This window comes from Ictidomys tridecemlineatus, chromosome 9, assembly GCF_052094955.1.
Source record: "Ictidomys tridecemlineatus isolate mIctTri1 chromosome 9, mIctTri1.hap1, whole genome shotgun sequence".
Lineage (NCBI taxonomy): Eukaryota > Metazoa > Chordata > Mammalia > Rodentia > Sciuridae > Ictidomys > Ictidomys tridecemlineatus.
The window spans coordinates 40,669,848-40,741,936 of NC_135485.1; the positions used below are offsets into that span (position 1 = coordinate 40,669,848).

Here is a 72,089-nt window from a genome sequence, read left to right on the forward strand (position 1 = left end):
TGTTCTGATAAATGGATGCCGATCCATAACAGGGAGTGGGAAAAATGGAGGAAATTTGATGGGGCAAATGGGAGGGTGGGGTGGGGGAGATGGGGGCAGGAAAGACCGTGGAATGAGATGGACATCATACCCTAGGTACATGTATGACTGCACATATGGTGCAAGGTTATGTCACGTACAACCAGAGAAAAGTTGTGCTGCAATGTGTACAATGAATCAAAATGCATTCTGCTGTTATATATACCTAATTAAAATAAATAAAAAATAAATTAACTAAATACAAGATGTTTTTAATTAATTGGAAAATGGGGATTGGGAATATGTTTTATGTGTATGCTGAAAGCAATTTAATTCATTAATATTTTAATGAGGTGCTTCTGGATGGCCACTTCTGCAAGTTCTGCTTTATTTAAATTGACTCAATTCCTTCCATCATTTCTCAATATTTGAACTTGACATTTTTGTGCATCATTTATGTCCCAGAAACAATGTAGTCTCTGTTCTGATAGAGCTAATTTCATAGGTTGAAATACAGAAAAGCAGACAGGAATAACTACAATAATAAGCTCTATAGTATAATAAATTGCAATGTTTTGTGTTATATAAAGCACAAGAGGAAAGAGGGAATGATTATTTCTGCAGCAGAGAAATAATTATCACCAGATTATTTCTGGTGAGCAAAATGAAAAGAGGAATTCCAGGCCGAGGAAAAAGTAGGAGAGAAAGCTTTGGTGTAGGATATGCACAGCGTGTTCAGATAAACAAAGGTGAGCAATCTGTCAAGGGAGAATGAATGGAGGCAGGTCTGGAGAGATGGGCTGGTGATGGTTATGAAGAGGCTTTGTTTATTGTGCTAAGATGTATGGGTTCTTTGAAAAGGACAACGAGAAGCCACTGAGAGTTTCAAGTGGATAAGTGTCTTGGAAGACGTGTGTTTTAGAAGGATCACTCTAATGCAGTGTGGGAGGCTGGATGGAACAGGAGGGCGCTGGGGGTGTATTGCTGGGCACATTCAGGACTGATTCAGGCAGTAGGGGCGGAGGGGCAGAGATGGACCCGAGAGAGTTCAATAGATCTCAGTGGCCTCACTCTTTAGAGAGACTGTGGCGATATGATGGGAGAGAAGCAGAACAGCACACACGGTGTGGTTAAGTGGAGCATATCCGTTTAATGCCGGAAGACAGAAGCAGCATGAAAAAATGAGAATATACAGCATTTTTGACCAGGTTTCCACCCCAAAGTGCTGTCATATCTAACTTCATTATATACATGTCATTGTATTTAATGGACCGACTTTTGGTGAGCCAGAGAGGTAATTTTCAGAGGATGGGAGAGGCAGAATTAAGTAAATAACTTGTGAGGAAGCAGCAGTATGTATACACATGAATGTGTAACCAATGTGATCCTGCAATCTGTACACGTGGAAAAATGAGAATTCATACCCTATTTGAATCAAATGTATGATATGTCAAAATCATTGTATTGTCTTGAGCAACTAAAAAAAAAAAAAGAAGAAGAAGTGAAATAAGGAACCACAGCAGTGACTCGGACTATCACCTCTTGGTAACCACCAAGTAACCATAAAATTAAGCTGGGTTGGTTTCCAATGAGTCCTCAAAAGTGTTCGAATATGTAAGGAGAGAAAAGCAAACCATTCAAATTCCCTTTTACCAGGATACTGTTAGCGGTCACAGGTCCATTGGTAACCAAATGCTTTTCAATTTTATAAATTCAGTGTTCTAAAACTCTGTACCTGTGGTAAAAGAATGAAGTGAGACCTGCAGCTCTTTCTGTTAGGAGAACAGACCGAGTGGTCCATGAAGGAACCAAAGAGATAGATCAGAGTTGATGCTGGACTGAGGATAAAATGAATCCTTGGCTGATATTTAACTTCTCTGTGTCATTTACTATTTTATTATTTTCTTGCTGATCTGTTCAGAATTGCTTGGGAGACTCATGTATCATTATTAAATACATTTCTGCTATCATATACTCTGGAATACACTGCCCAGAGATGGCCACATGAAAAGCAGCTTGCAGAAAATTAGTGCCATAATTGATGGCCTCCGTACTTGAACCATTCCCTTTGGTGTCCACGTTTGCAGGCTCTGATTTCTCTATCCACATTGGCTTAACAACTAGAGCACGTGCTCTACCTTATATCAGCAGGAGATTTTGTGCATGGCAGGGGTTTTTTTTGTATATTAAGATAAGGAATATTGAATCCAGAAAAACCAGAAAGAGAGGGGGCGAGGAATTAAAAATACAACTGGAAGAGAAGATAATGCAGCAAGATTTTGGAGGAGGCAAAAGACATGGAAAAAAATGTCCCCATTCATCTGAAAAGTCATTTTAAAACTGAATTCCAGAAGGCTGCTAAGAAATGTTCCAAGTTCTCTAACTTGAAAATTATTCAACTTTGCAACTCCTCTGTAAGTTTCTTCGAATCAGAGTAATAGAGTAAGATAATAAATCAAGAATTGTTTTTTGCTGTACAGGCATTCAGAATACAAATTTAAACTGTAATGGCTCCATTGCATTTAAAATGTTTGAGTTCCTGTGAATTTGGATTTGAGTTGATTATTCTATTTAAGAGCCATATTATGTAAATGTAGCTTTATGAATGCATGTGTAATGAGCACAATATAAATTATTTACTATCCAGGCATATCCAGATCATTCAATACCTAGACAAACTATTTTTACTGTGTCAAGCCTCAGTACTAAAAACAACATGGAAAAATGGCTGTTAAACTAGTGGTGATGGTACAATTAGATGACCTGTGAGAAAATAATATATTAACCAGGCATTTGAGAGTAGTTAATTTGGTATGTGTGTCTTTACACTTTTTTAAAATTTCATATTATGAGACATTGATAATGTGAACAAATAACAGGATAACATATACCATTGAATACTTACTTATTCAGCTTTGACAAGCTGGTTTCAGCCACACTCTGCCCATTCTGGATGTTTTATGGTTTAGATATGAGGTGTCCCACAAAAGGTTCTATTAATGTGGGAACATGCAGATGTGAAATGATTGGATTGTGAGATCTATAGTTCCTCCTAGTTTGAATGGACTGAATGGTGGTAACTATAGGTAGGTGTGGTGTGGCTGGAGGAAGTAGGTCACTGAGGCATGCCCTGGAAGAGTTTATTTTCTCTGTAGCCCCTTCCTTCTCCCTCTCTCTGCTTCTTGATTCCACAATGAGCTGGGCAGCTTTCTTCCACTGGGCCCTTCCCCCATATGTGCTGCCTCACCTTGGGCCAAGAGTAATCGAACTGGTCATCTATGGACTGAGACCACTGAAATTGCGAGTCCCAAATAAACTTTTCCTCCTTCAAGTTCTTGTCAGATATTTTGGTCACAGTGACAGAAAAGCTGACTAAAACAGAAATTGTTCCTGAACAGTGGGGTAATTGCTGTGTCTAAACTGATTATGTGACTCAGAGTACTTTGGAGCTGGTTCGCAAGAGGAATTTTGAAAAATTTAGAGACTCAAGCTGGAAAAAAAAAACTATGTTGTAAGAAGGGCTTAATGGGTGGTTTTGGTGGGAGCTCAGAAGATCAGAATGTCAATAAGTCCAATTTTACTTTGGTTCAGTTTTGGAGGTTCTAGTGCATGATAGTTTGACCCTGTTTCTTTGGGTCTGTGATAGCACATCATAGCAGAATGTGTGGTAGATCAAAGCATTCACCTCATGGCCAGGGAGTGAAAGGGAGGAAGAAAAAAGGCCTGGAGTCCCACCATCCCCTTCAAGGGCATGCTAAAAATTACCTAAAGACCTTCCACTAAACTCTGCATCTTGAAAGTCCCACAATCTTTCAGTAGCATTAAGCTGGGAACTAAGTGGGCCTTTGGGGAGCATTCCAGATCAAACGATAGCACCAGGCCATTGACTCATGCACATGAGTTCAGCTAGAACCCAATCAAGGGCTCTTACTATTGCTCAAGTCTTTCATCACCACTAGGAAAACAGTATGCAATTCGGCTATTGAGCTAATTCGTCCCTACCTCCTTCAATCAGAGTCTTCTCATCTGCTAGTCTTAATATGTTAAATTTCAAAATGGGCTACAGTATTGTCCATTTACCTTAGAACTCCTATCTGTAAATCAAGCAGATCTTTGCTAGTTGATTGAGAGTTTTTTGTTGATCACTGTCCACATGGCAATAGGTAGTTGATTCCAAAAACAGTCATAAAGAACAAGAAGTTACTTGCCTTTGGCTACAGTGGATGCCACTGTGCTTTTCCCTAGTGGCATGTTCCTGTATAAACCATTTCCAATTCCACAATTTATTATGGAATTCTCATGAGCACTTCTTTCTTATTAGAATGTTACATAACCCAAGATATTATGGGTATCTCAGGTTTCATGATTATTTTGTCTTTTTAGTCACTGAGACAATCTCAATTAATGCTCAATAGCAAGTTAGTAATTGTCTCTCAAATGGTGTAAAATGGCAGATACATCTGGAAATGCACTGGTCCCAGATTCCAGTGGTGGCCACTGAGAGGTGCTCATGGGCTTCTTTCTTAAGATCCAATTTGCATGAGGTGAGAATGGCAGATGCTTCCAAAATCATTGAGAGTGGATCATAAAGCCCAAAGGCATGGAGAGTACTACTGTTTTCAGAATTCAGGCTTGGTTTGCTTTTGTTCAGCTCTCCACCAAACATAGCTTTCTTTCCTATAGACTTGCAGATTGGAGCTAGAAATGCTTCTAGATAGTGCATTCTCCAAAATTCAAATAAGCCAATCAAATGCTTATCATCTTCTTTGGTTCTAAGGGTGGGTAGCAACAGCTGTTTTTAGTTGCTTGTAGACTGTTCCAAGTAGTTCCTCCCAAACTATTCCTAGGAATTTCACTGAGCAGGCTCTTGGGTCTTTGCTGGATTTATTAACCAGCCTTAGTCATGTGAATCACCATTGCATTCAAATAAGTCCTAGCTTGATCTTCAGTTTCTGATATTATAATAAGGTTATCAATATAGTGTACTATCACACTAAGACTTACAGGAAGTGCAAATCTCTTTTACCCCAATTATGACAGTGAACTGATAAGTTCAAGATAATCAGGCAGCAGCACGGCAAGTGTAATTTGGGCTCCTTCCCACATGAATGAAAACTGAGGTTGGCTCTTCCCAAGATTCAGATAGAGAAGAAAGTATAAGATCAAACACTGAAACCAATTTTCCTTAGACCGTTGAATTATTTATTTTGTTGAAAAAATGTCTGGGATTGCTGAGGCCATGGTCAGTACAACTTTATTTAAGCCATGGAAGACTGCTATTAGTCTCCATATGGAAAAAGTCATCCACCTTTTTCAAAGGTCATAGAGGGCTACTATACAGAGACTTCATTAATACCAGTACTCCAGCTTGTAGCATGCCATTGATTAAAATGGCAATCCCTTTTTGCCCACACCAATCTGTGTGGATTCAAGCATTTCAAGTGTTCTCCATTCAGATAATATCTGTTCAAAAACATCAATTTTCACCTAAACTTTCACCTTAATCTCATCAACTATTACATCTCCTATTCCTCCCAATCTAACTTTAGGTCTATTAAGACTACCAATAAATTTCAGAATCACATTGGAATTTTGCTGAGCAGGCTCTTGGGTCCTTGCATCAAGGAGTACCAGAACAAGTATCTGTCCCCTGGCCATTTTATCTACATGTGAGTTTTAGGCCTCTAGTCCAGCCAGAAGACCCTACCTTTTCTATCAATCTTTGCCTTGACTAATATGCCATGTCCATGATGTGGGAGTAAGGCATTTTGTAAGTCCACAGATTGTCGCTTTGGTAGAAGTATTGTGTTAATCGGCCTTCTATTATCTATAACAAAATATCTGAGATAACCAACATATAAAGAGAAAAGGTTAGTTTTGGTTCACAGTTTTGGAGGTTTTAATCCCTGATTATGTACAGTGCCATTTTAAGATCCCCACCTATGTTGGAATAATGTAAAGTATCCAGGAAGCTGTGCCCAGAAACTCTGCCAATCCAATCATGTGAAACAGCCATGTGGCCCTGCTTACCTTCACCTCCACGCCCACAGGAAGCAATGGGGAAGCCCATCCTGCATGGATTAGCTTGCTGAAGCCCCCAGGAAAGTATCAGACCGCTCCACCTACCTTCCTTCTGCCTCTGGATGGCCCTCATCTACTCACCCTCATCCCTGGCAAGTGGCCAGGCAACCTGCCCGGAGTGGTTCAGCCCACAGAAGACTTGGTAAGCAGATGGGCAGCCCTACCTACCCACCCACCCATGACCCTGGGAAGCAGAAAAACAGCCTTTCCTGAGTGATTTGGTTCACTGAGAGCCCTGAGAAGTAGATGGGCAGCCCCTCCTGCCCATCCACTGTGCTGGCCCAGACCCAACATGACCCTCAAAGATTGATGGGTGCCAGGTGCACCATGTGCAGAGCTACCCGAAAACCTGCTTCACTTAAGAAAGCTGAATCCCAGATAACAGTGCCTGTGGTCTAGGTCTCTGAGTCAGCTTCAGATAATACTGATGTTAAACAGAACTGTTGAAGTTACACCTTATAATATTGGCAGAGGCAACTTACCTGTCAGATGGACGAAGCAACAAAAGACAAAAGAATGCAAAAATAAATAATATGTTACCACTTAAGGACTATAATAATAAAACCCTCAAAAATTTGGTATAGAAGGAATGTATCTCAACACAATAAGGGGCATCCTCTTTTTCATCCTAAATTATATTGAATGAGGAAAAGCTGAATTTTTTTTCCCTCTAAGTTAAGGAATAAGACAAGGATTCCACTTTTACCACTCTTATTCAATATTGACTGAGCAATAAAGCAAGAGGAAGAAAAAAGGAAAGAAGGAAGGAAGGAAGGAAGGAAGGAAGGAAGGAAAGAAGAAAGGAAGGAAGGAAATTCCTATAGGAAAGGAGGTGGTCTAATTATCCTTTTTTTTCCAGATAATATGCTTTTATGGTACAGACAATCCTAAAGACTCCACAAAAAAAAAATTGTTAGGACAGATAAACAGATTCAGTAAGTTTGCAGGATACAAAATCAATGTGCAAAAATCAGTAGTTTTCTTATACATTAATAAAGAAATTTCCGAGAAAGAAAATAAGAAAGAAATTACATTCACAATAGCTACAAAAATACCAAGGAATAAATTTAACTATAAAATTAATATCTGTTAAGAAATACAAACATTGGTGAAAGAAATTGAAGAAGACACGAAAAATTGGAAATACATTTCATGTTCATGGATTAGAAGAATTAATATTGTCAATTACTCAAGACAATCTTCAGTTTCTTTTTTTAAATTTTTTTATTTTTTATTGTTGGTCGTTCAAAACATTACATAGTTCTTAATATATCATATTTCCCAGTTTGATTCAAGTGGGTTATGAACTCCCAATTTTACCCTGTATACAGATTGCTGTATCACATCAATCTTCAGTTTCAATGCAATTTCTATCAAAAGAACAATGACATTCTTCAAAGAAAAAAAAACACTCCCAAAATTTGTATGAAACCACAAAAGACAGAATAGCCAAAACAATCTTGAGCAAAAATGTTTTACAAATTGATAGAACCAAAACAGTATGATACTGACCTAAAAACTGACACATAGATCAATAAAACACAATATAGAAATAAATTCACATATTTACAGCCAACTGATTTTCAACAAAAGAACAAGAACATACATCAGAGAAAGGAAAGTCTCTTCTATACGTGGTGCTGGTAAAATTGGATATCCATATGCAGAAGAAAGAAACTAGACCCTTATCTCTTACCATATACAAAATAGAACTCAAAGTGAATTGAAGATGTCAATAAATATAAGACCTAAAATCATGAAACTACTAGAAGAAACTGGGGAAATTGCTGCAGGACATTGGTCTGAAGAAAGACATTTTGGATATGATCCTAATGGCGTAACACAAAAAAAAAGCAAAAATTTACAAATGGGGTGACATCAAACCAAAAGCTTCTTATAGCAAAGGAAACATAAACAGGGTGAAGATACAATTTACAGAATGGGAGAAAATATTTTGAAGCTATTCCTCTGAGAAGAAATTGATATCTAAAATATATAAAGAACACTCAACAGAAAAAAATCTGATTAAAAAAATAGGTGAATGACATGAAAAGATATTTCTCAAAAGACAATATACCAATAGCCTACAAGTGTATGAAACATTATCATTATGACTAATATATCAGAGAAATGCTAATGAAAACACAATGAGATTTCAGGTCATCTCAATTAATATGGCTATACCAAAATACAAAAAAAAATGGCAAATGCTAGAGAGGATATAGAGAAAAGACAATTCTCATACACTGTTGGTGGGAATGTGAATTAAAATATCCATTAGGGAAAACAGTATGGAGGTTCTAGAAAAAAATTAGAATGATCCACCCATCACAGTATATCCTAAGGACCTGAAATCAGTATGTCAAAAGTTACATTTGCTTTAGTATGTTTATTGCAGAATAGTTCATAATAGCCAAGATATGTAATCAACATAGGTGCCCATAAATGGATAAATAAAATGCTTATATGTTTTATGAATTTTTATATGTTATATAGATGTTTTCGTATATAATATATACAATAAATGCTATAAATGTTTTATATATGTAAAATTATAATGGAATATAATTAAACCACTCAAAAGGATGAAATTCTATCATTTGCAGCAACCTGGATGTAACTAGAATAAGTAGGCACAGAAAGACAAATATCATATATTCTGACTTATCATGTGGAAACCAAAAAGTTGATCTCAAAGAAGTGGATAGGACTAGGGCTGTAGCTCAGTGGCAGAGTGCTTGCCTAGCATGCGTGAGGCACTGGATTCAATTCTCAGCACCACATAAAAAGAAGCAAATAAAATAAAGGCATTCTATTCATCTACAACTACAAAATAAATTAAAAAGAAGAGGAGGAGGAGGAGAATCGAAGAGTGGTTGGTTAACACAGTCCAGGAAGGGTATAGGGGTAGGGGTGTGGGGGAGGATGGACAATGGGTATTGGGATGCAGATGTACTGAAATATCACACTGTATCCCATAAAGGTGTACAGCTGTGTGTTAATTGAAAAAAAAAATCAAAAAATATTTAAGTCAGTGGAAAATGACCACAACCTAATTCAGGTAATTTAATGGCCCAAACCCCTCAGGAATGAAGGTCTGGGTCACCCCACCAGGTAAATAACCATGACCAACTGAAGGGTTTTTGTGAAGGCCACGGGAGTACAGATTATGCTGTTTAAGGTGGATATGAAAATCAGCCATGATCACCTGATTCGTTATGGAAGCAAGGACTATAATTGTCATGAGCATTTTCTCCTTGTGTTGTTATGGATATGTTTGTGTATTTTTATTCTTAAACCTTTTTTTCTATTGTGTATATTTTATATACACGATGTTTTTATTTTCTTCCTTTCTTATCCACTAGTCTTGGCACATAAGATATAATGACATTATGTCGTATGGTTTAGGTACTATTAACCTTATGTCGTAGTGTCCAAGCCACAGGATATCAAAGAGAAAAGTAAACAGCATCTCAGGACCATGGCTCCTCTTCCAGGGACAGGGTTAACGCGCTTTCAGTTTTACACAGAATGGATGTCTCGAGGTAGGCACGAGTATGATCTTGTCATCGTCTTCGTTTGGAGATAAAATATGATTTACTGAGGTGCATATGGGTGCCAAGTTGATAAGAGTGAATTTGTAAATGTTAATTTTATGAGTCAACCTAATATTTTTGGATGAAATTAATACTTAAATTGGTAAACCTTGAGTAAACAAACTGCCCTCCATAAAGTGGTGGGCCTTGTCCAATCAACTGAAGGCCTGAATAAAACAAAAAGACCTACCTCCCTAAGCAAGAAGGAATTCTGCAGTAGTCATCATTCATTTGCACTATCAATTCTCACAGGTTTCCAGCCTGCCACCCACATGGAAGATTTTGGACTCTGCCTCCTTAATAATTATATGAGTCGATTTATCATAATAAATTTTCATACATACAAATTCTCTCTCTCTCTCTCTCTCTCTCTCTCTCTCTCTCTCTCTCTCTCATACACACACACACACACACACACACCCTAGTGGTTCTGTTTCTTTCAAGAACCTGATTAATATAAGGAGTATGATAAATGCAACCTACTTTCAAAGTTCAGCAAGCATTTTAAGTTAGAAAAAAATGTGGTAAAACATTAAAAATTGATGAATATGGGTAAAGGTATATGGATGTTCTTTATATTATTTCTGCAAATTTGTGTATGTTTTAAATTATTTCAAAGGAAAGCACTGAATATTTGCAGTAGGTGGCCATTTATTTTTCAATTGACAAAATTCAAGGAAGATCCTAATTGACATTTTGCATAATGGGCCAGGATTTCTCTTACTTATATGGAGGTTTTGTTTTGTTTTTCCCCTTGAAATGAGGACCCAAGTCAGACTGAGACATAGGGAAGTCATGGGGCAGTGAGGGTGTCAGGAAGTAGAAATGAGGGAATGGGAGAGGCATACATGGAAGTAGAAAAGGACAATACCAGAATGCATGACCAGTTGATCTCTCACATAGGCACCTGGGACTACTCCTGCAGGACACCTGTGGTAGGCAGCCTCCAAGATATCCCCCTATGATCCCCACCTCCATGTTGTCATACCTCTATGTAGCGCCCTCCAGTGCTGCACCAGGGTTGGTCTGTGTAACCAGTAGCACACCGTAGAAATGATGATGTGTCACTTCTGAGATTAGGTCATAAAAAAAGACTATGGCTTCCATTTGGGGCACTGTTCTCCCTCTTTCTTTCAGTTGATTCATTTTGGGGAAGCCACATAGTGAGGACCCTTACAAAGGGGTCCGTGTAGCAAGACGAAGCTTTCTCAGTTGAAGCCCCCTGCGGATGGGAAGAAGAGAGCTTGGAAGTGGATCTTCCAGACTCAATCAGGCTTCAGTTGACAGCAGCCTTCGCTGACATGCTGATGAAAGCCTTGTGAGAGGCAAAACCACCCAGCCAGCTGGCTCCCTGGTTCCTGATCACAGAAACTGTGAAATAAGAAATGTTTGTTATTTTAAATCACTGTTTGAAGTTATTACACAGCACAGGTAACTAGTATTCGACCCTTTGAGGGACTGTGTTGAAAACATCTTAGAAACATTCCACCAAAGATTGAAGGCTAGAACGTTTATCCATCCAATCCCATTCTCACTCTGCTTGAGAACCCTCAGGGGGGCACTGGAGGAGAGATGCTGTGGCCCTGCCAGAGTGCCTGAGAGCTGAAATCAGAGGTAGATACCTGGGGTGGAGTCATGAACAAACACCACTAAAGTATCTAACCATTGTACCATCTTTAACTCTCCCAGGACAAGACACAGGTTTCATATAATGTGAAGTTCTCTGCAGGATCATTTCTTTCCCTCTTTATTCACTGTGTTAATTTTTCAGTCTGCCAAGTTTATATCATGGAAACAGTAGCCCAAGAAGAACCAGGATTTTTTTAAGACTTTATTTTTCTGATTAAAAGAGTAATTTGCTGGTAGAATATTCTTGAAAAGACAGAAATACTCAAAAAAGAAAAAAAAATAAACACAAAAATGCATAACTTGGAAACTGGGAATTTAACCCAATGGTAGAGTCCCTGCCAGTACACATGTGGTCCTGAGTTCAATCCCCAGTACTGACAAAAGAAAAAAATAAAAAAAATTTAAAAACTACCATTCACAATTTACCATTGCTAAAGTCTTGTGCCATTTTGTATATGGTAAACACACATACACACACACACATATTTTTAATTGGAATCATTATTAGTCAGTTTTCTAGCCTGCTTTTATTACTAACAAATGTATTGAGCACACTATCCAATGTGAGCTAAAACCTCTTGGATAACTAAATCTTGAACACATCATTTAATGAAAAATAACAGTACAACTTCTCAGATTTCAATTGCGTTTTCCAGTGTAACAGTTACCAAGATACAGTTCTGAGCAAATTAGAGTGTGACATCATCTTTTTGAGCAACACTGCATATATATATCCTGTACCCTCATCTCTGTAAAGGCAGGTCTTCGAGCATTTGAACTTTCACTTATGTATTTCAATGTCTTTTAATATTTTTGCTGAGGGCCAGTGCCAAGTAGGAATGACGCATCGAAATTTCGTTGCCAGCGTACCCCATGTTGCTTAGAGGAAGGACTCGTGGAAATGGACTTGCCTTGGACATTCGCTGTGACATTGCATGTATGTTTGAGAAAGGTGACCCTGCTCAAGGACCAGGGTGGATCCAGGTTTAGGGTGTATCCTGCAGGTTTTAGGAAGTATCCCGCTCCTTGGGTTTAGGACAATCTGGATTTAGGGCAGTTCCAGGTTTAAGGTTATTCCTGCTGGGAATAGGGCATATCCTGCTGCCTGAGTTCCCGTTGAGTTCACGTGGGATTCAGAAAGTTTTGGGGATTAAAAGCCTGGTGGAGTACGTGAATTTTGCGGGCAGAACTTGGATTTCCCCAGAACGTGTGTAGAGGCCGGTGTGAGTTCGGGAATAAAGAATTGCTGTTTGAATCTACAAAGCTGTGAGTGGCTCGTGATCTTGTGCCCAGCCAGACTGCGGCAATTTTTCATTAAAAACAAAAATGAGCTCTACCAGTGGCCCTGCTTCTTGCGTTCAGGTGCTGTGCCAGGAGTCTGGCCTTGTACTCATTCCACACTTGCTGTGTGGTCAGGTGCTCCTGAATGGCCTCCTCTGTGGGGTAAGGACACACCAGCTCCAAAGCTGCTCTCCTGAATTCAGTGCTGGCTTCTGCTAGAAATAAGTTTTTCGGAATAAAAATGCATTCTGCTCCTTCACTAATCTAGAAGAGAGAAAAAAAAATATGGAATGCTTAGTTATTTAATACACAAAGGAAATGTAGTGCCGGATCAAACATGGACTTGAAAAAGTTAACTTGCCCCACCCATGCAAGGGCCTAATCAATCAACGTGAATGTGTTGAATGTAGGAGGAGCTATGGACTGAGCTACCTAATCTGGGAACCAGGTGGCAACTGTAAGGTCATTTGGGTCCTTCTACTTCTGATATCCTTCCTTGTCAATACCTTAAGAGATAAGATTCTACATAAGGAGTGCAAAAGGGTTAATTTAGAAAATATAAATGCCAACTGGGTATGGTAATGTGTACTTGTAATCCCAGCTACTCAGGAGGCTGGGGCAGGAGAATTGAAAGCTTGAGGCCAGTTTGGGTGATTTAGCAAGAACCTGTCTCAAAAATTTTAAAAAATGAAAATAAACAACTGTGGATGTAGCTAAGTGGTCGAGCATTTGCCTAGCATGTGTGAGGCTCTGGGTTCCATGGCCAGTACCAAGAAAAGAAAGTATGAGTGGAGGGGAAAAAAATATGGCATTTGCAGGTAAATGGATGGAGTTGGACAATATCATGCTAAGTGAAGCATGATACTGTCCAAACCCAAAAAAACAAAGACCAAATGTTCTCTCTGATAAGGGATGCTAATCCATAATGAGAGGGGGCATGGGAAAAATGGAGGAACTTTGATGGGGCAAAGGGGAGGGAGGAGTGGGCAGGGAACAGGGGGGCAGGAAAGATGGTGGAATGAGATGGACATCATTACCCTGTCTACGTGTATGACTGCCCATACGCTACTTCATGTACAACCAGAGGAATGAAAAGTTGTGCTGCAATTGTGTACAATGAATCAAAATGCATTCTGCTGTCATATATACCTAATTAAAATAAATAATCAATTTTAAAAGTTAGATATATAACAATGTGCTGGTGACATGGAGTATGGTTCTGACGTTAACTATGAATTCTCCCTCAGGAGGACATAGCATTCCAGTCCAGATGTTGGTTCAGGTTCTGTGCTTCTGACTTCTGTTTACACTTTGCCCTTGCAGTTGGGTCTGAGTGTGCCAGGGATTCAGCAATGAACACGGCACCGGACACTTCCTCCCATCAGACCTCATCTCTCTTTAATGATTTAAAATTTCTGTCTCCTTAAGGTTTGCCAAGGTTTTTTGTTGTTTTGTTGTTTTGCAACTTGTACTCCTTCTTAGTTGGTTCTATTCAATGCCAAAGTATCCCAACATAGGATCCTGATCCTCTAAAATACTTTCTACAGCAGTGCAGGAGTGGATTAGACTAAACTAAAAAAAAAACAATTTTTTTTTCTTTCAGATTTTGAAAAAAGGAAAACTGGCATATTCTTAGTTGGATGCTGCCTGGACTGCAGTCTCTTATTATGTAAGTGTCTCTTGAGCTCTTTCCTTTGTCTCAGTGCAAATGCTTTCCTTGCTGATGGCTGCTAGGAGAACAGAGGCTGGCCATGTAGCCAAGAGTTCTGCAGCTACCTCCTTACCTCCTCATTATGGGTTGTACAAACACAGGGATGGCTCTGGCTATGCAAGTTTCAAACTTCGTGAAAGATTCCTTCCTATTCTATGTGTTCGAAAACTTTTGTGAATCTCAGGAAGGGGGTGAGGGGAGCCTAAAGGACTACTCCTAGGAAACTCCATAAAGTTTCAGTTAACATGGGTAAATCTCAAATATGTGTAACATGAAAATAGCACACGAAAAAAAAGTATTTACTTAAAAAAAAAGAAAGAAAAAATCCAAGGCAAATTCAAAAATTTGAAATCCTATTTAAAATATCTCAATAATTTTGAACTAGAAGTTTTATGATTTCTGTGAATCTCTTGGGACTTCTACACATAGGATGCTGCTAAGAGTGCTGTGTCCTGTCCGTGAGCTCCTGTGTGCTGACTAAATGGACATAGCATAGGGCATTTCTAAGAATGACCAGACATCATTTTGGAAAAATGACATGCTATTACCAAGCACAAATGAAGATCACAAGGTTTTCCCACTGTTTCTTCCAAGCCCTGTAATTGAAAGAGAACTCAAATCATTTAACTTCAAAGGCACGTCAAATAAGAAACATGATTTTTTTTTTAAAGAGAGAGTGAGAGAGGATTTTTAATATTTATTTTTCAGTTCTCGGCGGACACAACATCTTTGTTGGTATGTGGTGCTGAGGATCGAACCCGGGTCACACGCATGCCATGTGAGTGCGCTACCGCTTGAGCCACATCCCCAGCCCAACATGATTTATTTTTAAAGAGAGAGAGAGAGAGAGAGAGAGAGAGAGAGAGAGTTTTAATATTTATTTTTTAGTTTTCAGCGGACACAACATCTTTGTTTGTATGTGGTGCTGAGGATCGAACCCGGGACGCACGCATGCCAGGCAAGCGCGCTACCGCTTGAGCCATATCCCCAGCCCAAGAAACATGATTTTTAAAAAGTAATTCCACTGTAGCGATGGACCTACACTTGATTCTTTAAGAGTCAAATAAAGTGGGAACTAAACCATGTGAGAGTACTCTAAAATCCATATGAATCTGAGAATCAAATATTCACAGGAAATGAACTACATTGCCAACTAAAACATCACTTAACATAACCAAAGCAAGTAATCCATTTTGTTAAGCTTTAAGAAATTTGTTCTAGTGGCAAAACTGAATGAGTATTACTTGTGGGGATTATTGGACTAGGGTTGGGACTTGTAAGATAGAAAAATTCTCATTCAGGAGGGCAGATGATATAAAATAATCCCCATTTACTTAGTTATCAATATGTATGACTCCTACTTTCAACCCATACATGATTTTTATTTCTTAACTTAAGAGACAAATATTCATACATTTTTTCTTCAGTGAAGAAGCCGAGAACAGGGCAGACATTGGTAACCATGTGTTTAATACTCAGCTTTCACTTTGACACAGGAAAGTGAACACCTCAATTAAGCAAGAAATTACAAGCCAGTTTGAAAAGCCTGAACCCAGAAGCTAAATGCCCTAAGGTCTATTAAGCAAAGGTTTGAGGAGGGAAAAACTTTTCAAAGTAAGCATTATGTGATTATAAAACAAAAAGGTTGGTTCATCTAATATTCTTTTTGAAAAAATATAGGTTCTGTCAAAAAGAAGAAAATTTTGTAATTATTTCTCAGTTAATATATCTCAATATTATGTGTGTGTGTGTGTATAAATTTTATTAGTACATTATAGTTATATATAATATTAGAATTCATTATACATTCATTATATATATATTATTAGAATTCATTTTGACATAATTATAAAAGCTTGAAATACAATTTGCTCCAATTCTGTCTTCAGTGCTTCCGCTTTCACTCTCCTCCTCCCTCCCCCTGGTCCCTTTCCTCTACTGGTCTTCCTTCTGTTTATTTACAGTTGTTTTAAAGTAATGCTTTATAGATATACATAGAGGTGAAATTCACTGTGCATATTCATATATGTATGTAGCCTAATTTGGTCAATTGCATTCTATTGTTCTTCTCTTTTCCCATCCCTAATCTCGTTCCTTCAATCTCCTTCCTCTACTCCACTGATCACTCTTCTATTTTCATGGTGTTTCTTTCCTCATTCCCCATTCCTTGGTCTAGCTCCCACATCTGAGAGAAAACATTTGACCCTTGACTTCCTGAGTCTGGCTTATTTCACTTGGCATGATGTTCTCCAGTTCCATCCATTTACTAGCAAATGTCATAATTTCTTTCTTTCTTCTTTTTTTTTAAAGCGTCATGATCAGACTATTACATTTAGCAATCAAAGCATGAGTGCAAAAAAAAGTCTACATTAAAACCCTTTGTATGCTTTCTACAGAACAGAAACTAAAGTAACCTGTTATACAATTAGTCACAAATACAGTCCTCGAGTCTTTTTGCCCATACCCAGGAGTATTGTCTGAACCATGTCTTCTTTGTAGCAGCTTGGCCCAGCCACCACTGCTTTGGCTGAGTTCACAAATCTGTTGTAACCTGTAGCTTCCCTGTCACTTCCTGGCTCTCCTCTGCTGCTAGGCTTTGTTTCCTGGCAGGACTAAAACCTTCTGCCATTGCCATAGCTACTGCTGCTGCTGGAAGCGCCATGATCACCTTGGTTTCGTGGTTTGGCAAAGTATTGGTCCCCACCATCAAAAGGTCCAGATCATCTGTCTCCAAAATTTCCACTCTCCATGGGTCCAACATTTGATGACTGATTGTTGTAACTGCCAAAATCATTGTAGCTTCCACCACCTCCAAAATTGCTTCCATCATTACCAAATCCATTGTAGCCATCCCGCTGCCACCATATTCAACACCACCATGGCTGCCACCAAAGCCACCACGACCACTGAAGTTCCCTCCATGACCAAAATTGTCATTTCCACCAAAACCACCTCCACGACCACCACCAAAGTTTCCAGAACCACCTCGACCTCTTTGGCTAGATGAGGCACTAGCCATCTCTTGCTTTGACAGGGCTTTCCTCCCTTCACAGTTGTGGCCATTCACAGAATGGTATTTCTGAATGACAATCTTATCCACAGAGTCATGGTCATCAAAAGTTACAAAAGCAAAGCCCCTTTTCTTTCCACTGCCTCGGTCAGTCATGATTTCAATAACTTCAATTTTCCCATACTGTTCAAAATAATCTCAGAGGTGACGTTCTTCAATGTCTTCTTTAATGCCACCAACAAAGATCTGTTTCACAGTTAAGTGGGCCCCTGGTCTTTGAGAATCTTCTCCTGAGACAGCTCTCTTTGGTTCCACGACTCTTCCATCCACTTTGTGTGGTCTTGCATTCATGGCTGCATCCACTTCCTCCACAGTGGCATAAGTGACATACCAAAGCCTCTGGGACACTTGGTGTGTGGGTCTCTCACTACCACACAGTCCGTGAGTGTTCTCTATTGCTCAAACTGGCTTCTCAGACTCTCATCAGTTTTTTCAAAGCTCAGCCCTCCGATGAATAGCTTCCGCAGCTGTTTGGGCTCTTTAGGGGACTCTGATTTAGACATGATGGCAGCAGGGATAGAGACTTGAACGATGCTTTCTCGGCGGCGTCCATGGGCAGAAAGCAAATGTCATAATTCATTCTTCTTTATGGCTAAGTAAAACTCCATTGTGTGTATAAATATCACATTTTCTTTATCCATTCATCTGTTGATAGGCCCCTGGGTTGAATCCATAACTTGGCTATTGGAAATTGTACTGCTATAAACATTGATGTGGCTGCATCTCTACAAGTCTGCTGATTTTATGTCTTTTGGATATATGCTGAGGAGTAGGATAGCTGGGTCATATAGTTTCCATTCTAATTTTTTGAGGATTCTCCAGACTGCTTTCAGAGGAGTTGTACTAATTTGCAGTGGCACCAACAATACATGGGAATACCCTTTTCCTTATATCCTCATCAACAATTATTTTTATTTGTATTCTTAATAATTGCCATTCTAACTGGAATGAGATGAAATCTCAGAGTAGTTTTGATTTGCATTTCTCTGATTGCTAGAGGTGTTGAATGTTTTTTTTTTCATATATTTGTTGGTCACTTATATTTCATCTTTCTGAGAAGTGTCTGTTTAATTCTTTTGCCCATTTATTAATTTGGTTATTTGTTTTATTTGGTGTTTTTGAGTTGTTCATATATTTTTGTATATTAATCCCCTGTCTGAGGAGTAGGTGGCTAAGATATCCCATTCTGTAGGTTCTCTCTAGATGCTTTATATTATTTCCTTTGCTGTGCAGAAGCTTTTTAATTTGATGCTGCCCCATTTATTAATTCTTGGTTTTATTTTCTTGTGCTTTAGGAGTCTGGTTAAGGAAGTTGGTGTCTGTGGCAATATGTTAGAGTGTTGAACTTACATTTTCTTCTAGTATTTACAAAGTTTCTGATTTAATTCATTAGTCTTTAATCCACTTTGAGTTGACTTTTGTACAGGGTGAGATATAGGAATCCAGTTTTATTCTTCTGCATATGGATTTCCAGTTCTCCCAGCACCATTTGTTAAAAAGGTATCTTTTCGCTAGGGTATGTTTTTGGCACCTTTGTCAAGTATCAGGTGGCTCTATCTATGGGGATTTGTTTCTGTGTCTTCTATTTCATTAGATTTGTGTCTGTTTTGGTGCCAATACCATGCTGTTTTTGTTATGATAGCTCTATAGTATAATTTATGGTCCAATACTGTGATGTCTACAGCATTGCTCTTCTTGCTCGGGATTGCTTTGTCTCATCTGGGCCTCTTATTCTTCCAAATGTATTTTAGGCCTTTTTTCCCACTAGTTCTGTGAAGAATGGCATTGGTATTTTGATGAGGATTGCATTAAATCTGTATAATGCTTTTGGTAGTACAACCACTTGGATAATATTAATTATTTCCATCTTCTGAGGTCTTCTTCAATTTCTTTCTTCAGTATCCTGTGGTTTTCATTGTGGACGTCTTTCACCTCCTTGGTTAGATTTATTCCCAAGTCATTTGTTGCTATTGTTTTTGTTTTTTGAGGTTATTGTGAATGGGATAGTTTTCTTGATTTTTTTTTCTCAGCATATTCACAATTGAAGTAAAGGAAAGCAGTTGATTTATGTATGTTGATCTTATATCCTGCTACATTGTCAAATTTGTTTATCAGCTCTATAAAGTCTTCTGGAGGAGTTTGTGTGTGTGTGTGGGGGGGTGCAGTTCTAGATATAAGAGCGTGTCCTTAGCAAATAGCGATAATTTGACTGATTGCTCTGGCTAGAGTTACAAGGACTATGTTGAATAGAAGTGGTAAGAATGGACATCTTTGTCTTGTTCCTAATTTCAGAGGAAATATTCCCAATTTTTCTCTGTCCAGTATGATGTTGGCTTTGTATTTGTCATCTACAGCTTTTACAATGTTGAGGTAAGTTCCTTCTATCCCTAGTTTCTCTAGAGATTTAAATATGAATGGTTGCTGAACTTTGTCAGATGCTTATTTTGCAAATATTGAGATAATTATATGATTTTTGTCCTTAACTTTATTTATGACTTGAATTACATTTATAGATTTGTGTATAAAACCCCACCCCACTGGATCATGATGTACTATCTTCTTAATGTGGTGGGGTTTTTTTGTTTTTGGTTTTTTTTGGTTGTAGATGGACACAATACCTTTATTTTGTTTATTTATTTTTATATGATGCTGAGGATGGAATCCAGTTTCTCACATGTGCCAGACAAGTGCTCTACCACTGAGCCACAACCCCCAGCTCCCTTACTGTGTTTTTTAATGTGGTTTTTAGATGTTCTATTAAGGAATTTCTATCTATGTTCATCAGGGATGTTAGCCTGAAGTTTTCTTTCCTTGATGTGTCTTTAGTTTGGTATCATAGTAATGGCTTCATAAAATAAATTTGGCAGTGTTCCTTCCTTTTCTGTTTCATGGAATCATCTGAGGAGGATTGACATTAGTTCCTTTTTTAAAGGTCTAATAGAGGCTTCACTGAAAATTCATCTGGTCCTGGGCTTCTCTTTGTTAGAAGACTTTTAATTACTCATTCAATTTCATTGCTTAATATTAGTATGTTTAAGTTTTCTGTACCATGCTGGTTCAATTGGGTAAGTCATATGTATCTAGAAATTTTTCAGTATCTTCAACACATTATTGCTTATTGGAATAAAATTTTCAAAATAGTTTCTAATAATCCACTGTATTTCAGAAGTATCTATGGTGACATTTCCTATTTCATCTCTAATTTTGTTGATTTGGGTCTTTTCTTTCTTTCTTTTGGTTAGTTTGGCTAATGGTTTATCAATCTTGTTAATCTTTTAAATGAACTAACTCTGTTTTATTGATCCTTTTTATTATTATTATTGTCAATAATAATTATCAAGATCTTAATTATTTCCATTGTTCTATTAATTTTGGAATTTTTTCTTCTTTTTGTAGGGTCTTGAGGTTTACATTAGACTATTTATTTGGTATCTTTCTATCTATTTAATATAGAAACTCAGTGCTATAAACCTTTCTCTTAGAACTGCCTTCATACTTTCTCGGAGGTTTTGATATATTTTATCTCTATTCTCATTTGCTTCTAAGATTTTTTAAATTTCTCTCCTGATTTCTTCTGTGACCCATTTCTCATTCAAAGTGTAATATTTAATCTTGAGTTGTTAAAATTATTTTTTATCTTATCATTGATTTCTAATTTCATTCCATTATGAGCTAATAGGATGCAAGCAATTATCTCTATATTTTGTATTTGCTAAGGTTTGATTTATGCCCTAAAACATAATCTATTTTGTAGAAAGTTTCAGGTGCTGCTGAAAAGAAAGTGTGGTTGAATGAATGAAATATTCAATAGATGTCTATTAGGTCCATTTGATTAGTGGTATTTTTTCTGAAGCTTCTTTACTTAATTTATGTATAGATGACCTACTTAATGGTGAGAGAGGTGCATGGAAATCATCCAGTATTATCTATTGTGGTCTATTTAGTTCTTTATAATAAGTAGGGTTTGATTTATGTACATAGTTGCACTGTTGTGTGAGGCAAATATTTACAATATATTTTTATTAGATGATTCTCTTCACCAGTATGAAGTGACCTTCTTTTTCTCTTCTGATTAACTTTGACTTGAAGTCTACTTGATCTGATATGAGAGAAGCTACACCTGCTTGCTTTCAGTTTCCATTAACTGAAAGCAAGCAGGTGTAGCTACTCTCATGTAAATGGTGCATGATATATCTTTTTCCATCCTTTCACTTGCAGCGTGTGGATGTCTTTTCCTATAAGGTGAGTTTCTTATAACTAACAAATAGTTAGGTTTTATTTTTTAACAAATAGTTAGGTTTTATTTTTTAATCAAATCTACCAATCCATATCTTTTGATTAGAGACTATAGACCATTATTTACATTCAATGTTATTATAGAGTCGATTTTTATTTTCTACCATTTTTACTTATTTCTAATGCTTAATTCAAACTTGATTCTCCTTTAGTTAACTGTTCTTCTAGTGTGCTGTATCTCTGTGCTGGTTTTCATTATTATTTTTCATTTCTTCTGTATGAAATATTTCATTGAATATGGCTTGTAGTGTAGACTTAGTAATTATGAATTCTTTTAGTTTCTGCTCATCATTGAAGGTTTTTATTTCATTTTCAGTTCTGAAGGATAATTTTGCTTGGATAAAGCAATCTTGGTTGGCACCTGTTTTCTTTCAGGAGTTGGTATATATTATTCTAAACTTTCCCTGTTTTCAGGGTTTGGGTTGAGAAATCAGTTGAAATCTGAATTTGTTTACCTCTAAATGTAACTTACCATTGTTTTCTTGCAGTTTTAAAAATCCTGTCCTTATTCTTTATATTAGACATTTTAATTATGATGTGTCTTGGAGAGGATCTCTTTGGATCTTACCTATTTGGTTTTCTATATGCGTCTTATATTTGGATTTCCATCTTATTCCCAGAATTTGAAAAATTTTAAGATATTATTTCATTGATAATGTTCTGCATTACTTTAGTTTGTATTTTGGAGTTCTTCACTCATTCCAATGATTTTTAGATTTGGTCTCTTTATGTTATCCCAGATTTCTTGAATATTCTAATGATGGTCTCTAAACCTCTTTTCTATATTGTCAACTTTTATTTTTAAGATTATATACTTTGTCTCCAAGGCCTGAAAAATCTACCTTAAAGTGATCTAATCTATTGATGCTTTCCATTGAATTTTAAATTTAATTTATTCTTTCACTTCAAGGATTTCTGTATGATTCTTTTTCAGAATCTCTATCTCTTCATTGAAATAGTCTTCCTTTTCCTATGTTTACTAAGTTTATTCCTTACATCTTCTTTTAGATTGCTGAATGTTTTAACTGTGAACTTTTTAAATTCTTACTCTGACATTTCCTCCACTGTGGTGTCAATGTTGTGGGTTGTTTGGGGTGGTTTATTCCTTTGCTTTTTCATACTGCTTGTATGTCTACCCATCTATTGGGATGATTGTCACTTCTACTTTTATGCAAAGGACCATTTAGTGAGCTTCTTTCTCTTAAGCACTCCAGGCTGGGCAAACATCCAGGTATTGATACTTTCACTCAACACGTGTCTTCTGCTTTTCCCAGTATCAGCACCACTTTAAGAGAAGACATTAAAACCTATTTACTACAGACACTTCAGAGCAAAGCCATGTATTGATCAAACTTAGGAAAAACAAAAACTTGTTGATAACATACTCCACAGTTCCTCTAATCCAGGTATAAAATTATAGTAATGTCCTGGAATAGGTTGAGAAATTAGTAATATTACTATTACACTATATAGGGTCAGAAAAGGAGAGGAGAGTAAAAATGAGCAAAAGAAAAATAAATAAAGAGAAGACAGGAAATAATAATACAAGCCAAGAAAAAAGAAGGAAAAGATGGATGGGAGGGGTGAATTTGAGGCAGCAGCAGGTAATGTAAGAAAGGGAAAAAGGGACTAAGAGAAGCAAGTGTCAACCTGATATAGAAAAACAAAAAGGGGATGATTCCAATTAATGCTTTAAAACATTGGAAGAAATACAAACAGATGGACTGAGGGCACAATATTTAATACTAGGGAACAACTACCAAATCAAAATGAAGAGTAATATACTTATGATCAAAATTGACATGAGGGCTATTTTTGATAATCCAGGCCAATGTGGAGAAAACTTATTGAGTCTTCTTGGATTGGGGACATTTAGAAGATGCCCATTACTATGCAGCTTTGGATCCTCCTAGAGGTGCTGGGGAATAGGAGCTACTTCTTTGGTGCTACGAATTTCTCACCAACCGATTCCTGATCATCAGCTTAGGCACCAAGTGTACATGCTGTGTTGGAGGGTGCTGTGTTGTCTCTTTCTACTGGGTGCAAGAGTACAGGATGCAGGGCTCAGGACTTTCACTCTGACTGCTGTGGGGTATTCCCCTCCACAGGGTTTTCTTTAAAGTGGTATAGAGCCCAGTGGCTGTCTGCAATTGTGGGGTTTGAGATTTCGAGCTCTCTGGGGGTCATCTGAGGCAAAGAAGCCTCAGCCCAGGCTGATATACATCACGGGGCTACCATCCTCCCTGTGGCTGAAAAAGAGAGTCAGGTGGTCTGCCTGTCTCTGAGCTCTTACTGACCACAGTAGTGAATCCTGGGCGTTTATTCCCATCTTTGCCTGATCTCCCACAGAATTTTTATGGAGCACTAGGTTAGGGACAGTGCTCCCCAGGAGTGAGTAGCTCTTGGGTTTGCTCCACCCACAATATTCCATATCTGTGGTGAAGGGAAGGGGGTTTGAGTAACTTTCAGCAAGCAGCAATCCCTCTACAAATCCTTCTAGATGGATTATTGAGACATCCCATTTCAGAGGCATGCCCCCGGTTTTATTTGTTGCTATGTAAAGATGGAGAGAAGCTGCATTGATTTTATTTCTTCTGGGGAGGCTGGCTAGGTATGGAGTCTACAAAATGGCCACCATGTTCTGTTCAGCTTTCAGTCCACAATTTGAGTTTAACTGCCTGATCTCTTTCACTGTCTTTGCTGTTCTTGTCGCATTTCAACTTGGTCTGTTTTTCTTTCCAGCTGTTATTAAGGAAGTAAGCTTATGGGCTTTTGCTCTCCCTCTTTCTCTCTCTCTCTCTATTACTCCTCCCTCCCAATACTATCCTGATCTGGGTTCAAGGTTAAGGATTTCTTTCCTTATTTTCTGCTCCAGTAACCAAACTTCAAGTCCTTCCAAGTCTCAAACTGTCCAATACTGAGTCTTAGATTATTTACTCTATCAGCCACCTCTCTCATCATCTGTTCTTTCTCTGTTTCCTTTCTGGGCTATGGAATGGTCAGGGAATCTATCCTCTGCCATCTTCCACAACTAAATATGAACTTTTTGGGAAGCATTATATTACCTGTGCCTATGATGGAATTTGTTATTATTTTAATTCATGTGCATCATTTTATCTTATTTGTTTCCATCTTCTTATCTTTTGACTTTTGGTTGCAAAATACTAATATTGTTATAAGAGCAGGAATTTGGGAATCAATTCCTGGTTCTGTAAGGTAAGATACTGGACTAATCCTTAACTTTATAGAGACCAAATTTTGTTTTCATTGTTTTTAAATTTTAAAAAATGGAGTTAATCATTAATTTATAGATTCATTATAAGGATCAACTAAGAAAACATACATAAAACCCTTACTGTAGTTTTTCCTTTATTGGTTACTTGAATGGGAGAGTCCTCCTTTTTTATAAAGCAGCACAGACAGCCTCCCCCTAAAACTGATAGTTGTTTAGACCATGAGAGTACATGTAAATACACACTTTAAAATCGTTGTTTCAATCAAATGTATGCAAACTGAAAAGTAAGTGCAGTATATATTAGACTCTAATAGCAGGCTGCGAGAGGACTATAATCTAATCTTAAGTCTCATTCCTCCAGAGCTCATCAAGAATGGAGTCAGTCTAAAAGCCAGATAATGTGAAACCAAATAAGCTTTATTCTTATCCTCTGTCTGCGCCTCTTCCATAGAGACATAGCCCAGTGACAACATGCAAAGGCCATAATCAGTCATCTCATGTCTGTGGCAACCACTTGAAGAGCTAGAAAAAGGTCTTGCTTCATTTGAGGCTTCTAGTTAATGATAACCCATATAAGTTACTGAAAAGTATTTTATAAATATACATGTCTGAGAAAAATAGCTAGCAATCAAGAAATATTTATGGAGAATGTGTGAGACTATGGGAAAGATGAATAAAATGTGATCTTGCCTTCAAGAAAACCCAGTCTGCTTTGGAAGACAAGACTTGATCTTCAAGTCCAGGACGGTGGCGCACACCTGTAATCCCAGGGGCTTGGGAGGCTGAGACAGGAGAATTGCGAGTTCAGAGTCAGCTTGAGCAACTGCAAGGCACTAAAGCAACTCAGTGACACTCTGTCTCTAAATAAACTACAAAATAGGACTGAGGATGTGACTCAGTGTTTGAGTGCCCCTGAATTCAATCTCTGGTACCAAAAGAAAAACAAAACAAAACAAAAAAAATTGCAAAGAGCTAATGTCTAGTTGCAAAGAGCTAATTTTAATCAATCAAAGTCACATAATGAAGAAATTGACATATTTTGCATGCTGAATATGTGCAAATCACTGGGGGACATGTTGCCTCAATACTCACAGAATTGCTGTGAAGTGGATATAATTATTCTTATTTTGTAGATGAGGTCATTGAAGTTTATACAGGTGAGATGATTTGGATATGGTCACATAAGTAGGGAATGACCATTGCAAGAAGGCTATGCAGGCCAGTGTCTCTGGATCCAATGTCCTGCTACTTTCACCACCACTGGGATGGAAATAGGGAGAATGGAGGAGAGAAAGCATTACAAAATACACTGTGAAGGGAGAATTTGCAAATTCTTGTGACAGCTTGAATATGGATGATATTAATATCAATATTTTATTAACAAAACCACATGGAGCCCTGACTGAATCTTAATAAAATCTTTCATAAATGAGACAAGGTGGGAACATAAGGAAACAGAAATCCAATTAAGTGTGTTGAAAGAATCAGATTAGATTATATCTATCTATTTTAAAAGACTCAATAATTTAAGAAATCATATTACTGTCCTCTTATGCAGTGTTTTAATTGTTGACATTTAAAATTTATTATTTTTATTGTTATTAGTGTTATTATTATTTGCAGTGCTGGAGATTGAACCCAGGGCCTCACACACACTAGACAGTGCTCTACCATTGAGCTATGTCTCAATGGTAGAGCACTCAAGCCTTTGAAATTTATAGGGAAATACTGTAGAGAGGGAAAGGCTTCCATTAGAAGATCTGAGTTTGAGTTTCAGGCCCAAATTACTGTGGCATGACCTTGGGAAGCTCATATAATCACTTTTAGTCTTGAAGGAATATTAATACCTATCCTATCCAATTCAGTCATCACTTACCTGCCCCCACCCCACCTGTATTTACTCATCCATCTTTCATTATCCCTTCTAAATGCATTTATTGAGTATCTAGTAAGTGCCAATCCCTTGGGACATATCAGTTAAACTAGATTCAGACTCTGCCCTTAAGGAGCCCATAGTCTAGAAAGAGAGACAGACAGGCACATAAAACAATGCAGTAAAACATGGTGGGTACTATAAAGAAAAACTGTCTTGGTCACAGTGAGCAGAAAGGAGAGGTCATTTCCACTTGGTGGGAGATAGAGTGAAAAGACATCTCCATCACATCGTAGAAAGAGGTGGGACAGGTATCATGAAAAAGGTGATGCTCCAGCTGAGTCTTAGGAATGTCACTCTGGGTGATGTTGGAAAGGGTGTTCTAGCCAGAGTAAAAAACGTATTGGTGTTGTGGTCAGCGACATGTAGCTTGATTTGGTTGAAACATGAGGTAGAGGAAAGTCACAAGTGGAGGCAGGCTGGAGGGGATGGTGTGCCACGCAGAGGAGGTTAAACTTTTTTGGGGGCATTGGGAAATCATTTAAACCTCATAAGTGAAATAATCAGATTTGCATTTGAGTTCAGGCATTCTCTGAAATGTAACTAAAGGAGACAGAGAAAAGAAGGCAGAAACATCAAATGTCAAATTCTTAAAAACAATAGCTGGCCGTAGAGTGGAGAAGCTACGTGGAGAAGCTATGGAGATCAAGAGAGGCAAAATGTGACGCATAGTAAACTGCAGATTACTATCTACACTGTTACGTGTTTGCTTTTATTCGTAGCATGATATAAGTCAGGATTTGCTATATTATAGCCCATGTGTAATTGAAAACCATAAATTCTATTGTACTCTATGCATTTATTTAAATAAAGAGATCTATGAAGTAAAATATTTTTCTTCAATCAGAATTAAATTATAGTAATAAACTAAAGGAAACTCACAAAAATTCCACCTCGTTCCAGAACTCTTATCTCAACAAAACATGTTGCTGGTGAAGATCCCTGAAACAAACAAATCAAAACATTAATGATCTTTAAAAATAACAGGTTGATGAGAATATGGAGAAACTGGAACATCTGTGCACTGTTGGTAGGGGTGTAAAGTTCAGCCAGAATGAAAAATAGTAGGACAGTACCTCAAAAATTAAAAACAAGAATCATTGTATGATATAGCAATTCCACTTTGGGACATACATCCAAAAGAAGTGAAATTCAAAACATGAGCAGATATTTGTACATCCATAGCAGCATTATCACAACAGCCCAAAGCTGGAAACGATGCAAGGTTCTACTGATGGATAAAGGAATAAGCAACATGTCTACACACACAGTGGAATATTCTTCAGCCTTAAAAAAGGAAAGAACTTTTGACACCTGCTACAAACTGTATGTGTACACACACACACACACACACACACACACACACACACACACACACACACGTTAGAGAGAAATTACTTCCAATTCGTTAGGATGGTATTTTCCAAACCTGAGTAAGAATAAGAATCATCTGGGGAATGTGTGAAAATTGTAGATCCCAGGCACCATCTCCTCCCACCAGATTCTGATTCAGTGGGTAGTGAAGCCAAGGAATCTGCATTTAAGCCATACATGGGGAGGAATTCCAATGCTTGAGTTTCATAGACTATTCTTTGAGATAAACTGCATCTCAGACGAGATAATAAAAACAACCTCTTGTACATGCTGCTTGAATGTTGAGATAGGGTTGAAAATGGTCTGTTCTAATTGAAAGACTCTTTAACTTCGAGAGGTAAGACTCATATCATGCTGTGTTTATTTTTGGAACAAGATCTCCAACAAGCGGACCGTGATCCACAGGTCAGACTTGTGTCTGAGATGGTTGTGACTGTGACATGCACTGGCAGGTTCCCAGTAGGCAAGAGTATTGCCCGTCGTCTCTTCTGTGGGAAACTTGCTCTCTGATTGTCCTAAACTCAAAAAGGGTTATTTTAATTAGCTATTGGAATTCTCTGAAACATAACTAAAGGAGACGGAGAAAAGAAGGCAGAAATGTCAAGGGATCCTGGAATTTCAGAGCTAGAAGTTGATGCCTGATTGAGGATCTAAGTCTCTAAATTCACAGACAAGGAAACAAAATAAATAAAAATATAAGCAACTTACTGAAAACCACACTAGTGGGGTTTCCCTAGACTCCACAGTAATGACGGATTGCTATTCTTCCAATGCACCAGGAAAAAACAAACCAATTAGATACACATTTTCTAATTTTGAATGGCAAAAGGATTTCTTGCAGGATGATAGCAGGCAATTGGAAAGCTGACAATCTTCCTTATAATTATTTCACTTAAATTTTTAAAATCTGACTTCTTTATGCCTATCTCCACTGGTTAGAATAATGACAGGGTTGTAAATTTACTAACTAAAATTTCACATCATGGAAATATTGACTCTCGAAGTTGAAGAAAACTCATTCATTTTTTTTTTGCTGATAAAGTATATAGTTTGTTTTTATTTACTCTTAGATTTTTATATTGTATCTACCAGTACAAGAAATAAATTGAAACAGTGCCTGATTTGATAAATAACCAGCAATTATAGTAATATGTTAATAACAGTATATCAGACAGGAAGAAAACAAGTGGTCATTTTGGGTAGTCTTTGGGGACCAGAAAGTGAAATCTATACCCTTGACTGCAATTGAAAAAGTAAATCACTATGAAAATGACATAAGCATTAATAAAATGAGAAAACAAATGACTCCTACACTCAAGACCAGGTGCTTCTTGTAGGCTATCACAAACCCTTTGTGAAATAAATCAAGGCATAGACCGACATGTGCAGACCTGTGCATTCATGCACTCTATATAACTGAATTTCTCTTTCATGTCACATTCAGTTAATTCAACAAATATCTATTGAGTGCCTACCAGGTGCCAGATGCTAGTGTGAAGAATAGCAGCAAATAAGGCACCTGGTCCTCTGGAGCCAAAAACCTAGAGGGAGGGAGCCAGACAACAAGCAAGAAAGCAAACAGATATAGAAGGTGATTTCAGAAAGCAGGACAAGCACTAAAGAGTGAACCAAGACACGTGGGAGAGCCTAGGTAAGAAGAGGTCATGTGAATGGAAAGTCCCCGTGCAAGAAATAGCATAGGAACCTGAGATGGGAACAATGAGAAAGGGTCTGCCAGTGCCAGGCACTGTGCGGGGAGGAGCATCGGAGCAGAGCCAACAGCAAGTACAGCTGTCAGTCGGGAGGTGGGAAGGAGGCAGGCCTGAGCATCCTGAGCAGGGAGGGGATGATACCAGCGGAGGCAGCTGTCAGGTGGAGCTGGGCTTCTGGGATTATTCCCAGGTTGCATAAGCAAAAGGGTCAGAACTTGGACCTTCTTCTATGTCTCGCTCAAGACCTCTTTGTTCACACTCTTACCACTCTGCTCAGTGGGGAACAAGAAAGGGAATAGATAGCCACTCACTCAAATAAAACATAGGAACCCCACCCCCAAGCTCTGGAAGGAATGAGAGAGGTGACTGCCCATCTCTCATTCTGCCTTCTGACTGTGGCTCCCTCTGGGTTCTTGATTTCTATCACTCCCATTTAAGTCCCCAAAGTATGGCGGTCCACACATAGATAAAGAAATATTCTTGTCCTTTTTTTCTTTCTAGAATGTCTGAGATGAGCAAACAGTTTTTTTTTTTTTTAAAGAGAGATTTAGAAAATGTGAAAGGGAAAATAGACTTCCAAGGTAAAGGTTCCTGAACATAAGATTCATTCATCCTATATGGACTGGTGTAGATCCTCAACTATCTCATCCAGCTTGTTTCTAACCCAAGTCCCTCCTGACATTTGGCATTCAATCTTGGGTTTCTGTTATGGTTTGGATGTGAGATGTCCCCCAAAAGTTCATTGTGAGACAATAAAGGTTTAGAGGAGAAATGATTGGGTTATGAGAGTCTTAACCCAATCAGTGAATTAATCCCTGAGTGGTAACTGAAGGTGGGTAGGGTGTGGCTGGAGGAGGTGGGTCCCTGGATGTGTACCTTTGGGGTATGTATTTTGTTTCTGGAGAGTGGAGTGTCTCTGCTTACTGATGATCATGTGAACTGCTTCCCTCCACCACACTCCTCTACCATTGATGTCCTGCCTCACCTTGAGCCCAGAGGAATGGAGCCAGCTGCCTGTGGACTGAAACCTCTGAAACTGTGAGCCCCAAGATAAACGTTTCCTCCTCTACAATTGTTCTGATAGGGTCTTCTAGTTGCAGCAACGAAAAAGCTGATTAAAATAGTTACCATTCAGTTTTCTAACCCTGGGAGATGACTTACCTGTCCAATCTATATCATTATGAGATAAGTTTCTAAAAAGGTCGAGTTAAGCTTTAATTTAAACTTTCTCTCCTTATGAATGAGCAAATATTGGCTCTCTCAGGAAGACCTCTCTTTCTTTACTTCCTATCCAAATCCTTTGCGTTCATTAAGATTTCAGTTCCCATCATAATCTGACCACTGCAGGTCACTTTACTGTCCTACTGTAAGTGGCCATCTACTAATCACTTATATAAAGCAACAAAGTACTTATTTACATATAGTTTTATTCTCAAATCACAGCAGCAAAGCTGTAGATTCCCCAAAGCAAGAGACAAAATTATAATATTTTAAGATTATTTTTATTTCTGCTGATCATAGCTTAAAACTTGAATGCATATTTGTTAGATTGAACGTTATTCTCCAGGCTTTTTTTAAAATCATAAGCTCAACTTATATTTTTAAAAGTTATACAAAAAGATATGTTTTCTTAATTAAAAAGTTTAGCATAACTTTGAGAACAATAGTATGTATCTAATATCTTTGTTAAATTTAATTAGGAGGTAGGAGGTTGCACTAATACACTAATGGTTTTCTTTGTGCCAGGCAATGTTCTTAGTGCTTTGCATAAATAACTTTATTTAATTAAACAAAATAAGATGAGTCACATGTAAACATTATCATACATTTAAAATGTGCAAATCAGATGCATAATTTTTATCAACTTAAAAATGCCAGCTAACCCAATTTGACTATCCAAGAGATCATTCCTCAGAATCCCAAATTTTTGTCTTGACCTATTCCATCACAATGAACATGATCAAACTTAGAATATTGGATACACTTGATAACATTACTAAGCATAGTCTCCAACCATTTTTAGTGATAATCATGTTTTAATATTCTTATAAAATTATTATAATTTTTCTGAAAATAATTTTCATTTTATGCATTTGAATTATGTCATGAAGTAAATAATTTCCTCCAAAACAACTATTTTATCTTTTTTTCCCCAAGACTATGCTTTCTTTATATTAAATTCACGTGACTGTCAAAATATGTAAATGTGGGTACCAAAAGTATTTTCCAGATCAGAGCAAATAATTATCTGAAAATTTTTGCTATTTTTTGCTAAAATAATTTCTGATAACTTTTTTCTAAAAATACTCAATGTAAAATGTAGTAGAATTATTTAATATTTGTACCACAAAACTTTAATTGAAATACTGTTCACCGGAGTGAATGTGAGTCATTAAATGAAATAAAAAGATACAACCTGTATTATGACTGAAATATTAAGATTTCTAAGCTACATCTCCAGTCCCTGGCACTCAACATTTTTAATGGTGAGGTTTAATGAGTGTTAGGGAGAAGTTATTTGTATGTCAGTCCTTCATAAAAGTCTCAATCTTCTCTTATTTAAAATAGTCACTCACACATATATACATTTTTAAAACATTTTTGTCTACATAATATGTGCCTGGTCCTAAAGAATCACATGTTTTCTATGATATTAGAGAATGTGCATACACATCAGCACCTAATACTCCAAAGTTTCAGTATTATTTAATATCTCCCCCAGGGAGTAGTCATTGAACAATGGACATATCATGTTTCTATTTACATTTCTAATCTTAAGTAATTACCATGAAATAATGAATCTTAAGATCTAGAACCCCTCACTGGCACAATCCCCTTACAAGACCTAATAGGAGCTCTAGAAGCACATTCACATGGGCTTACATTTTTGTAAAATTTGCCAACGTAAAGCATATTAACCATAATTGTTTAACTTAGCTTTCTCTTTCTACCACTTTCCCTCCACCACATTTTTCATCTTGTTGGATGGTGCTGGAGTAGTCAGAGATATTTTGAGAACCAACTTAGGGGAAGCTGAGTTGGACCCACATCTAGCTTGGATTCAATAGGACATACTGGTATAGTTGTCCATCACTTTTCTACATAATGAGGTTACTGCTGGCCCCCACCAAGATAAAATTTCTCTCATGAATAGTCCAAGTGACCATGCTGGGACTCAGCTGGCTGTGTTGTGTTATGAATGTGGAGACAAACAGCTTCAAAACATACAGATCAGAAGCTCATCTGTAGAGCCAGGTATGGTGGCTCATGGCTATAATTCCAGCAGCTTGGAAAGCTGAGACAGGAGGATTGACGTTTAAGATCAGTCTCAGAAATTTAGTGAGGCCCTAAAGCAACTTAGCAAGACTCTGTCTCAAAATAAAAAAACAAAAAGGGATGGGTATGGAGCTCAGTAGTAAAGCTCCTCTGGGTTCAGTCTGAAGTGGCAAAAGGAAGAGAGAAAGAGAGTGAGAAAGAAGGGGAGAGGGAGAAGGAGAAGGAGAAGAAGATCATCTATGGAGAAGTCTTTCAATTATGAGACATGTAAAACTGTAAGTAGAAGATTTGATCTCATTGTCATCCAAAGTGAAATTTCCTTTTTATCAGACATGTTTAATATTGCAAGATATGCAAATATGAATGCACCATTTTTTTTTAATGTGAAGCCTAAAAAAAGAAAATGTTCAGAATTCCTGAGTGTAGCATGCAAACTTATAGCAAAACTACAAACAGTACCAGGCACAGTGGCGCACACCTATGATCCCAGAGGCTCATAAGGCTGAGGCGGGAGGATTGCAAGTTCAAAGCCAGCCTCAGTAATTTAGCAAGAGGGATGGGAGGGGAAGGGAGGAGCATGGGGTTAGCAAGGATGGTAGAATGTGATGGACATCATTATCCAAAGTACATGTATGAAGACACAAATTGGTGTGAATATACTTTGTATAAAACTAGAGATTTGAAAAATTGTGCTGTGTATGTGTAATAAGAATTGTAATGCATTCCGCTGTCACTTATTTTTTTAAAACTCATTAAAAGATCAAAACTGTTCAACCACATTGAAAAACTGCCTGGCAGTTTCTTTGTTAAACACCTGACAGCTCTGCGGCCCAAGAAATGTCCTAGTTCTTATGGAAATACCCAAGAAAAATAAATGCTATGTCCACAAAAAGATGTATACATAAATGTTAGCAGCACCCTTATTAATAATTTCTTCAAAAGGGAAATGATACAAATGTCCTTCAAAAGGAAAATGGAGAAACAAATTTTGAGATATTGATACAATTAATTTTGTTCAGCAGTAAAAGAGAAAAACTTCTGATACACACAACACTGATGATTCTTGTAACAGTCAATTTCAAACATTTCCCATTGGCCACTGTCACAACTTGAGTATCAATGAAAATAATAATTGCTATTAATTATACATAATGAGTAATAGGTATTAGTAATTACTAATATAAGTAATAAAACTTACTCATCATTTGGTTAGCTAAAATAAACTATCTATAAAATATACAAGTTCCAATAATACTCAAAAGTTAATAGAATGCAGTAGCTTTTGATCTTTTTTTTTAAAAAAACTATGATCCATAATTACAAATATATTGTATGTTATTCAGCACACACACACACACACACACACACACACTTACTTTTTTTTTTGAGACCATGTTGCCATGTTGCCCAGCCTGGACTTGAACTCATAGGTTCAAGCAATACTCCTGCCTCAGTCTTCCATGTAGCTGAGACTACAGGTATGCACCATAGAATCAGCTCACACATACTTTAAACATTGTAGAAAATATTACCATTATTATTATGTTTGAAGAAACCTGTTTCTATTTTATTCTACTTTTTAGTTAACTTTAAACAATGGTTACACAAACAACCGCAAACTACAGTTTATAAAACACCAATAAAATTTCCAAAATTTGGTCAAAATGAAGGATGAGGGTAATTTTTACTGATTTTGAGATTTTGGTAAATAGGTATGAAGGAATTTTATATGTCAACTTGACTGTCACAGAGTGCCCAGATATTTAGTTAAGTGTTATCTCTGGAAGTTTCCGTGAAGGTGCTTCTGACTGATTAGCAATTCAGTTTGTGAACTGGATAAGCTGTATGTCCTTCTCAATGTGGGTGGACATCATGGATGCAAGGAGGGAAAATTCCCTTTCTCCCTTTCTCTCTCTCTCTCTCTCTCTCTCTCCCTCCCCTTCCCTCTCCCTGACATTTGAGCAGGAACATCAATCTTTGCCTGCATTCAGATAGGAATTTAAACATTGTTCTCCAGTTGTCAGGCTTTGGGCTTTGACTAGAACTTACATCAGATAAGTTCAGATAACTGTAAATAAATCAAATAGCCTAGAAAAAAATAAGAATTATACCCAAAAGAGAAGGAATTGTCCAGTATGGGTAATCAAATGGTCTATAGAAAAGGAATCCAAAAATATGTTTCTTAATGATAAAATTACCTGAATTAAATATGTTAAAACTCAATCTTTCATGTCTAGGGATTGTAGCCTCTACATTACCAAACTAACTATAATAAAATGCTAATAAAACATATATAATTTTATTCTTAATTTCTGAAGAATTAATATATTTACATGGTTCACATTTTAATATAAAATATGAACAGGTATGAATGATATTAAAGATTGCTATGGCTTGGATATGAAGTATCCCCTGAAGGCTCACATGTGAGATAATGCAGGAAAGTTCAGAGGTAAAATGATCAGATTATGAGAGCTATAACCTGATCAGTGGATTAATCCATTCAATGGAAAAATAATTAGAATAAATTAATGGGTGGTACCATAGACAGGTAGGGCATGACTTGAGTATGTAGGTCACAAGGGGTGGAACCCTTGGGAATTATATTATCTGTGGCTCCTAGATTCTTCAAAACATAAGGCTTTCATCTACACCCTCATTTAACAAAGAAACTGAAACCTAGGAGGTTAAGTGACTAGCCCTAAGATACACAGATTATTCCTTACCTGAATAGCTTCAATGGAGTAGGTGTCTTTAAATTAGGCCCATAGACCTAGGGATCTTTAATTAATTGCAGGGATTTATATACCTCCTGAGAGTTAGTGTAAAAAAATGGTATGGATATATTGGTTTTGGTAGTTTTTAGGAGTCTCTAGTTTTCATTAAATTTTCAAAGGTGTCTATATTTGTTCAGATAAATTCTCAGCTTCCAGCACAATAAATGGCAGTAGACATATAAACAACAGTTGACTGAGTGTGTCAAATTTTCAACCAAGAAAAAGTTAATAATATTCACAGTAATTTATAATTAACCATCGAAATAGTAAAATATTATATAGTCATTCTCTGGAAAATAATCCTTGCAATTTCCTGCCCCCATCATGCTCCAATATCCTGTATAGTCTTTCATCACCTTATTGTTTCAAGTCCCAGGTGAATTACCCAATGTTGTGCTTGTCTTTTAAACTAATTTTAAAAGAGTTTTAAAATCGCAGTCTCATCTGCTTTTGGAAATCATCCGTCTTTTTAATTTAATTTTACGATCTTATTTAATTAACACGAGTTTAATGACAGTTAATAAATGACATATTAATTAATTTAGGGAGTGACTATTTTGTCCTTATTAAAGTAATTCAAATTTTAAGTGCTTGTAATTTTAATTCGTTCAATCATGTAAGACATCCCAAATCCAATTATACCTAAGTTACCTTATTTTACTGTTAGTTCAAGTCTGAAGGAAAATCTCTAGTAACACAGAACATACGCAGGAGTGATTATCCAAACTGTAACTTTGAAAAGGCAGGGAAATGCCTTGGACCCAAGCCATAAGCAGTGGGCAACAGCACCTCAGAGAAGGGTCCCAATACATATTTGAGCAACCAAAGAATTATAAAGAAGTAACTAATGCTGTTCAGAGGATAGGTGGCCTAAGCAGGGCACCATCAACCTTAAGAATAGCTAACAACACCCACTAGTGAAGCGTGTATTCTTAGGCCCTTGTCTCTAAGAGCAGGTGTTTTTGTGGGACATTAAGGAATGGCACTAAACTGTATCAATGTACTTACCAAATACAACTCTCTTGTTAGTGTACATTCCTTTTCATAATTTGTTTCTAATAACATACAAATATGGAAGCAGCCAGAGACACAGAGAAGGGAGTCTTGAGACAAAAATTATGATACCTTGCAAGAAACAGGCCAGGTCGTTTCATAGATTATATATATGTACAATGATGAATCCCATTTTACTCAGAAATAATTTATAGTCTATAGAGGTGTTTACAGATCATGATTCACTTATCTAATAGAGATTAAAAGCTCTCTGCCTTTACAAGACTGGGTTTTACTCAGCTCAAAATAGATATTTAATAAATTACTGTGAATATAAATTAAGTATAATCAAGAGCATTATTAAGCAACACCAAGAACGGACAAAGTCTTTTCATGTATCTTGTCTAGCTTGCTAGACTACTTGATACCAGCATTTCTCACACTAGAAACTGCCTGAAAAAGTAATCATCCATTTGCAGTCTTCTGAGACCATCTGAGACTTAAAAGCCATAAAAGAAACAAATGGGAATTGTGAATGCTTACTAGGTGAGATGAGACAAAAAGGGTATTTGTATCTTGTTATTCTTTATCTCCTAGGACAATGATCTTCAATATTTTAAGAGAGAAGAACCTAAGATTCAGACTTTAATGAAACATTAATTTCAATCTGTTTATCTTACCTGGTGCTGGGGTTTTTTTGTGTTGACTGGTGTTTTTCTAGCAGCTGAGAATGAAATCTTTGGAGAAACTGTGGATCCTGTTTAAAAAAAAAAAGTGGATATTTTGTTGTTACAGACTTTATTTTAAACCTATTCACCTTATGATCCATTTATGAGATAGAATACTTACCACTTCTTAAAATGGAGGCATAGATGTATATTTAATAAAAGGCTTACCTTAATTTCTCCTGCTTTTTATGAATAATATATTTTAATTTTTCTTGCTTTTTTATATTGAACATTACTTCACACAATTAAGTATAATGTGGTAGATACAGGCCCAGAATGAGATGATTTCAACTCAGAAATAAATTCTAATGTTTGTGCAATAGGATCACATAGAAATGTTCTTACTTTCTAAGCTTTTCCCAGTTACACCAATAGTTTGCCTCGATGGAAGACCACTCTGAAAATTTTTTAGAGTGGAAGAAACTGTCTTCATCACCCAGGAAGGTACAGATATTTTCTCATAGTTAATCTGTGCAGTTACCAGACAATGACCCTGAAAAAAGACAGCAGAGAAACTTGGAGTTTAAATGCATCACCTTCCGTGTTGATACATAAAGATTATAGGCAATAAAATATCAAAAGAAGATTGAAATTACTATGGGTTAGCCATGCTATTGAACCATCTAATATCCATGGATAATCTGATCAGGTTCAACCAGCTCCCTAGACCTAGAACTGATCAGTAATAGGAAAGCGTGTCAGCCCTTCATATCTGTGGGTTCCACATCAGTGAATTCAGCCAACTGCAGATTGAAAATATCCAGCTAAACGTTGCATCTTATTGAACAGGATAACTGATTTTTTTTGTCATTATTTCCTAAACAGCACAGCACAGAACCTATTTCCATGGCATTTACTTTGTATTAGATATCATAAGTAATCTTGAGATGATTTGGAGTATACCAGGCAAGGATGTATGTAGGTTGTATGCAAATACTACACCACTTTATATAAGGGACTTGAACATCCACAGATTTTGGTATCTGCAGGAGGTCCTGGAACCAGTCCTCCACAGATACCAAGGGATGACTATAATCATTGATTGTAGCTCCCTGCCAGAATTTAACTGAAAAGTTAATGCTTCAATTACATACTTACAGATGTGATGAATACAAGGAAGCAGGATTTTAAATGATCAGAGATAATGGTTGTTCCAGCCCTGAAAGAAGGAGGGGCGGGGGGGGGGAGATAACAAGGCTTATTGAAAAAATGTATTTATTTATACAAAAATTCCTATCAAAACTATTATATGCTGGACTCAACATAAAATGAGCTAGGTGGAGATAGTCACCCACTGTGTGGAATTTAATGTATTTATCTGCTCTCATCTAATTCTTGAGCATCCTCCATGTGCCTACCTTGTAGACTTAGGGTGGGGAGGGCAGTAGCCTACAGTGGCTTAGTCTTGAAAAGCAAGGAAGTATTTTATTTGCACTATAATTGGAGATATTGAAGAAATGCACTAGAAAAATGTGAGGGTAATGACATTAAGATATCATTTAAGCAAATGTTCAGTGGCATAATCAGAATAATTTGAGGTAAGATTATTAAGTAGATAAAGCTTGACTTTGGGCAACCTAGACTTTGGTGCTCTACTTCCATTTTCATAGATTTCATTTCTTTGTGTGTCTCTGAGGTTCCCTGTCTTCTTCCTGCAGTAACCCCCTGGGTATTCACCATCCATGGCTTCAGAGCTAATCCAAGGCCAAATAACTAATTTGATAAGCTAATCTCTACTAAATTGCCATGGGAAATAATTAGTATTCTCCTCCTAAATAAAGTTGTGAATTTTAGGGCTGAAGTTGTGGCTCAGTGGTAGAGTGTTCACCTAGTACGCACGGGGTTCGATTCTCAGCACCACATAAAAATAAATAAATAAAATAAAGGTATTGAATCCATCTGCAACCATAGCTATATATGGTTCTGAATTTTAATTTCAGCTTTGTAGAGGACTTTGATGTTACCTGTTGGGTCCAAGCATCACCTAATGACCTCTCAAATTAAACCCTACTTTCTTTCCTTCCTTGGATCACAAGCAGGATCCTGCATGCTGCTGTCTGCAGACACCCTAAACAAAGTCTCTGCCATATTGTACCAGATGCCACACTGCCCCAAGGGAAAGAACTCAGAGATGATGATGGGAAAACTCCCAATGTACATAAATGTACACCTGGCTCTTTTTTGGAAGCAGGATCCAATCTCCTCTTTACATGTTATAGAATTCAAATCCTGGTACTGACTTCATTATATAATGGAGAAAAAAAGACTCAGGAAATTAACATTTTTAGAGTTCCTTTAGAGTAAAACTCTTAATTCATAGAGGAGCACTTAAACCCAGGATCTTAAATTAGTAACTTATTTGAATTTTGAAAATAGAAAAGTGAAAATGCAGCATTTTAAAGAAATAAGTCCTTTGAGTAAAAATTCTAATTACTAGTTATTCTCTGAGATGACAGTTGTTATAATAAAAAAATACTATTATAAAGGCTAATTAGAATGAAAATCATACGGCAATTTAAAGTTTTTCTTTTTCTTTCTTCAGACATAAAAATATAAGTTGAAGATTAGAGTAAATGGACTTTGGATTTTCTAAACTAATGCAAATGCTTTGCTGTAAAAATGGCCTAAAAGGGACTTTTCTCTATAATTATCTTGGTCAAAATATAGAGATTGAATAGTGATTGGGTGGAAATATGAAGCATCCTATATTGTCACGGTGATAACCTGCATTTCCACACATTAGAACAGTCATAACATTCCGTTCATAGTTTGCCTCAGAGCCATAAATGATTATCAGCTGGTACCATCAGTTGCTCTCACAACATTTGGAAAATGATGATCATTTCCTTATCTTATTTGCTGCCCTGCAGATAATGTAGAGTAAACAACAGATAAATGAGGATTCTTTTACAAAGTCAGCTGCAACTTGATGAAAAGTCTGCTAGGGATTCATTTTACTAGATGTTGTGTATTAAATACACAAGCCTGGAATGGAAGTTCTCTGGGGGGAAAAACCACACAGATATCCTGTCCCTCCAGCATGATTATATGAATGGCCTCACAGTCTTGGCATAGAAGCCCATAAAACTTGAAAACCTACCTGGTAGGTGTAGACCTACCAAGATATTCAGGGAATTAGAAATATTCTCTACTGAAAAATACCAGTACAATTACTATTGCCTAATAAATCCTACAAAGAGATAAGTTCTGTGATGTTGAAGAGTTAAAGGAAGAATATCCACACCGAGGTCCATAAAGAATTTATAAACAAAGGTGCTCAAAGGTTCAAGGACTAAAGAAAACACATATGGATGGAGGAGCCAGGAGAGGTTTTCATGATAGAGGTGATTTTGACATGGTGATAGGCAACAGGCAGGGGCATGACTGGCAGAGACAATACTGAAAAGTCTGAAAAAGAACCAAGTTTGCTAATTCATTTAATACATTTCACTTGAATGTTTTATCAATTGATTCTAAAAGTCAACCATTTAGTGGAAAATATAACCATGCAACCTGTAGTATCGACATAAGGAACAATGAACCAGAAATTCTATCTTTTCTTTGGGCCATGAAGAGAATAAGGGGAGATTCCTGTTGAGAGAGAGAAACACATTCATTAGAATTCAGAAGGAGGCTTTGGGCTGTCATTTCCATTCTTCAAAGGTGGCTATATTTTCTGTTGTTTATTCTAAGATCAAGATAAAAATCCATACTTCCCAGCCTATCAATCCCCCTCTTGGCCCAAGAGAACCCAGCATTACTTTCCTTACTTTTCAGGGCCACTCCCACCTGCCTACTCTGGCCTCACCTGAGGGTAATGACCTCTAACTATCCTCCACAGCTGCCAGGGTCTCCTGGGCTTGATGGCACTATTCAGGGCCGTGGAGAGACTCAGCCCCTGATTACCCCCATCATAAGTCTGCTGAGTACAAGAGGGTGAAGCTTCAAAGACACCCAGGCCCTTTTTCATCTGGACCTAAAGAAGTGAAGCCTTGAGAGAATCCAAGTTTCCTCACTGCCCCCGTTCTGATGAATTCTGGTGTCCTGAGGACCTTCCTTTTGCCCTGGTGGTTGCCAATCAGTGACCGCATCCTTCCAAGGAAAGACGCCAGATTCTTTTGGTCCATGGCTTCCTTTTGCTATCAGCAAACACACAAACCACACAAGGCTCTGTCTTCTGCTTGCACCCAGAGGGGCTGGAGGAGTTTCACGCCAACCCACATCTGTGGCCAAATGTTTGACTACTATTGTGACTCCCAGGATCTCCTCTGGCTTCCCATAAGCACTGAAGCCCAGTTTCTGTTCACCAGCCCCCTGACTCCCACATCTAGAATGTGCCAGTCCCATATCTAAGGCTGCATCTTGCTTCCAGAATCCCTTCCTGATATTATACTTGTGCACCCTTCTGAATCCACAAAGTCCTTGCTTCCCAGCCTTGTTCTGCCTCGTGGGAGAAAACACGAATTGTGAAGCCAGCTAGGATCCAGGAAACCAGTTGTTTCCCAAATCTACCTAGTCACAAGGTATCCCCAGTTACAAGGTATCCTCAATTAAAAACAAATCCTAAGCTCCTCTGCTAAAGACCCTGCTGAGGCAGGGCGTGGCAATTGATTTTTGAATGATGTCCTAAATGATCTCTAGGGTGTTTGACATTTAGAAAAATACTAGAGTTTACTATGCCTTCCTAGACCTGGCGATTTGGATTTCTAGACCTTCTCAGATTCATTTTTCCCTGGCTCCAACCCCAGCTAGTCTCAGTCCTGTCCTTTTCTCTCCCACTTCCCAGCACATCTTACAGCCAAGGAAGGTCACCCTTGTCATGCCTCTTCTTTTTTTAAAAAAATTTGTTTATTCTAACTAGGTATATTTGACAGCAGAATGCATTTTGATTCATTGTACACAATTGCAGCACAACTTTTCATATCTCTGGTTGTACACAATTAAGTTTGCATCGTATGTGCAGTCATGCATGTATCTAGGGTAATGATGTCCATTTCATCCCACCATCTTTCCTGCCACCATTCCACCTCCCCTCTTCTCCCTTCCCTTTGCCCAATCACAGTTCCTCCATTTTCCCATTTTCCCCCTCCCCTGTTATGGGTCAACGTCCACTTATCAGAGAGAACATTTAGTCTTTGGTTTTTTAGGGATTGGCTTATTTCTCTTAGGATGATATTCTCCAACTCCATCCATCTACCTGCAAATACCATGATTTTACTCTCTTTTAATGTTGAGTAATATTCCATTATGTATATATACCACCTTTATCTGTTCATCTATTGAAGGGATCATGCCTCTTCTTACACTCACAAGTCTTCCCTGACCTAAGATTCTCACACTAGCCTTCCCAGGTCAGTTCCAAGGAAACTGGATAGGATTGCTGGCCCACATCAGTATGCAATGGACCTTCCTGCGAGGGGACCATCTCTTTATACTCATTAGGTTTCTCTTTTTTTTTTTTTCTTTTTGGCCATTTATGGCAGCTTCCTCTTTGCTGTCAGCCAAAGATATAACCAGCGGATGTATGATCATGCCATGACTTCAAAACAATACATAGAGTCTCTATTGCAGGTGCATGCCTAAAATTCCCTAATAATTTATCCTAACTGTGTAATATACAACAGTCCCCAGTTATCTATGGGATGCCTGAATATGTGGATAGTATTGAACCCTACAAATGCTGATTTTCCCCCAATAAATACATTCCTGTGATAAAGTTTAATTTATAAATTAAGCACAGTAAGGAATTAACAACAATAATAATAAAATAATTGTAAGATATACCATAGGAAAATTATGTGAATATGGCCTCTGTTTATTTCTGGAATTTTCCATTTAATATTTTTGGACAGCAATGATGGAAACCATAGAAGGCAAAACCATGGATAAGTGGGACTATGGTAAATGAGATTTGCATCTCCGGTTTCAGCACAAACCTAGTAATTAAACAATAACTACTTATTTGGCACACTTATTTACACAGGCCATTCTATGAATGTATAAAATACAATAAATACAGTTTTAATTTTTTCATTATTTTTCTTTGCTTCCATATCCTCAGCTTCCTTCTTATCCTTCACAGCACTAGAATCCACAGGTACAAAGTAAGCAATCGATCACTGATTAGGAGGAATTGAAGCTCTACCACAACTGAGTACTAGTAAGAACTCATCATCAATCTCAAAGACAAGAATATCTGGAAATCACTCGCTAGAAGAATTTAATAGATCAGCCATGAAATGTCAAAAAAAGAAAAGTCTGCCTTTTTAGTAACCCAGGTCATTTCAACATCCAAGAAGACTCCCTATCAATCTAGTTGACAAATAGAAAATGAAATAGAACAAACAAATACACAACGAAACCTCATTTGCCCTTTTTGACTGAAAATAATGAACATGGAGGTTGGTGGAAATCTAAAAATTGGTGTCTTCTGTGTTTGTGCAAAAGTGAACACCTGACCAAGGATTGAACAGCTAAGGAATATAAGAAGGAATTCATTTCCCTTTCCATGAATTCTACTTCTAGACATTTCTCTTATAAACCATCATAAGTTTTCTCCGAAAATGCTTTCTTTTGAATGAACTGCATTTGAAAAAAAGCAAAAACATTCTAACATAAAAAGGATGGGATGAGTGTGAATGGATCAGGGAGCAGACATTCTCTAAGGACCAACACATCCCAGGCCCTGCAGCTGATGTGCGTTCACCCTGTCTCAGTTGGTCCAACTGTGCCTGACACCTGAGGAACCCAAAGCTCTAGAAGGGAAAGTAATTTGTCCCAGGTCAACAAGTGACAGTCAGGGTTCTAACCACCGCTAGTCTGACTCCAGGGACAAAGTCCTTCTCCCAACACCAAGTTACCAACCCTACTCCACAGGGTGTTGATTGATGGCTTCAGGCACTGCCTCAGCCCTGGGGGCACAGCAGTAAACACAAGCAAAATCACTGCCTTTGAGGAATTTGCATTCTAGAGACTCCCAAAATAATCATTCAGGATATTTAAGATATTGAGGATCACTTATAGTATCTTTTAAATGTCTAAAGAAACAGTGGGGAAGTAGTCATGAAGGTTATCAGAGTACTAAGTCAATAAGAAATTTCATCCTAAGATTTTTAAAAAATTTTTTAAGTTGTAGATGGACACAATATCTTTATTTTATTTATTTATTTTTATGTGGTGCTAAGGGTGGAAACCAGTGCCTCACATGTGCTAGTCGAGTGCTCTATACCTCAGCCACAACCCCAGCCCCATCCAGAGGTACTTTTGTACCCATTTTTCCAAAGCTCACTAAACCAAGGCAGTTTTTTATTATTATTATTATTATTTCAAAATCAACAAAAAGCAGAGAAGACATGCAGGCATGGAATTACTTTAGAAAAAGTCTTATTTAATGTCACATAAATTTAAATTTCATGATTTACCTGCTGTCACAACTACCACTCCACAACACCAAACCTACATTATGTAACAGTAGATCCCAGGATCCACAAATTCACTTCTTGTGTCATATTTAAGAAAATAAGTAATTTTCTCCTTTCCACACAGACACTCCATGGAGCTGCCATTGCAAACCTTACTCTGGCCTTCCCCTGACCTCAAAATTATCAAAGCCTTTGGGAGAAGTTTAGAGTGGCCCAAGTTATAAAGGAAATTGTATTTAACGAGCCGTTTCCAAGGTTCCCCAAGTTCAATTAAGCAATGTAGAATCATTCTTAAATATGAGACAGACAGCTTTTTTGCACACACATTTTTTTTTCCTTTTTTGTAAGGGACAAAAAATCAATGGGGGGGGGGGGAGGGGCTGGGTGTGGTGGCGCATGCCTGTAATCCCAGCAGCTCAGGAGGCTGGCTCAGGAGGCTGACACAGGAGGACTGAGAGTTCAAAGCCAGCCTCAGCAAAAGCAAGGTGCTAAGCAATTCAGTGAGACCCTTTCTCTAAATAAAATACAAAAAAAGGGGGCTGGGGATGTAGCTCAGTTGTCAAGTTCTCCTGTGAGTATAATTGTGTTGACAATATAAGGAGTTCTTATATTGTCAATATTTTTACCAAGGTCACTGCTACAGAAAGCGTTACCATTTTACTTCTTGTTTATTCCCATCCCTTCTCAGGTGCCTCCAGAAGAACACTTCTAGAAGTGAGCAATCTAGTGATTTTGGAACAATCTGGAACCACCTTGATTCATTTGTAAATCTGGACCCTTTCTTGCCATGCAAAGGAAAAATTCAGACATGTCAATGCTCGCCCTTAGCAGAGTACAGATAAAGAGGATTCTCTGCCCTGCTCTCGACTACCTCTGCACATCAGGATTCCTCTGGCACCCCATCCTCTCTCCAGAAATAAACATGAATGCACACAGAGCGGGGACCAGATTTATAACTATATATAGAAGACACTAACCTGGATTCTGGTTTTGTGGGGATAAAAAAGGAGATGACATTAGGAGCAAGGAATAGAAGGCAGTGGGATAGAAAGAGAGCAGAAAGCTTTTCCGTATTATAAAGCAGCACAGGAGAGTGACGGAAACTGGATCAATAGAGACACTGAGAAACTGACACTAAAAGGAAACATCCTGGAGGGAATCGTTACCAGAAAGTCGTAATGGATTCCTGTAGACTTTCCTTTCCCCCCAGAGCATTTAGTGTCACTGCCTCATATAAGTACTCAAAGAATTACATTCTGGTACATTGTTTTGTTTTATTTTTTTAAAAAAGAACCCTCTATATATAAATTATTTCTTTTCACTGATTAAAAAAAAAATACTTTACCTTTGAAATAGTGTCTTCACAAAAAAATTGGAAAAATAGTACAGAGAGTTCCCAGGTACCCTTCACCCAGCTTTTCACCATATTCTTTTTTTATATATATTTATTTTTTATTTATATATGACAGTGGAATGTATTATAATTCTTATTACACACAGTTTTTCATATCTCTGGTTGTATACAAAGTATATTCATATTCACACCAATTCGTGTCTTCATACATGTACTTTGGATATGATGACCATCACATTTCACCATCATTTCAAATCCCATGCCCCCTTCCTTCCCCTCCAACCCCTTTGCCCTATCTAGAGTTCATCTATTCCTCCCATTCTTCCCCTCCCTACCCCACTATGAATCAGCCTCCTTGTATCAAAGAAAACATTTGGCGTTTGGTTTTTTGGGGTTGTCTAACTTCACTTAGCATTATCTTCTCCAACGCCATCCATTTACCTGCAAATGCCATGATTTTATTCTCTTTTATTGCTGAGTAAAATTCCATTGTGCATATATGCCACATTTTTAATCCATTCATCAATTGGAGGGCATCTAGGTTGGCTCCACAGTTTAGCTATTGTGAATTGTGATGTTATAAATATTGATGTGGCTGTGTTCCTGTAGTATGCTGTTTTTAAGTCTTTGGGGTATAGACTGAGGAGAGGGATAGCTGGGTCAAATGGTGGTTCCATTCCCAAATTTCTAAGAAATCTTCATACTGCTTTCCATATTGGCTGCACCAATTTGCAGTCCCACCAGCAGTGTATGAATTTACCTTTTCCCCCACATCCTCACCAACACTTATTGTTGTTTGTTTGCATATAGCTCCGGCCATAGTAAATTATAATCCCTAGTGGCTACAGACCATGTTACCACTATTTCTTGTGGCTAGGTTGTCAGGATCCTCCCTTATCACCAAAACCATGTTACAACCACCCCTGGTGACTAGGTCATCACAACCCTCATGTAGGAAATCCACTAAAGGCTATAGTAAGGAATAATTAGCTGCTTATGAGGGTACAAGAGAATAGAAAAATGACAAAGAAACTCAAACCCCTTAGAAATCCAATTCTGTAGGACCTGTGCTGTTCTCTTCAGACATGGTCCAGGCCACTCGGTGTACTGTACATTTATCTCTCTTATTCTCCCTTTTCCTTTTCCTCCTAATAAACTCCTACCTGCTACTATGTATGACTCCTTTGAAACCCTTCCTGTAAGGTGGCAAGAACTGGTGTCTGTGGATTCCCGTCGTTGCTCATGCTCTGTGGGTCTCCTCCTCTGCATCACCCCCAGTACTAGTCCTAGGCCACGGATCTGATCTTCCTGACTATAACTTTGTCACTTGGAGATTGTTCTATGATCATATAGTATATCACTCTTTGAGACTAGCTGTTAAGCCTGCTGTTAGGACCCACCCTTTACGTTCATTTTTTATTTGTTTTTGGTTTTGCAGTACTGGGGATTGAACCCAGGGACATTCTATAATGGAGCTACATTGTCAGCCCTTTTAATTCTTTATCTAAAGACAGGGTCTCACTATATTTAAGAAGCTGGCCTCAAACTTGCAATCCTCCTACCTCAGTCTCCCTAGTCACCGGGATTAAGATGTGAGCCTATGTCCCTCCCTTTACATTGATTTTTTAAAGTTTCAATTCAGGAAAATTCCAACATCTTCTTATCATTAAAAGTCATCTTACAGTTTTCCAGAAAAAGGTGTCAGAATAGTTTTTGTTTCATTTTGTTCTAATTAAGAAAGAGACAGACAGACAGACAACACGTGAAATTTGAAATGAAATGCAGATTTGTTAATGGTTCTACTTTTGGGAGGAAATAAGAAATAGCTCTGTAAATGGAAGCATTGTGTTTCAAACTCCCTCCAAAATACAAGGATCACTGAGACTACAGGCATTTTGGTCCGTTGTTCAAATAGCTGTTACTATTTCTGGAGAGCAGACTACAGTTTGGAGATAAGATTTGCTTTAAGAACCAGTTTCACAGAACCCTGAACTAATCAAATGCGGATGGCTACAATATATCTGTATCTGTAACTAGAAACGCAAACTACAAAAAGCAGCCGATTTTCACATCCATTTCTGTCATTAATGAAGTGGTGCATTTACAAAGTTTCTATTAAAAAGTTTGTTATTCTCAGAATTTTAAAGGCTTAGATTTTAAGAATTTAATATAAAACTCACACCAGGCTCAATTCTAACAAAACAGTGTCAACTCTTCATAACATAAAAAGCACTTCTGGTTATACAAGTTTGGAGAATAAAAAGTAATTCAGATAAATGGGCTTTCTACAGTACTCTTTTTAGCATAAAAGCTGTTTTGGAAATATGGCGTAAACTTATATCCAGAAACTACTGAGTTAGTTTTAAAATATAAGTGAGTAGGACTGTCTTGCTAAGCCAGGACAGTAACATGTACTAAGCTAAGTACAGTAACATGCATCCTAATGGGCATTGCTATTAATATGGATCCTAACAGGCATTGCCAGATAGCAGATCTCCAGTCAGTCCCAAGGCTCCTCTGTGGAGTTATTTGGCCTGGGACCTGAACCACCTGCTCTGAATGCACATCAACAATTTAGAAGTCAGAGCCTCTATGCATACACGAATGGCAAAGAGATGCTACACACAGTGCGTCTGGATAGCTCTTTTCTAAAGCATCAGGTCTCCAGTGATTTGGAAGAGGCCACCAGGTAGGGCAATTATCAAGAATGGGAAGATTGTGGAGGCAAGAGGAGTGGTGGGCATACCCAGAGGGCAGCCATTCAAGAAGGCAGGCAGGGAAATGGCCACTGAGAGGTACAGAAAACTACATTGGGTGGTTGCCCTAGCAGTATAGAACACCAGACCATAAAGAACCAGAAGTAGCAGGATGATTTGGATGTGATTTGAGTGCCCCCAGATGTCCTCCACGTGGTGATGTGGGCCTGATGGGACCTTTAAGTGGTAGTGCCTAGTGGGAGATCCTGAGGTCATTAGGGGCACCATCCCAGAAAGGGAGTACTTTAGTCTTTTGGAGTTACAAAAGTCTGAGTCTCTCAGGCTTTCAGTTTGGTGATATAATCACTTGCTCCTGCACATTTTCCTACCTCATTATGATGCTATCTGTCATCAGGCTCTCACCGGAAGTTGAACCAATAGAGCTCCTGAGCTTGGACTTTGAATCTCTAAAACTGTGAGCTTTTTTTTTTAATTTATAAAGTTAACCTGCCTCATGTGTTATGTTATAGCAACAAAAAACTAATCAATACAACAGAGATCCAAGCAGTGCTCAGCATCAGGAAAGTCTGGAAGCAGGCTGTAGGCAGGAAAGACTCAGGGGAGCCCAGCAGCATACCTGTTAGCACTGATGTGGGTTTTGGAAATCAGGATGGGGTCCTCGATTCCTTAATGTTGAAGATTAAAAACTCGAGGAACCCCGAGGCAAGCATAGAAAGAAGGTTTCATATGAGAAAAATAACAGAGAGAGCAGACTTCTCCAGAGAGAAGCCAGAGTCCAGAGCTGGGTCCCATGGGAGTGAGGGTGTTTTGCTTTTTTATAGACCCCCATCCTCTCTTTCTTCCATGCAGTTGTGCCCAAAGGCAGGAAAAGAGACCAGCCCAGCAAGTAATCACCTGTGTTGGAAAGTGGGATCTGTGATCAGTGGGATCCTTCCCTTTCCCTGTTGTGGGGATGGGAGGGGAGTGTTGTGATCCTGAGGTTAGCTGTTAGCAACTCATTTCCTTTTCTTTGATAAACAGCTACCTGTCCTTTGCCCCTGTCTCAGCATGGAGAACAGATGTTGAGTTAGGGCACAGGAGTCAGGTAAGCAAGGGAAATAGGCACTGAAATTGATGGGCAGTCTACTGACCTTGGCGCTTGGAGCATTTGATCTCATTGAATCTCACAGCCACCCTGCAAAGCAGGAAGCAGTCTACCACACAGGAGCACTTTCTCCTTGTGCCATTTACTGTGGCTCTTTATATTGTGCCATAAATTGGGATTTTGGTTTTTTTACGATAGTATCTCACTAAGTTGCCCAGGCTGCCCTCAAATTTGCAGTCCTCCTGCCTCAGCCTCCAGAGTAGCTGGAATAAAGACTTTTTAATGATTTACAAATTCACTTCCAGCCACTTCCAAGAGGAAAGCAGGGTCTGGGTGAGTTAGCCAGACTGCAGCTTCCGAGGGATCCCTGGAGGATGAAGGTGAACCAAAAGCAGAGACCAAAAAAAGCCCTTGGAGAATCACAGTATGTTGGGTGAGACCCGGGGGATACAGAAAACTAGAGTCCTCCCTTGAACTTTTCACAGCATTCAGAGGGCATCCCATAGACCCACAGTGGGGCAGGTGGCTCTCACAGGGGACCAGCATCAGCCCCGAGGATCTGGGAAGAGGACATGTAAACAAATAGACAGTTTGGGTACGAATATTCACTGATTCTCTTGTGTTATTTTTTTTAATTATACTTTTTGTTTAAGGAAAACTGAAACTAGTATAATTAAATAACACTTCTGATTTTCCTTCTAAAAATCATGTTTTGAATAAAAATATGTATTATTTCAATAATATAAATATTTCCACATGAAGGGCAGTAGGTCATGTATTCTTTTCACTTCGGGTAATAGCCAGCACTGAAAGTTCCAAGCAACATCATTTTTTAAATTAAGGACTGAAGTTTATTTGGTATTTCAGAGCACCACCTGGTGGATTAATTAACAATGGCAGTCCAGAAAGAAAGTGAGTCTTAAAATAGCTCTGAACAACTGGTATTAGACCTCCCATGCTCATCCCTTCTGTTTTATTTTCCCTCTCCTTTAGTTCTCATTCTTTCTCCTCTGCTCTCTTTCTCCATCTCTCTCTCTTCCTGTTTGATGACATAATCACTTGCTCATGCACATTTTCCCACCATTATGTGATGCTGTCTGCCATTAGGCTCTTACCAGAAGCTGAACTAATGAAGCTCCTGATCTTGGACTTTGAATCTCCAAAACTGTGAGCCCTTTTATTTATAAAACTAACCTACCTCGTGTATTATGTTATAGCAACAAAAAACTAACCAATACAGTAGAGATCCGGGCAGTGCTAAACATCAGGAAAGTCTGGAAGCAGATATAAAAGGCAGGAAAAAGGCTGTGCCGGGTCTCTTTTCTTTTATTTATACTTTAAGCTTGTCCATGCTGTCTATCGGTATTACTAAGTCTTCAGAGTGGCAAAGAAACTTGCTCACTTATGCCTGATTTCATAAGATCTAAGATATGTATCCATTTCAAGAGGAAAGACAAGTATACATGAAGTTGGAAAACTCAGTTGTCTTCCAGAGAGAATCTTTCTACCAAAAATGCGCTTGTGTTTCCTCAACATGGAATTCTTATTTGTTTCTATGTCTGTTTCATACAGAAACACTCTAATAGAACCCCTCTTTCCTATTTCATTTATAAATAATGTCTAAAGTTGAGAAATTTTCAGTTTTCCAGACTTTTTGCTCCAATCCAGCTGCCCAGTGGCTCCTGAGACACAGGGAAATTGGTTTACACTAACATTAAATATCTCTGATCTCAAATGACCCCAGATAATACAAATGAGTGGAATGGAATAAGTAAAAGACGTTAGGATATGGTAGAGACTAGGGACCCGGAGACCTCACAACTTGTCCACAAGTGTATATATTATTTGGACATAGCCAGGTCAGCTCTAGCTTTTGAAGAGACAACAAGAAAAGCTTGATTTTTTTTTTAATGAGAGGTCTTTGTTAAAACTTTTTTTAGTTGTAAATGGACACAATATCTTTATTTTACTTATTTTTTTTAATGTGGTGCTGAAAACCAAATCCAGTGCCTCACACAAGCTAAGCAAGTGCTCTATCACTGAGTTACAACCCCAGCCCCTAAGAAGTCTTTAAGCATTTAAATGTCTGAATGTCACAAATGGACCAACCTCTGATGTAAAGTTGTAGGCATATTGACTTTACCCACTGGTTGATAGAGTAAGAGTGAGGTAGGCTGAGGCTAAAATGCACTCCAGTTTCTGAACACATCGTGTTTACTCTGCCAACTGGTAGAGCTCTTTCAGTCCCTGAGCCTACATTCTCTACCCCATTCCTGACAAAATCATTTTACAGGATCATGGGAAATGGAGAGGACCTGGCAGTGACCTTTGACCAAGGAAATTAAAAACAGGAAATCAACAGAGAAAACAGACAAAGCCAAAAATCTGGTTCTTTGAAAAGATCGATGTAAATAAGCCTCTAGCCAGGATAAATAAGAAAGACAGAGAAGCTACAAACTAAGTGTCCCAAATGAAAAACAGGACATCACTACAGATCACTAGAGGTCCCCTGGATAGATCAAATGAACCAATTCCTTGAAAGATATAATCTCCCAGAACTGACCCAAAAAGATATATACAATACACTTAGACCTACTAAAGAACATATTCGAATTGAACCAAAATAAATGAACCATTAATAACCTCCCAAAACAGGAAGCACCAGGCCCAGATGGGTTCACTGGTGAATTCTATCAAATATTGAAAGAAGAAATTTCATCATTTCTCTATAGTCTCTTTCAGAAGGTAGAAGTGGAGGGGAAGACTATTAGCCTATCGCATCCATGAACTCAACCAACAACCCATCAAAAATATTTTTAAAAATTATACCTGTACTAAGCACATAGACCTTTTTCTTGTCATTATTTCTTAAAAATACAATATAACAACTATTTACATTTTATTAGGTATTATAAGTAATTTAGAGATGACTTAAAGTATTTGAGAGGATGTGTATATGTTATATGCAAATATTATACCATTGTATATAAAGAACTTGAGCACCTGAAGATTTTGTTATCCACAGCAGGTCCTAGAACCCAATCCCCCATGAATACCAAAGGACAACTCTACTTTCTCACTTATTCAATGAGACCAGCATTATCTTAATATCAAAACCAAAGACATTACAAAAAAGGTACTGTGGCCTGAATGTTCATGTCCTCCCCAGATTCATATACTGACACCTAATCCCCACTGTGATGGTGTCAAGGACAGGGCCTTTGGAGAGGTGATTATGACATGAGGGCAAAGCCCTTCTGAATAGGACTGGCACCCCAATGGAGGATGCCCTGGGGAGCTTGCTTGCCCTTTTCCACCACATGAGAACACAGCAAGAGTGCACCGGCTATTAACCAGGAAACAAGCCCTCATTAGACTCTGAACTTATGGCATCGAAGTTCAAAGCCTCCAGAACAGTGAGAAATAAATTCCTGTGGTGTATAAATTACACAGTTATAGTATTTTGTTATAGCAGACCCAACATAATAAGACTGATACCAATCATAAACATACATGCAAAAATCCTCAATAAATAGTGGCATGTCAAATCCAACAATGTTGGAGAAGAATTGCACACCACAATCAAGTGGGACTTATCCCAGGTATGCAGAATTGGTACATTTAAAAATCAATCAATGCAACTCATTATGTCAATAGGCTGAAAAAGAGAAATTACATCATATCAATAGATGCAGAAAAAGCATTTGAAAAGAAACCCAACACCCATTCATGATATTAAAAGAAAACTCTCAGTAAATTAAAAATAGAGAATTTCCTCAACTTATACTGAACATCTACCAAAAAAATTAAAGTTAACATTATACTTAATGATGAGAAACTTGAAACTGTTTCATTAAGATCAGGAACAAAGCAAGAATATCCCCTCCCAATATTGCTTTTCAACTGGAAGTTTTAGCTAATGCATTCAGACAAGAAAGGAATATATTGGTTGGGAAGTAAGAAAGAAAATTGCCTTTGTTCACAGATTGGATGATTGTTGTATTTGTCAGTTTTGTGTTACTACAACAAAATAACTGACTTTTTCTCTAAATAAAGAGAAAAAAAATTATTTAGCTTTTAGTTTTGGAGGCTCAAGGGCATGGTAACTGTATTAGCTCAGTTCTGGTGAGGGCCCGTGTCAGATGGCATATGCCAGAAATGGGAAGAGTTTGTGTTGGAGGAGCCAGAAAAGCAGAAATAAAAGGAAAGACTGGCTTACTACAATCCTGCTTCCAGAACCTCTCACTAGGCCCACCTCCCAAAGGTTTCACATCCCTCATGGATATTGCTACCCTGGGGACTAAGATCTTAATATATGGACCCTTGGGGGACATAATTAAATCACATCCAAACCACAGCAATTGTCCACATAGAAAATCTAAAAGAATCAACCAAAAAAATTTAAAAAAAAACAAAACTGGAACCAATAAGCAATTATAGCAAGGTAGTGTGATACAAGGTTAGTATGTAAAAGTCAATCACTTTTCTACACATCAGCAACAAATTAGTGAAGTTTAAAAATTATAAACATATTATTATTTATATTAGTAATAAATGATAACAAAATACTTAGGCATAAATCTAACATAAAATACCCAGATATAAATCTAACAAAACATATACAAGATCTTTGTGAGGAAACACTTTCAAATTTTGATGGAAGTTATCAAAGAAAGAATTAAATAAAATGAAAAGATATTTTTGTTCATGAATAGGAAGATTCAATATTGTCAAGATGTCAGTTCTTTCTTTCTTTCTTTCTTTTTTAGATGTAGTTGGACACAGTACCTTTATTTTATTTATTTTATTTTATTTATTTATTTTTATGTGGTGCTGAGGCTTGAACCCAGTGCCTCGCTCATGCTAGGCGAGCGCTCTACTGATGAGCCACAAACCCAGCCCCAAGATGTCAGCTCTTCCCAACCTGATCTACAGATTCAATGCCATCCATCAAAATCCCAGCCACTTATTTATATATTGTTCATACAATATATATCAAGAAGACAAGGCCCAGAATAACCAACTCAATAGTGAAGAAGAAGAAGAAAGAGGAGGAGGATGAGGAAGGAGGAGGAGGAAGAGGGAGGAGGAGGAGGAGGGAGGAGGAAGAGGAGGAGGAGGAGGGAGGAGGAGGAGGAGGAGGGAGGAGGAGGAGGAGGAGGAGGAGACGTTGTTACTCAATTTCAAGACTTACTGTAAATTGGCTACAGTAATCAAGACGGTGTGGTCTTGGCAAAAGAGGAGACAACAAATAGTTCAACAGAACAGAAGAGAGAGCACAGAAATAGCATCAAATATAGTCAATTGGTCTTTGACAAAGGAGCAAAGATAATACAAAAAAGCAAAAATAATCTTTTTAATAAATGCTTTGGAATAACTAGATATCTACAAGTAGGTATCTACACATAAAAAGAAAAAAATCAAACACAGACCTTATACTCTTCATAAAAATTAATTCAAAATGGATCATAAACCAAAACATATAATCAAAATTATAATAGTCTTAAAAGAAAACATAGGAGAAAATCTAGATGACTTTGGGTAAAGAGATGACTTTTTAAATATAACACCAAAAGCACAATCTATGATATAATATGATATAATAAGATGTAATTGATTAGCTGCATTTTATTAAATAAAAAGCTTCATTGAAAGACAATGTTAAAAGAATAAGAAAAGCCACAGACTGCAAAAAAATATTTTTAAAAGGCATCTAACAAAGGACTATTATCCTCGATCTACAACGAACTCATGAGACTCAACAATAAGAAAAGTGAACAGTCCACTTAAGAACAAGCAAACACCTGAATAGATTTTGTCACTAGAGAAGATACTCAGATGGCAAGTAAGCATATGAAGAGATGTCCAGCATCATATGTCATTAGATAACCACAGATTAAAACAACAATGAGATACACCTATAAGAATGGCACAATGAAAACACCAAAAATTGGTGAGGATGTGAAGCAACAAGAACTCTCCTTCTTTGCTAGCAGGACTGCAAAATGGTACATGCTTAGGAAGACAGTTTGGTAGATTTTTACCAAGTTAAACAGACTCTTACCCTGTCATCCGGCAATGGTACTCTAGCATTTACCCCCCGTGAATTGAAAATTTACATCTACACCAAAACCGCACACGGATGCAGCTGTGTTCCTAATGGCCAACACTTGGAAGTCAGCAAGATGTCCTTCAGTAGGTGAGTGGATACATACCGTGTGTTACCTCCGAACAATGAGATACTATTCAGCACTAAAAGAAATTATCTAGCAAGCCACTGAAAAGACACGGGGGAAAGTTTAGTATGTATTATCAAGTAAAAGAAGCTAATCATGCTGCATGATTCCTACTACATGATTTACAGGAAAAGGCAAAACTATGGAGACCGTAAGGTTCCATAGGTTTGGCCAAGGTTGGGGGATAGGGGATGAATAGGTAGAACATAGGATTTTTAGGGCAGTGAAAGTATTCGATACAACTCATATTGGTGGATACACGTCAGGATACATCTGCCAAAACCCATAGAATAAATATACACTACTTAGAGAGAACCCTAACATAAACCATGAATTTTGGGTGGTTATAGTGTGTCAATAGAGATTCATCAATTGTAACAAATTGGTATGGATGTTAATAGCATGGGTGTACAAATGAGGAAATGGAGGCTATATAGGAATTCTTTGTGAACCTAAAATTGCTCTAAAAATAAAATCTATTATTAAAAAATAATATTTAAAGGAGTGCCATTCTAACCCTTTATCATTTATAGGCTAGATACTATGGTGTGTTTCTCAATATCTACCAGAATATCTCTAGAAACTAAAATAAAGCATCCCCTTTTAAAAAACAGTAAGTTCTAATGTTGGATTTTTGATCTTAGCAAAATTTAGATCAAACCCATTCACCTTTTAAAGTCTAATAAACATCCTTGGTAATTATTTTCACATGTTCTGTTAGCTCTTCATCATGTTCCAACTTAGTCTCTGAAACAGTTCTTCCTTTGTTGTGAAATAATTTCTAAGATTTAGCTTTCCAGGGAACTTTGTGGCATTACTTGTAAGCAATAGGTATAGAGAGCTTCTTCTTCTTTTTTTTTTTTAATTTGCTTTAGGACCTGGGAAAGTCATTTCATAACTCCTACTAGGATATTTGGCTTAAAAACATTGAGATCTCTTGGAGTTCTTTATCTTCGCTCCTTGGGAAATGAGCTACCTGACCACATATGGTTTTGAGAACAAATGGTTTGTAATATTTTCAGCTATTTATGATTTTTTTAAAAAAAGCAGAATCCTTTTAATATCTTGAAAGGGTACTAAGAACTGCCTCAGGCAGTGGACATCAGCCACGGGTCCTGTTCCTCCCACTTCCCCTACTTTAAGCCCTGCAGCCCTGATTATTCTGCCCTCTGGCTAAGCTGATTAGTGGAAAGCTGACCCAAGGGAACCAACTCAAGGCTGGACTGTGCCGATCGCTTTCTTTCCTCACAGGAATCTGGAATAAGGAAAGAGAAAACCTAAGGAAAGAAGATATGGAGAATATCATGCTAAACAGAGTAAGTCAATCCCCAAAAAAACCAAAGGCCAAATGTTCTCTCTGATAAGTTTATTCTGATCCATAATGGGTGGTGGGGGGTGGGACAAATGGAGGAACTTTAATGGGGCGAGTGGGAGGGAGGGATGGGGAATGGGGGGAAAGATGGTGGAATGAGATGGACATCATCACCCTAGGTACACGTATGACTGCACATATGGTGCAATACTACATCATGTACAACCAGAAAAATGAAAAGTTGTGCTGCAGTTGTGTACAATGAATCAAAATGCATTCTGCTGTCATACCTAATTAAAATAATTAATTAAAAAAGAAGATATGGATGCTGGAAGTTTTTAATTTGTTCTTTTAGATATACATGACAGTAGAATGTACTTATTTAATATTTTGTTTTAGTTGTAGTTGGACACAATACCTTTATTTTATTTTTATGTGGTGCTGAGGATCAAACCTAGTGCCCCACAAGTGCTAGGCGAGCATTCTACTGATAAGCCATATCCCTAGCCCCAGTAGAATGAATTTTGACATATTATGTGTGTGTGTGTGTGTGTGTGTGTGTGTGTGTGTGTGTGTGTGTGTAGTATAACTTATTCCCGTTAGGATCCCATTCTGGTGGTTGTACATGATGAGAAGTTACACTGGTTGTGTATTCATATATAAGGATAGGAAAATTATGTCCAATTCATTCTACTCTCTTTCCTATTCTCATTCCATCTCCCTTCCCTTCATTCCCCTTTGTATAATCCAAAGAACCTCTATTGCTCCCCTCATCACCTCCCACTTGTTATGGGTTAGCATCCACATATCAGAGAGAACATTAAACCTTTGGTTTTTTGAGACTGGCTTATTTCATTTAGCATGATATTCTCCAGTTCCATCCATTTACCAGCAAATGCCATAATTCGTTTTTCTTTATGGCTGAGTAATATTCCATTGTGTATTTATACCACATTTTCTTTATCCAATCATCTGTTGAAGGGCACCTGGGTTGGTTTCACAGCTTGTTTATTGTGAATTGAGTTGCTATAAACATTGAGGTGGCTAGGTCACAGTGCTATGCTAATTTTAAGTCCTTTGGGTATCTACTGAGAAGTGGGATAACTGGGTCAAAAGGTGGTTCCATTCCAAGTTCTCTAAGGAATCTCCCTACTGCTTTCCAGAGTGGTTTCACCAATTTGCAATCCCTCTAGCAATGTATGAGTGTCCTCTTTTCCCCACATCCTCACATTTATTGTTACTCGTATCCTTGATAATTGCCATTCTGACTGGAGATGAAATCTCAGTGTAGTTTTAGTTTGCATTTTTCTAATTGCTAGAGATGTTGAACAGTTTTTCATATATTTTTTGTCCATTTGTATTTCTTCTTCTGTGAGATGCTTGTTCAGTCCTTTGCCAATTTATTGATTGGGTTATTTGAGGTTTTGGCGTTAAGTTTTTTAAGTTCTTTGTATATCTTGGAGATTAATGCTTTATCTGAGGTGCAGATGGTAAAGATTTTCTCCCATTCTGCAGGTTATCTCTTCACATTCTTGATTATTTCCTTTGCTGTGAAGAAGCATTTTAGTTTGATACCTTCCCCAGTTATTGATTCTTGATTTGACTTCTTGTACTTTAGGAGTCTTATTGAGGAAGTTGGTTGCTAAGTTGACATGATGGAGATTTGAGCCTACTTTTTCTTCTTGTAGGCTCAAGGACTCTGATCTAATTCCTAGGTCCTTGATCCACTTTAGAGTTGAATTTTGTGCAGGGTGAGAGATAGGGGTTTAATTTCATTTTGCTACATATGGATTTCCAGTTTTGCCAGCAGCATTTGCTGAAGAGGCTATCTTTTCTCCAAAGTATGTTAATGGAGGCTTTGTCTAATATGAGATAACTGTATTTATGTGGGCTTGTCTCTGTGTCTTCTATTCTGTTCCATTGGTCTACATTTTTGTGCCAATACCGTGCTGTTTTTTTGTTACTATAGCTCTGTAGTATAATTTAAGATCTGGCATTGTGATACCTCCTGGATGCTGGAATCTTAACAAGTCGTCCAAGGAACCACCTGCAGACAGTTATGATGAATCACACCCAAGACAGCAGAGGAAGCTGGTCCTCAGAAAGCAAGAGGAAGGAGACAAGTGTTCAGAGCAAAGCTAACAGGGCTTGCAACCTCTTTCTCCACAGTTGCTAGTTTTCATACTTCTGAGCCCCCACTATAGTTAAGAGGACTTAGAATGGAGTCAGATTCTTATTGTTTTAAAATACAGTGTATTAATAGGAACATCGAGGTATAGTGAGATCAGAAGATGACTGTCATTGAAAAATAGTTCGTTACTCACAGTTTCCAAGAATAGGTGGCCACACAAGGCAGCAAAATTAGGGTCAGCCATGAAGCAGAGGGACAGGGGAGCTGTAGGCAAGAGCCTTTACTGTGGATTCCATGGAAAGGAAACGGTGAGGCAGGATAAGTAGGCTTAGGATTAGCTGATTCAAACAATTTCACCAGGCTTTGGGGCCTAAGGGCTGTACCCAGTTGTGTGGGGTCATTAGGGCAGGTGTCTGAGAGTCTGATAAAGGAGAAGACTGGGTGTGTGCACTCTGGATTGGTTGTTTTGTATTTGGAAAGCATGTCCTGGGAGTAGGACTCGTCCTAAAGGAGCAGGGAAGGGATGCGACAGGCAGGAGGCCAACACGGGGTGACTCAGGGATGTTACTGAGCTGTCCAGCACACACATGTAGGGCAGATTTAAAGCATCGCATTTATAGAAACTAGAAACGGGTCAATGCATTTATATCCACGCAACTCTGAAATAGGTTCAGAACTTGTCCTAAATTGTAGGGCTGAGTAGAAGCAACAGCAGGACTGAAAGCTAAGTTTCCTGTTAACATGCTACACTGCTTCTATTGTGTCTCCAACAAAACCTCCTGCCGATCCAGGCCTCGTTCTCTATGTAGAAAAATGTGGGACAGGGGACCCAGAATCCAAAATAGCCAAAGCAAAAATACCCAAAAGGATTTCTTGATTTTCCTGGAAGGGAAATTGTTACCCCTGACAGCAAACCCCCTAAGCTACAGTACTGTTCCTTCAAACAATGACACAGAACTCGTACCTCGCCAGACATCAATGGCTAACTTTTCTTCTCACCTGTCACTTAGAAATGATTGACAATATCATGGTATGGATGTTCTTTGCAAAGATACATGGAGGGTTTCTGGGATGCTATTAAGAATGTGATCTGAATGTGTCACTGTAGGGTCAACAGCTTGACCTCAGGATTGACAGGGAAGCCTCTCCTGAACATGCCTTTCACCTTGATTCCCCTGAACTCTCCATTTCGTGTACTCAGACACATTCAGCTCCATGGCACACACTCTCATTCTTCCTTCATCTTACCAGACTTTACACAGTGCTTCTTCACTAATTGGGTAATACATTGTGTGTGTGTGTGTGTGTGTGTGTGTGTGTGTGTGTGTTTTGCTGGGGATTGAACCCAAGGCCTTGTGTATGCAAGGCAAGCACTCTACCAACTTAGCTATATTCTCCAGCCCAGGCTTGTTTCTCCTTACAGATTACAAACTTCCTAGTGGCCAAAGTATTCCACATGTCTTTTCTTTCCATTCTCTGGAGGCTTTATGCCCCTTATAAAGTCCAGCCTATAAAAGGAGCCATGAGCATAAATGAGCTACAACAAAGCCCAAAACTAAATGAAGTAAAAAAGAACCCAACTATTGGGCATAATGATAAAGCTCTAATAAAAAAATTAAATACTAAAATAATATAAAAAAACTGAGCTGCTTTATAGCTATATGGTCCTTAGCTGCACGGTGATTCTTTGATTTTTAAAATGTTTGTACTTCTCATCTCAGAGTCTAATTAATTCATCCACTTATTTTTAGATAATGTAATATGTAGCTGGTCTGAGATAAGGTATGGTAAATACATGAATCATATGTAAATTAAATGCATGAAGATGTACTGACTACATCAAATTTATTTGCCTCATGAAATCTTAAAATGGGCCATCTGAAGAACTCACACATACATGCGCACATGATGATACTGGCTTCTGACAGATGATGGTACTGCCTGATTAGGTGCAGCCCCAGGAATAGACTGAGCAGCAGAATAAAATAAAGGATCCAGAAATAGACACAAACTCATAGGATTTACATGTCAGTTTTAGCATTTTGTCTACACTAATCTGTTCAATTATTTATTCATCCAACAAATATTTATTGAATAGGTATTGTCAGGGACTGTTCTAGGTGTCCAAAAAAAAAAAAGATGAAAATAATTTTGTCTTATTTCATGTACATCAGCCTAGTGAGGAAAGTACTGTTATGGTCACTTTATAGATGGAAAAATTGAGCCTGAGAGAGGTAAATCTATTTCTCCAAATATACATAAATAGTAACAGCGGGATTCAGAGTTAAATATATCTACGCTCAAGGCTCAAGTACTTTTTACACACCCCTGCCCTCCAACACAGTAAACACTTATAAGATATTAGCCTGAATTTCAAATCAAAAGTCAGATGAATTCGTCAGTGACTTTCCTTTCAAACTGTAAGAATTATCTACAGAAAATGTGTACCTTAGAAAGCTGCACATTTCTTGGTATTGTTCTTGGACTCTCTGTGCAAGCATGCAGTGAAAATCCTAAACAACAAAGTAAAAGATGATTAGTTTCTCTTTATACAGGACACATAATACACACAACACACACACACACACATTCACAGAAAAAAAGCTTTTTAAAATAATTTACTATTTTCCCCTGATCAAGTCACATAACTTTTTAAAATTCTATACACTTCTGCTGGAATAAAGATTTGCCAGAAAAAGACAATTCAAATTTTATTTCATGAAATAAATTTCAATGGCAGTAATAGTGTTAATGTATTTTTATTTTTTCTTTAAAAATAGACAAAGTGTACAATCTTTTACATTAGCCTTAATTTCTTAAAAAAGAGGCTTTCTCTTAAGTTTTCTTTTTAAAAGTTTCTTTTTTCTTAATTTTGAACTACATAATTTTTGTATTATAAACTGATGACATTAACTGCCTCAGATAAGCTTTTCTATTTAATAGAAAATGTTTTTCAATGATTTGAATAATACCACACAAAATAAAATGACATGCACATGTATAAAATGATTTTTAAAGGCAAAACTAATTTTACCGTTTCCCCTAATATTAATAAAAACCAAATTTGTGCATTAGAGGCATAGAAAGTCAAAATAAATACACTGTATTGCATTTTCTACACACTGAGGCATGTAAATTCCAGAAAAAGACCAAAACACAAAACACAGAGAAAAAAATACAAAAGGAAAAAAGGCAGGTTTTTTTTGTTGTTGTTTTTGTTTGTTTTTAATCTGTTCAAACAGAAACTAAGGATTTTCCCTTGTTTCTTTCTAAACGCTATAGTCTTGGTCATTGATGGTACTCATCACTGAGTCCTGTTTTCCAAACACATCCTAAGACTTCCTGGGTTTGGCTCCCCGTCAGCCAGGACAGTAGTTTACAATACAGGCTAGTCTGCATCATCGTGTTTGGTCTTGATAACAACTCAGGGCTCTGCAATGTGCAGGAAGGATGGGGGTGAACAGCAACAACCGAGCACTGCAGAATATTCAAGAACTAACCCATAGTGTAACTGCTCCTGCTATTTCTGGTCTTCCAGATCAGCCAGTAGATCTGATAGCACAGGGTAGAACAAAGCTAGACCAATTTTAGAAAAGAAACCATAGCTACTTCCAAATTGCTCTCATGTCCACCTGTTTCATCCACCCTAGTTTCTGCCTGTTGCATGCTTCCAATTCTCTGCACTCTCTAATATTCCCAGAAAATGGAGTGGGAAGATGATTGACAGAGAAGGCTGCAGGGAGGCATATGTGAGACATATGGAAACCCACCAGCAGTTGAGAAGCCTGCTCATCTGCAGATGTGGAGCAATGTTACCAGACAGTTGTGTTTCTGAATAGTGAAGAGATATATAATGAGAACAGAAGACGCCTGTGCCTCGTGAACTCTTGTCATCAATGCTAATAAATAATGGGATGTAACAAGTAATAGTGTGCATGAGTTCCAGTTTGATGAAATTCAGGCAGGGATCTCAGGCCTGTTAGGGGCTTCAATCCACAATGCGGGGACCCCGGGTAGCTGGCAGATCATTCCTTTCATAGCTGTCAATCCAGTTCTTTCCTTCTGCCACAACTTCAGGAACATTCACCTCTGGTCACCATAATCCAGTACCTTCTCATCTCAGAGTGAACAAGATGCAGACAGTAGCCTTTGAAGACTGTGTCCCTCCAGTACTTCCTAGATTACCGCCACCCTTTGGAGCTCCAGGCACTGTCCTGCACCCTGTGGCAACTATGGTAACAGGTGTCTGTAAAGTTACAGTGGGTGCCTTCCGCTTCTTCTCCAGGCAGTGGAATGTAGTAGTTAAACTCATAAGTGCCACCATCAGACAAACCTGAAGCAAATCTTTCACTTGCCAGGTGAGTATCCTTCAATGACTCTCTACTTCTTCAATGATGCATTCTTAAATGAAAGTGGTAATGACAATGCTCACTGCCCGGGGAGGGTTGAAGGGATGGGATGGAAAAGCACTCATCAGCACATCTCAGTTATGCCTGCAGCCTGGTCATCAAAATGACATTATGTTCCTGAGCTGTGCAGAAGCCCATACCCCATTGGGCCTGGGTCCTCAGGGTACTGCTATAAAGTCCCCTCCCTCATTTTATTAAGCCAAGAAAGTGGCTCCTGACTTTCTTCCCAACACTGCAGAAGAGGGAAGCGGTTTGCCTGTGTCCCAAAGTCCCCAACCCTTTTCCTTACCTTCTTCTTTTGTAAGCAAAAAACTTGTATCCCACCCCCACCCCAGTCCCTATCATCCATGAACCTGGTACCAAAGTGCCTCCGGGGCTCACCATCCCCATGCCAGCCCTGCACTTTTGCCTGGTCCTTGCTCCTCCAAGGTCACAGAATCCTCCACAAGAGGCCCACTGTGCCCTGGGCAAATTCACAGCCAATGGACCACCAAATATGTATTTATATGAATAAAAAATAAACAAAATTAGCTTTAAGAGGCCTTGAAAATCTTCTATTAAATTCAGACCCAAATCCAAGTCATCTCAACTCCCAAATTGGAAAGCTCCATTAAATCTGTTTCTTTCTCATCGTTTTCTGCCTGCTGCCCATTATACCTATTGAGCAAATGTAGAGCAAATTAATTTGTTTTTCATCTTTTGGCAGGTCTCAGAGTATTATAGGAAAATAAAAGTGTTTTATTGATTTCATGGTGAATCCGAAAGGCTTTCAGATCTATCCTCAAGTCAATGAATGCTCTAAGGGTATGGATCGTTAAAAATCAAATAAAATTAAAGATTGAAAAAATATGAAGAAAAGGAATAGCTGTCATGTCACTGGAGTCCTCTGGAAAGCAAACTTTAGTGCTAAAGCTACCAATATATTGACAGTAGAGTGTAATGTGGTGCTAATGGCCTCAGGGTAGAAAAGAGTTTGCAGTGCAGGGGGGCACTATACCTGGAGTATGTTGGGTAAGGGGTGACCGCTGGGAGATGGCAGAGAATGGTATGGTGAGTTGAATTACTAGCCCCAACCTCCCTCTCTGCACATACCTGTACACACACACACACACACACACACACACACACACACATACACACGTGACCTTCACTCATGTAACTTCACAGTACCCATGGAAGAGGGAAAATATTTCCTCTGCCTTGGACTTTAGATTTGCCATGAAATTTTTTTTTTGGCCAACAGGATGTTAGCAGCTGTGACAGAAGAATTGTGTTCAAATGCTCAAGTACGCCCTCTGGTACTGTTAGTGACTGATCCCAAGAGAAGAATGAGAGGCACTTGGAGAAGGTCCCCAAGCCAACCTGCTGCCTAAAGTAAAGCTGCCCAGTCCACACAGCCTAGATCAGTCACCACCCACCCTGCAACATGTGGACAGATGGCAGAGCAGGCCTGGCTGACAGGCAGATCCAAGAAAAAGAATTGTGAGGAGCCAGAGATGTGGGGGTGTCTGTTACTTGGGTGTTTGTATGGCATGAGGAACACACAATGCAACATCATTTTGAGGTGCCTCAGTGACGATCAGACCAGTCTCTTGTTTCTGGGCTGAATGCCTGGTGTAGGCCCACTAGGAACTGCCGGTGGAGCAGAGTGTGGTCAACAGACTCTTGGGAGATGTCTGCGTTGGGGGAGAAGGGGATTGGGATCCAACCTTTTCCTTGTTCTCTACAGTGCTCAGAGGATGTGGAGAAGGACCGCAAGTGCTCCTTTAGCTCCCAGCAGAGATGCAAATGAGTTGACTAAAGGGCGGAAACATGGGCTGACTGGTCAGTGAGATGCCCTGCTCTCTGAGGGATATCCATGATGGAGTAAAGCTCAACAGCACCAAAAGAAAGCATCTGTACCACATCAAGGGAGGAGGCCCAGAAAGGCCCATTCCTTAAGGAGACTTCTGTGGCCTCTCAAAGGGGTAGGTGCTGGAATCTCAAGCTAGATCACAACCCTCTATTCTCAAAGTAGGAGTCTAGACTGTGGCTCTAGAATTTGTTGGAACAAGGGGAGAAGCCAAGTTTAAAAACTGAGGATTTGGACTGGGCTGAATTAAATTTTAATAGCTTAAAATGATTAATTATGGGATTGGGTCAATTTCATGTTAAGGGGACTTCCAATCAGAAAAGAAAAAGAGTACAATTCAAATAAGCTCAAATAAAAGCAACAAAATTCATTAATGAAAACATTTTGCATTCACATCTTTGTGTTTCAAGACTCTTTAACAAACCAGATCCACCTATTAGGCATTAAGGTGAAGACATCAAGTTAAGCACTGAGTCAGACTCAGATGAAGCCCTTGGTCATTCATGAGAATGTTCAATTTGGGTATGTGAGTGTGGAGCTCAAAGGAAAGATGAGCAATGGGAGATGGATTTGGAAGCGAGGTGGGACTAGGTGAACCATCTAGGGAGATTTGCACAGATTAGGAGCATCCTAGGGCCTCCACACATAGACACGAAACATCCTTGGGTGGAGTCAGCAAACAATAGTAAGAAGTGGACCATCAGATAAGAGAAAAAGAGGACAATGTTCTAGAAGCAAGAGAAAAAAAATATTCCATGAAGAAGAGAAAGCACAACTGTGGTAGTATTTGTTTTTAGGAAGCCATTAGGTCATGAGGGTGGAACTCTCATAAACAGGATTATCTCTTATAAGAAGAAACACAAGAGCTTGTTTCTTTTCTTTGAATTCGGCCACGGGAGGACACAGCAAAAAGATGCCATCTGCCAACCAGGAAACGGGTCCTCACCAGACACCAAATCACCTACTGCTTTGATCTGGGGCTTTTCATCTAGAACTGTGAAAGATAAATGTTTGTTGTTCAAGTCACCCAGTTTGTGGTAGTTTGTTACAGTACAGAACAAATTAAGACACAACTGATGCAAAGACAGAGATGGCAAATACAAAAAGACTCTGGGAGTTATCATGATTTTCAGCAACGCAGCAGTCACTGGTGACCTTGATGTGGCTGTCTCTTGGGAGCAGTGGGAGCAGAAGGGCAAGTGGATGAAACTGAGGAGAGGATTGAGAGGAGGGTGCAGAGATGACAGGCACCTGGTTCAGCAAGCATTGCTGTCAAGAGGAGCAGAGCACCAGAGGGGTAGCTGGAGGGCCAGGGAGAGAAGAGGTTTTATTCTGAATGCTGAGGGAGGGATACAGGGGAGAGGGAGAGCCTGACCGAAGACCGGGAAAGGGCAGTAGCAAGTAACACAGACACAGCCCCTGCTGCTAAGCACATCCGTTCTAAGCATTTCACAGAAATCATTCCTCTGATCTTCACCATTCCTCTGTGAAAGAGGGAATGTTAACTTGATGGGCACCCAAGACCCCGAGAAATCACATCATCTTCCCAAGATCACACACCCACGAGGTGGCTAAACTGAGATTCGCCCTTGAATAATTAGACTCCAAGACCTGAACACTCAGCCACCAAGAGAAACTATGGGTCTCCCAAGAGATGCAAGAGGATGGGACCCGGCGTACCAGGGCAGGCTTGGGGACACATCATCCAAGGGGAGATTATAATTGCAACCCAGAGTGGCCATGCCATGGGAGAGGGATCAAATGATGAGGGGGCCCCTGCTTTATTATTTATCTTCTCTCAGCACCATAGAGGGCAAGTGCATGGATCAAAACAAGTGGGGAGAATTAGGAGAGAGGAAAAGAAGAGGAAGAGTTAACTAGGGAATGGGAAAGCTATCATATTAAGGAAATAAGCCATGAGGGATTGTGATGCACTGGCCATGAACGTGAAGAGAGGCTGGTTACTCTGCTCCAGTGGTTTCTCCACATTATTCAGCTGCTTGGTTCAGAGCGTACACAGTTCTGAGAGGAGGAGGAAAGCATGGCCATAGGGGTATGATTACAGCAACCACCACGGAACCTCAGCTGGATTTGAAGGGAACTGAAGATAGACACAGAGAAGAGAGGGAGACGTGTCCCCAAATTAAAGGTCCAAATGAATTTGAAGGAGTTAAAATTGGAGGAGCCGAGTAGGCAATCAGGGAGCATAGAAGATACTAGTTAAGAGGTGAACGCTTGAGTAAAGACTTGGGGTAGTCCATTGGAAAGATCAGTGTTAAGACTGAGGGGAGCAGTGGGTAGGTGGAGAGAACGAAACCCCGGTCAAGGGGACCACGCGTTGGGTGCAGATTACCAAGAATGAAGTTGGTGAATGGTGACAGGAAGATAGTGAAGCAGGCTGTGGTCAGCACTAAATATGAAGGAAGAAGGGGGCCACAGCGAGCAGCAAGGGAGAGGCAGAGGGGTGGGAAAGTCAGAAGGCGTAGTCCTCAAAGGAGCTGGGTATTTAAGGAAGACCCATCAGCAGGAGTAGGGTGCTAGGAGGACAATCACCTGCCCTCCAAGTGAGAAATAGTAATAACACTAATACTAGAACATCTGCCTCCACCAGAGAGGGCTGCAGGGGAAGTGGTGTCCACAGGAAGTGCCCAGGTTTCAGGCAGGTCCAGCAGATGGCAATGGTGGTCAGAGTAGCAGCTGAGGCTAGTTAATGACACAGGGGACGTTGCTGTGACCGACCATTGAATTCCAAAGGGCCTGTGGGAAAGTTTAGGAGGTTGACGAAGAGCAGAAAATTGGGCCAGATGAATTGAAGCAGAGAAAAGTAGCAGAGGGCACAGGCATATGGAAGCCCTGGTGGGAAGTGGGGCATGATGGGATAAGTTCTGAACCCTTGGTGGGGGTCCATTCAAGGTCCTGTGGACCTCAGAGTGTGGTGCCCAGGTAGGAAGCCTGGGTGCAAGGCTCTCCTTTTGACAGGTCATAAAGGCACAACCGGGAAGAAGAATTAGAAAATTAATTCCTCAGAGTTCTGTTTCTACTGCTCAACAAAAAATCACCAATCACTACCCAAGAAGTTAAGATGTTGGTTATTAGTGAGTGTTCAATGGGTCTGGTTCTTGCTGTGAAGTGAAAAACGTTGGAAAACTCCAAGCAGGGAACTTATGTTCTCAGCTATACTTGAACCATCAATAACTTGAATGAATCCAGAATTAAAATAAAGAAATGATTGATAGAACCTGCACAAACAAGAGCCTTCCTCAGAGTTCTTTCCTGCCATGACCACTGATTGGAGATATCAGAACAAAATGCAGGCTTGATTCTGCTGAAAACTGCGGTGTGATATTGGTGTTGTTCCATTGTTGTTTTTTAGTCATAATCTTTTCGTATATTGCTGTTTCTAATTATCATATTTCATAACCCAAATGCCCACGAATGGATGACTCCTTGATCATTGTATAACTATTGTATAACATTCTATCCAATAGTGTTTTAAAATGAGGTCTTATTTTTACCTCAATGAAAGGTGTGAGGTAATATAAACCAGGTGCGGTGGCACACCCCTGTAATCCCAGTGGTTTGGGAGGCTGAGACAGGAGGATCGTGAGTTCAAAACTAGCCTCAACAATGGTAAGGTGCTAAGCAACTCAGTGAGACCCTGTCTCTAAATAAAGTACAAAAAAAGGGCTGCGGATGTGGCTCAGTGGTTGAGAGCCCCTGAGTTTAATCCCCGGTACCCCACCAAAAAAAGAAAGGTGTGAGCAATATTAAGTGAAGAAACAGACAGCATACAAACATACAAGAAGAAGCCAGCTGAATAGATAGAAGATAATTTTTCTCAGGGGTCACTTCTTGAGGGTCAAATATGGAATGTTCTATTTTTAAGTTTCTGCAGTCTTTCTTTTCCTTTTTTCTATTTACAGTACTCAGTTGTAGCAGAGAGGAACAAGGGATAAAAATAGTTATTTATCTCAGCCAACAGAGAATCTCAAAGCTTCATCAAAAGTCTTACTATTCCTTGGGTGAATCCTGTTTATCCTTTAAGCTGTCGGAAAACCCACTGTCGCACTGGCAACAAACAGTTCCTGTTTTCCAAGTAAAACTGCATCGGCAGCAGGATGTCCTGTGTCCAACCTAGATTGTGGTCTGCAGAACCGATGACCCAGAGAGCCCTGCAGGAGTCGGTCAGTGTGAGCTGGTCATCAAAAGGGCTCACTTTTGACTAAAGAAGGAGACGCATTTCTGTCCCGGGGTGCACAGGAGACAGGGACACGGGGATGAGTGGACGGGATGGGATGAGATGGAGTCTGCGCCCTGGTTTTGAATCATGATGATAGACACAGAGAAGAGAGGGAGACGTGTCCCTCTCTAAGGCCCTGGTTTTGAATCATGATGGAGAGAACAGTGAACCATGAAACTGAAGGGCATGAAGAAGAAGCCCACCCACCCCTTCCCACAACAGATCAAAAGACCGCAGTGTGGACCTGGCCCTGCCCAGGGCATTCTCCGGGCAACCAAAGCAGCCTAGTGAAAAGGCAAGAGCAGAAAATGTGGAGTGGAAAGTTCCTGAACACAAGTAAATGCCACCTCGGGGATTCCTGGAATGAGGAGGGAGATTTCAGAGAGAATATAAAGTGGAGGCCAAGAGCTTCCAGGGTCTGGGCATCCATCTCCCATCCTGAGGGAGGCTGTGAGGGGCTCCTTCTCTAATTACGTATTTCTTATTTCCATATTTATGGCCCCTTGGAAAGCCACGGTTTACTGTATCTAGAGGACTGTTGCCTTAGTTCATTTTGTGTTGTTATTATAGAACACCTGACGCTGGGTGATTTGTGAAAAGAAATTTATTTCTCATAGTTCTAGAGGCTGGGATGTCCAGGATCAAGGGCTGCACCTGGGAGGGCCTACCTGCTTGAGTGAAAACTCAGGTCTCTCTTCCTCTTTCTAAAAGCCACTAATCCCATCACAGGGGCTGTGTTAGACAGGTTTTTTTTTTTTTTTCTGCTGTGACTAAAAGATCTGACCAGAAAAGTTTTCAAGGAGGAAAAGTTTACTTGAGGGCTCAGGGTTTCAGAGGTCTTAGTCCATAGAAGGCCGTCTCCACTCCTCGGAGCTCGAGGTGAGGCAGAACATCATGGCGGAAGAGTGTGGCAGAGGGAGCAGCTCTCATGGTGATGAGGAAGCAGACAGAGACTCCACTGGCCAGATACAAATATATACCCCATAGCCATGCCCTAATTCCCACCTCCTCCAGCCACACCCTACCACTTCAGTTACCACTCAGTTAATCCCTGTAACGGGATGAATGCACTGATTGGGTTAAGACAATCACAACCCAATCATTTCTCCTCTGGAACTTCTCAAATTGTCTCACATATGAGCTTTTGGGGGACACCTCACATCCAAACCAAAACAGAGACCCATTCTCATGACCTCATCTAACTTTAATCATGTCCCAAACATTCCCAGTACCATGAATTTGAGGACAAGTTTCCAACACAGAAGTTTTGGGGAGACACATTCAAGCCAAAGCAACTCTACATGAGGTTGTAACTTCTCTAACCTATTGCTAAACTCAAATTACTCTGTGCTAATATCATAAAAAAAATCAGGGCCTCTTCACTTTACATTTGAGTTTTGACTAGATTTTATATGACACATCTTCACTTGACATTGCAAGGAAATCTGTCCTCTCAGGCACTTAATCAACCACTAATCACATAAGAGGATTCATTTTCAAAGAACAGACCCATGAAGAGAATCCTTGAACGTTTGCTTGATTTCAAGTTAAATGGCTGATTGTTCCTAAATAAGAATGGTGGGGTCTTTAAAAATTGGAGGCTCGATGACATTTGCCATATGT

General features: G+C 38.6%; 3 long non-coding RNA genes and 1 pseudogene across 5 annotated transcripts; 1 reads left to right on the plus strand and 3 right to left on the minus strand.

Annotated features, from left to right (window-relative positions):
* Positions 1-12,189: 12,189 nt before the first annotated feature.
* LOC144366506 (uncharacterized) lies at positions 12,190-14,912 on the minus strand. Its single transcript, XR_013425568.1, has 2 exons — positions 14,865-14,912; positions 12,190-12,869 (listed from the first exon to the last, which is right to left on the minus strand). It is a non-coding gene; the product is annotated as an uncharacterized LOC144366506 (long non-coding RNA).
* Positions 14,913-16,913: 2,001 nt separating this feature from the next.
* Positions 16,914-17,904, minus strand: LOC101971681 (heterogeneous nuclear ribonucleoprotein A1-like; annotated as a pseudogene).
* A 9,826-nt stretch (positions 17,905-27,730) lies between these two features.
* On the minus strand, positions 27,731-38,225 carry LOC144366507 (uncharacterized). The gene is made up of 3 exons (XR_013425569.1): positions 38,056-38,225; positions 37,663-37,739; positions 27,731-27,792 (listed from the first exon to the last, which is right to left on the minus strand). It is a non-coding gene; the product is annotated as an uncharacterized LOC144366507 (long non-coding RNA).
* A 19,465-nt stretch (positions 38,226-57,690) lies between these two features.
* LOC144366681 (uncharacterized) lies at positions 57,691-66,606 on the plus strand. 3 transcript variants are annotated; one of them, XR_013425784.1, is made up of 4 exons: positions 57,691-57,838; positions 64,043-64,323; positions 65,081-65,178; positions 65,618-66,606. It is a non-coding gene; the product is annotated as an uncharacterized LOC144366681 (long non-coding RNA). The 3 variants fall into 3 exon arrangements; XR_013425785.1 differs by lacking the exon at positions 65,081-65,178 and having other exon boundaries at positions 65,618-65,856; positions 66,104-66,606; XR_013425783.1 differs by lacking the exon at positions 65,081-65,178.
* The last annotated feature ends 5,483 nt before the right edge of the window (positions 66,607-72,089 follow it).